The sequence below is a fragment of the Pinus tabuliformis genome, chromosome 9 (genome assembly GCF_031772625.1).
Source record: "Pinus tabuliformis cultivar Carrire ecotype Pingquan chromosome 9, CPIR1, whole genome shotgun sequence".
NCBI lineage: Eukaryota > Viridiplantae > Streptophyta > Pinopsida > Pinales > Pinaceae > Pinus > Pinus tabuliformis.
This window is the reverse complement of record NC_142307.1, coordinates 988396489-988468577: the sequence shown is the minus strand read 5'-3', so window position 1 is coordinate 988468577 and position 72089 is coordinate 988396489.

Below are 72089 nucleotides of genomic sequence, written 5' to 3'. Positions count from 1 at the left end.
ACACATTCATATTAGCATGCAGGTAAAAGAATCTTTAAGTCGGCAATGTAACCATAAATATTTATATATATAACATAGCTAGGTAGTTATACAGAAGGCGCGGCTCCACAAGGGAACAAGAAAAACAAACAATACATACAAGTGTGGGCCTGGAATCGAGTTCAGGTAGTACTCCTATGACTCATGTGAACAATAACCCTGTAGTGAGATGCCAGACGAATATTCTTTGCCCAAATACTTAAAACAATAAGGCATAAAAATTGTAATTAACATGCGGTAAGCATCTTACTGTATAATGGTGATAAGAAAACGAACAGGCAAACTGAGCATTGTGCAAAGTAGTATATATATTCAGATAAAATTATGGAAAAAAATTGTCATGATTATAAGTGACTCCCTCCACAGTTCATGAACCCTAACCAGGGCAAATGCAAAAGAGTGATTAAGCCATACAGTCAGGCGCCGCAAGGGAGGCGCTCACCTCTTCAAACTAGCCGAGCTCGGGTCGTAAAGACCCTGACCCTCCATAGAAGAACAAAAGCATGAATATACAAATTGTACTCAGACAACCTCAGAAAACTGTAGGAAGTCACAATAAAACAGTTCGGGGATACAACCCACATAGTTTGATAACCATGGAAATAAATTACATAAATGCATGCATCAGCAAGCTCGAAGGCTCGACAAATTCAACAAAAGAAAACATATTTATCAGTTCAGCCACATCGCGCGAAGGATTCCCAATCCTTGCGTTGGCCAAGCTGACTTGTTAGGCTTAAGCCCTGCCAAAACCCCTGTACAGTAACCAAGAGGAGAATCCGTAAGGGGTCTGGGCCAGAGGGTCGAATCTATCTGTCATTAAACTCAGAAGAGTAAAAAAAAAAAAAACAATAGAACCCTATACTCAGAGTGATTAAATCATCAATTCCTGTAGTAACACACTTATGTTGAAGAATAGTAAGCGGATACAATTGGGTGTGAACTCACCTGTTCGCCGCAGCTCTGAGAAGGCAAGACCCTGAAGACAGGCAGCTTCACCGCGCCTGTGCATAGTGTACTTTGGGAAGAGACCTTCATACCTCGCCACAGACAACAAAAATACGCCGAGGGTAAGTTAGAAACTTCGGATTGTTCATAACACGTCTGAATATGGCAAGGGCATAAAAAAAAAAAAAAGAACATATAAACCTTATAGATAGCACATTAAGCCTTACCGCAAGGTAGCCACTGTAAAAGGCTCAGTCCAGCTCGCTCTGAATCAGTAGCAGGCATGAGAACCACGACCATGCATCAACAAGAGAAGGTTTGGTATGAATGCGGTGCTCAAAGGAGGAGGGAACTGTAACGGGTCCATGGCGGAAGTGTATCTGGAACCATCGATAGTATGTTTCATCGAGTATGGTGCGCACCAAGATAGCTCTACCCTCAGATGGGCATTCCCTCTTTTCCACCGTCAATGCGGGGAGACACCCAAGGGCGTGGAAGCAGAGAATACCAAAACCTTACCTCCATCACGTGACAATGCTGGTAGGAGTAAATGCCGAGAGCCAGGTGTATCGAACCAGTGCAACCAACGATTAATCCCGCAAATAACGCCTTACCCCCACGGAATACTTCCTATTTTCTCACATAAGGACAAGATATCCAATCCATGACCTTCGTGAATGTGAATTCCGTGTGTAGGTGTTAATGGGGTTAGCCTTTTTATGAATAAGGTGCATGCAATAGTATCTTAGATGTGATTAAAGTTTAAAAAAAAAAACTTATTACATAGATTTACCATGGATACATTACAATTGGCATGAATATAAGTGATAAATATATAAAAGTGAGGACTGACAATTGATGTCGGAACACTCCTATAAAATCTAAATCATGCCAGCATTAATACAGAGCAGAAAATGCTTTCCTCCAAGACCACGTGAGCTGTGATGCCCCAGGATAAATGTAAATATTTGATTTTACTGTGGTAATTGGTAAACTGAATTGACTATTATTATCTGTTTGATTTAATAATATTTCCTGTGGTTCTTTTTTCTTAAAAAGAAAATGTTTCTTGAAAAGCTGGCAACTTCCCAAGAAGGTGGTTGCTGTGTGTCCCGATATACCCTAACTGCTTTCCTAACAGGGTTTTTTCTGGAGGAAAGGAGGCAGGAAGGGGGTTCTGCGCTGTAGGGACAGGCAGAGGGAAAGAAACACACAAACAAAAAAAAGCTAAGTCTGGTGAGGACCAGATAGCCACGCACGAAGGTGCAACAACTTGCTGAGGGCAGTGGTCCGGCAAGGGAGCTAGGGGGGAGATTTTGGTCCTGGAGGACGAATCTCAAGGTTGGGTGGCATATTGGAAGCGGGAGAAACAGAGGAGGCCCGACTCTGGAGTACTTGTAAGTTACAGCAGTTCAGGTAAGTGAGTAAACATTTATAAGTAATTCTGTAAGGACATTAGAAAAAGGTAAATGTATTGTATAGAATTAACAACTACTGTTAGAAAACTCAAGAACTTGCTGCTGCCACCGAGGTGGTGATAACTGAAGAAAAAAAAAAACATACATAGGATGTATTCCCCTGTTGTTTAATAAATGTTTGTTTTAAAAAAAAAATCATAGTAGCAGTGATAATCGAAACCTCCACGAAGGTGGGCGAGTGCTATGGATGCTACTGAGCGGTTGTAGTTGACAACTGTTGTCGGACTATTCCTAAATACAGGGGGACTGTATAGTAGAGGTTATGTTGGGAAAAGAACTGTTACAACGTCCTTGTTAAACACCATTAGCAAACGAGTCATGCAAGATTTAGTGCAATAATTAATAGAAGTACAGGTTTCATAGAATGCTATAAGCTCCTTGCCGCGAACGAAAATGGAGTTAAGCACTAAGGTTTCCAAAAAAAAAGGAAAGAAAGTCAGGTTGATTCCTTCATGGAATCCACCCTGGGTTTGACAGCTTGAGCATTGGAACCCTTGTGAGACGTGTCAGATTGGAAATTCGTGGACTCTGAGAGTATAAGCCCCGGGAATGGGGAGTAAAACAAAAAGATAAATCCTCTGCAAATTAGGACGAGTAGTAAACATTCTACCTACAAAATAAGTGATGTTTAATAATCCGGAATTCTAGTGGAACAATTCCTCCAAACGAAAAAGGGAAATCTCCACTACCAGGAACAGGTGAGGTCCCAGTTCTGTGGTTTACACTGCATGCACCCACATTAGAAACCGCTGGGTCTAGGAGAGTGTTGAACTCATGGGCAGGGGGTCTCGGGTCTTGGCCACACTGATACATGGTAACCGGAAGATAGGTTACAGTGGTTGTGAGTGGCAGGGCCGTAACCCTCGAAAACCCTCATGCGGGGCCAAACCCCCAAACTGATTAAAAACAGTAAATACATCTGGTTGGATTAAGCAGAAAGCACAACAAATGACATAGTTAACACCGAAAATCAATTCTTCAGGATGAAACGTAAAGCTGGAAACCGAATAAATATATATATATATATATATATATCTATATATATATATATATATATATATATATCTAGATATCTATATCTATATATATATATATATATATATATATATATATATATATATATATATATATATATATATATATATATATCTATATATATATATATATATATATATATAGATATCTATATATATATATATATATATATATATCTATATATATATATATAGATATCTAGATATATATATATATATATATATCTAGATATCTATATATATATATATATATATATATATATATATATAGATATCTATATCTATATATATATATATCTATATATATATATATATATATATATATATACTATTGTACAGAGCCACAAATTTAGGGAGTCGAAAACAACTCTAAACAATCAAATAGAACTAGAATCTGAGCGATAAATCATTTCAGTGAAGCCATAATACATGTTCAAGATTTCAACAAAAATTTCCATGTTCAGTTCCAAGTCTAGTAGACAAATAAATGGAGCGCACAATACATATTACATTATCAAAAGCTGGGCCATGAAAATGGAGAAGCTGCCCAGGGACATAAGTTAATTCCAGGCAGACCTAGTATAAGTAAACAATCAGAACAACATGCACAGCCAGCGCGGCTCAGAGAAAGCAAACCACGAGGAACGAAGCCTCATATTCATTTAACTAAAACAACAGAAGCCCTCTCGGGGATAACTTCACCAAAACCCAAAATCGGGCCACCTATCCCTGAGCTTTGGCAAGTGGTAGACACAAATCAAGCGCAATAGCCTGTAGACCAAGTCTAGATCCCATTCCTACAAACAAAATCAAGTGGAATTTCATCATACCAGTGGAAGCCAAGATGGTTATCCGCTCACCACTCCGTCCAATGCCATCCGCAACCCAGACAAAAGGAGTGGGGGTACCTGCATGTGAGAAAAACACTGTGGTTAAAGAATTGTAAATACTTATCCTGTATATGATGGGTCTATCTGCAAATCAAACGATTGTAAATCAACGAACTAGGAAAGGAAACTGTCAAATAATTACCCGATCGATAAATTCTGGTGGTGGGATTAGGTTCCGAAACCTCACGCACATGTTCTCTGCAACCAAACCATAGAGCCGAGACTGTCAAGCCCTCAGCTGAGGCAGGAGGCGGAACAAGTTCCAGGTCTTCCTGTGGAAGAATGGGACTACAACCCAGCGCCAAGAGTAGTGTAAGTCGGCAAGCATCCATGGCAGCCATAGGATCACCTCTCTTGTCTCGTAGCTGTCGATACATGAAGGATCCTGAGGCGGACGCTGGAGACTGCCCATGCCATGTACACGGGGTGGGACAGACAAGTTAACTCTCAATTAATGTTAACCGAAATTAATGTGTATCAAATAACACAAAAACCACACCATCACTAATTTCATAGCCCTGGGGGATTACACGAATCATCGGGTGGAGATCGTGTCAATTGCTAACAGGTTTGAGTCATGGAGAACTGCATGGGAATCATCGCAGTCCTTTCCAACCGGTTGGGTAGTTGTACAACTATAGGACTTGTTTCATGCAAGTTTTAAAGTGAGCCATTATATGAGCGTACATAAGAATATGAATTGCAGACATGTCAACCGTATAGAGAATAAATCATGTGTTGATAATTATGTACACATGAAACAGGACTGTCAACCTTATAAAGCACATCTATGTGTTGGTAATTATATAGCTGTGTATATGTATATATTAAAAAAAAAAAATTTGCAGCGAGATATATGACATGAGTTTAACATGGCCACCCATATATAAATGCAATGTCCAAACAACATATTTAATTATTGTCAACTTTTCAACAACGTGCCATCTTATAAAGCTTTAATATCTACTTCAAATGGGAGTCAGAAGTTTGGATTTAAGATGCTATCTTAGCTTTGATAAGTGTTCAATCTCCCAATTTTACTATAGTTAAAGAAGAATCTGTAGATTGTTGAATGGAAACGACTTTAGATTTAGACAATGCGAATCTTTATGCAGAAATCAATCGAGAGCCTAATTAATGAAATGGAATTACCTTTAAGTGTTTGACAGACAACATACCCACAAGAATACCCAGGCAGGCTTGATAGCCACAGTTATCAACTATGTAAACCAATTTTAGAGTTAAAATAAATCCTCAGACATAGCTATAATTTTCAGAGAAAGTTTTAACAAGCCATAATATATTACAAGAAACAATCATCGCAAGTAGCATTTCCCCCAACAATACACAACGAAAGGCACTTGAGCATTCTTGAAATATTTGAAGAGTACAAAAAGTTCTTGTGCAAAATGTGCAAGAGTATATAACGGAAAAAAATGTCTTAGCATATAAAAATAGCTCTGTAATGGAGTTGAACTAAGATAGCTTAGCCAACTCCACCGATGAAAACATCTGCACAGTACCCAAATCACATATAGAGAGATGTGATAATGCTATTCTAAGCCCCAAATACAAATCAGAATTAAATGTTGGAACTCAAGAGCAAACTCCAATGATACAAAACTAATTGAATCTGCCAATCCCTAAATATGCAAAAGCATCTTAACAAAGCTATTCAAAAGCATCATCATTGTCATCTGGAAGGGGTTGGGCCACAGCTGCTACAAGTTCTGCCTCGTACCTGACAACATAAAAGATTGTAAGCCAAAGTTTCAATATTTTAGAAATGGAACAAATTATTTCAATAAAAGTTAACAAAAAATAATAAGAAAATAGCATTCTACTTACTGCTGCTGGGTTGCAAGGTCTATCTGAACCTCAGGAGGAGCAAGAGCAGGTGACTCCACAAAATGAAGGTTTGGATCCCTATAAAAATAACCCATTATAGAATCAATGCAAATTTTTTAATATAACATTCATATTAGGGAGCATCAGAAACTAGATTAAAGGCTCACCCTGAGAGCTTCCGTGCCAAGTACAGGAATGGCTTCTCAAAGTTGTAGTTACTTTTTGCAGATATCTCATAGTAATGAAGATTCTTCTTTCTGTGAAAAGTAACTTGCTTAGCTTTCACTTGCCTATTCTTTACATCAACCTTGTTTCCACAAAGAACAATAGGAATGTTCTCACACACCCTGAAATTCACAAAGATATTTAGCTAATCGGTTCAGGCAGTTGTGCCACCACACAATTAAGGAACCTTCATTTCTACTTAGAGATCCAACCCCTCTGTAAAAGAGATACCTGCAAAGATCTCTGTGCCACGTTGGGACATTCTTGTAAGTCAATCGTGCAGTAAAATCAAACATGATAACTTCACATTGCCCATGAATACTGCAACAAACAAAATCCCAATCAGTAAATAAGAAGGAAACAAATAAATGCTTAGGCAGACCTGAAATTAGATGAGTGAATGGAATCAACTCAAGACCAGCATTACTTAGTAATGGCTTACAGCCTTTGGGCCGAGCCCCTCTCTTTAAGAGACATAGGTGTATATAATTAGAAAAAAATAAAATAAAACAGCGTTTGCTTGCCGCAAACTGTATCGACCCTAATCTAAGGTAGAGAATACTGTAGGTTATGTTAAGATGTGGTAGAGCATTTCCTCTGTAATAAGGAAGGCCAGAAAGCGGAGTGGCGCAGCTGGAGACCCACTCTGTGGACATTATCTAAGCCAAATGGAACACCCAAAAAGGAAAATTGGGTTTGGATTAGAATGGAACAGTAGCTTGGTAGGGTTATTATCTTGTCTGTGTTTTAACTCTTTCCAGCATACATGTATTAATAACCTGGAAGCAATCAGGAATTAATTCAAAAGAACACTATAATTGAGGGGTAGGGTTCAGACCCTCTCAACAAGGGAGGTTGTAAGCTTAGGGGATAAGACCCTCTTCAGTCAATTACATAAAACATCATATAGATTGTATAGGAATGTGCAGCTAAACCAAACAAAAAACGTGACATAGATAAAATATGTGTAATACTATGAACTCCAAAAACGAGTACAAATTCTTGTACAGAAAGGCCGCAGTGTGGTAACCTTTAAACAAGCACAAATGAGGAAAAAATATTTTGTCGTTAAAAGCAGTATACCCTCACAATAAATTATAGTCCAGTAAACAAGGAACCTAATATGCCGTGAGCAAAATAAGCACAGGTGTGTGTTAAAATATATATATAGTTACAATTGTCCTTGCAGAGGAATTGCAGTCGAAAATCCAAATTCAAGAGTCTAAAATTACATTTTCATGTCCATGGTAACTGGAGCCTGGAGGGAATGAATAACCCTCCCCACCCTGGTTCAATCAAAAATAAAGGTGGCCTAGAGGGTTACCCTCCTCTAAACACAAGAAAAACTCTGAAGCAAAATAGACATAGCCGCGGCCGGTAGGATTCCCCATACCTGGAACTCGGAACAGAATGGGGGTGGGGTTTTCCTTAGTCTTTAGGCCGTGTGAGGAATGGGTGCCTAATCTGTACAAGGAGCAACTCGAATAGCACATGTTAGACAACAATAGAAGTAATGCAAACCGCAATAAAACAAAAACTCAAGGAATCTATCCTTGTGCTTGCCAAGACACTTACCACTAAAGAAAACTCCAGCCAACAAATGAACAACACTTATTCCAGTGCTGTAGGAGGACCCCATTGCCGAATAACCCTGTAGACGCATGATGCATGAGCATAATCGAGAAGTTTATCAGTAAATCGAAAAGAACGCATAGCCAAAAGGTTACAGAAGGAACAAGACATTGTGCGGTTATCTAACTGAAGGGTTTGGAAACGAATCCTCCAGCATTTGAACATCATCTATGAGATAGGCTCTCCAAGACAAAACGCATGGACTGAACCAGAGCAAATCCGCAGAGAAAGTTCGTAAAAAAATGATCCCATCACCCAAGGCAAGCGTTAGTTTAGGCGGCAGCCCATTGAGACGATCTGCCACCGTTGGATTACGAAGTGTGCCCTCCACCATTGATGCAAGGTGAAAAGACTGGACAGCCTGCCGGCCTCATACAGTACGAAGCAGAGCAGGAGATAATTCTCACAGTAATGGATAAGGGGTGCCATGTGATGGCTAAAGGGAAAATGTAAAGTTACCCCCAGAACCATTGCCACGTGGTTAACATGCGTCCAAACCATATTACATAGATTTTTCTTAAAGTTAAAAAGCAGTACACCAATCCCTTAAACCATACCCGTATGACAATTGACGTGCATAAAGTGACATAAGGTAAATGAATCATAGGAAATCGTATATATAATTCCAAAGGGTAATCCTGGGAATTTAAAACCTTATGACTATATATATATATATATATATATATATATATATATATATATATATATATAATTATTCTTGAGAAATGGGGTTATGACAGTACATCATGAGATTGTGGTCTTAACCAGATGTCTGGCAAGGCCAGGGGCTCGTTTGCCTCGTAACCGCTTTAGAGGCCAGAAAAGAAATCCAAATGCCTTGACTGTAGGTTTTCCAAAAGCCAATGCAGATAAGGAAACATCAACATTAAATGCTTTATCCTACTCCTATATGATATTTCCCTGGGGAGCTTACGCTTTCATAATAAATTTTATTGCAATACATGTTTTTCTATGTATCGTCACTCATTTTTCAGGTTGTGGCGTTGGGGAATTACATAATTCATATTGTGCTGACTAAGATTTTCTACGTGGAAATAATCCTTATACCCTCTCTTGGAGTGTTGTGTTTATTACATTGGCAAAAACATTGGTTGCATTAGTGGCAAATATTCACTTATGAAGGCAAATCTAGTTAATCCTCCTCCATATGCTTAAATCAATCAATGGTGAACATTGGCGCATCCTCAAGATTGACGAAACCTTAGAAGCATCATATGCATGATGTTTATGCTAAGACGAGCCCCAAAATGCGATTTAGTCAAAGTCCAAAGTACTTCCAAAAGCTGAATCAAAACCACCGTGAGCATCAAAAATAGTCTCAACAAAACCACTTATGGGAATTCGCCAAGAAAAAGTAAATAAGAGAGACAAAACTAGTGATATAAAAAAAAAAAAATGTTGTTTTATAAACCCTGCCAATTTGCTAAATGCCAAATTATTTATCTGACATATTGGTGAATTCTACACGTAGAACAATACAAGTAATAAACATCACAATGCTGATGTCATTAAGAGATATATGATAATAAGGCAGAGAGAAAAGAGGTGTCGGGCACACGGGAGAATGTGAAAGATGAGAGACGGGGAGGATGCTTTATGGCAAGATAAGTTTCTAAAGAAAAAAACTTAATAGGCTGCATGTGTTAACCTTAATGCATTAAGGTCATTAAAATTAGTGCTTATATTTAACGGAAGTGATAATATACATTTACATTAATATTAAAACAATATAATGGACACCATGTAATTCATATAACTCGTTAACATAAAGTATATAATGGGTTGAGGTTATAATTAATATTTATGGATGACTATAATTTTTTATTAGAAAAAATAGGATTTATAGGATGTGGTATTATGAAAATGTATTAAATTAAATTTTAAAATTATAAGTAAAGGTTTATATATATATATATATATATATATATATAATGAGTGTTATTTTATATTATATAAAACATGTATTAAGCATAGTATAAAAATGAATCACCAAGTTTTAAGGAATGAGAAGGAATTTATATAATGTGGATTTAGTCATTTAATAAATTAGATAATAGAGCTTAAATTTGTTTAATTATTATTAAAGTATTATATTGAAATGAGTAATAAAAATTGAATTTTTTTATTTAATATTAAAACATTATGTTAAATTGATAAGTTGCTATTTTACTTTATTATTTATTGGAAGTGTGAATATTTATATTATTATTATTTTTAATATATTGTGTGTGTGGTATTTTGAGTTAATAAGAAATTTAAGTGTAAATTGATTATCGATAAAGAATTTATTGTCAAACATATTAGGCATACCAAATCATTCATGGATGGTAATGGTGGTAGTGGTTCCAACCATTTCAAACTATAAACTAAAGATTTAACGAGTGAAAATTAAGGTGGAAGAATCCCTAGTCTAACTTGAAGATGGATGAATCTATGATAAAAGATATCAAGTGGGAACTTGATGAGATAAGTCAAGATTCACAATGAAAATCATGCAAGTGATGGATAAATCACTAGGGGACAACAAGCACATCATTTCAATTGTGGGGACTTGAACCCAAGTTGCTCTAGTAAGAGCCAAGTATCTTGACCTACTGGGCTACAATGGAAGCATAACATTGGATTAAGCCTTCATGCAGGTGGATCAAGCATAACCTAAGACTAAATAAGGATGACCTCATGTATGTGTTCCATTTGGATAAGCAAATATGTACAGCGATCATGGAATTTTAACATGATATTGATGATTTAAATGATTGTACAAACTATAATATCTTAACATTGAATTTGACTCAAATGCCCTTGGGGAAGGAAGAATATTCGACAAGAGGTTAAGGCTCAAGATGATGAGACTCATTTGAAATTTAATGATGTACTTAGATGAGTATACCTATGATGTAATTGTTAACTTCCTAATGGAAAGAACAAGAAATGTATATTGAAAAAGTAATTGGTACCTTGATGAAAACATGACACTAATAGTACTCATGGGATAACATAATCCTGTTTAGGGTTGGACCACATCCTCACATAGATCCTAGAGGGATGTTGAATTGTTTATACAAGTAAATGAAATTAATTCATGATAAGAATGCTTATAGTGTATTGTTGTTCTATATTTGATAAGTATTGAGATGATTCTCATATTAACGATGTTTCATGATATGATGGTATGTGATAAATGTATATAGTTCTAATGAGAGGTTAACGATGTATATGTGGTGCTTATTTATTTATTTGTTATGCTAATGATGTTGAATTCTCATGATGGATATGATATGCATAGGGATCATGATGTAAATTGACATGTGGTTCATTTATTATGAGATGTCATGATATATCCTTGATGCTGATATGTTGATGTTATAACTTATGAGAGTATTTTATGATGTGAAACATGGGGTAATTGCATGCAAATTTTATGACATTCAAGAGTATGCAGATCTTTACTATTCAAAATGTTGTGATTTTATGTACTTTTGTAATGTGGATTTTATGTACTTTTGTAATGTACATCCTTTGCATATATACTATTGCTTAAGTGCTCCTTTAGAGAGGCGAGTTCCATATACCTTGATTCCAAATTGTTGCTATTCCTCCTGAGGCTCCTCTTGCCTCACTAATGCTTCCTCTATACTATCTCTGCTGCTCAATAAATTTATTCATTTCCTTGTGGTTTTGTTTTGTTTCTTGTAACATAATAATTCCTAGCTTCTCAGAAATGATAAGGTCCCTTAGGGCTGCTACCTTAGAGGGGTGCCCAAGTCCCCTGATGTTCCAGGATAATATTTTCATCATTGGATATGTGGTATGCGGGGAGGTGCTCTCCCCCCTTGGTCCTTGTTGATTGCTTTTTTTTCATGCTGCCCCAGGATATAAGTTTCTATGGGTGTCTACATTCCCATTGCTATGTCCTTTTGCGCGTTCTCATCCCTATGCTGCTTAGCAGATTTCCTGCCTGGGCCAGGTTTCTTGGAGGGTTCACTAGAACCCCCGTGATCTTTAGATGAGCTTTTGATGATTTTATTGAGGGGAGGATCAAGAAGAGGCTGAGAGGAAATAGTAAGAGGCAATGAGGATTCGATAATGTCTTGGTGTTGGCTTTCAAGGAGAAGGGGCTCCTGGGGATCAGGAGGAGAGTGGGGGGATGAGGGGTCTTCTTCCTCCAAAGATTTGAAGGGGTTTGATGTAGAGGGTAATAGCTGAGTCAAGATGGGAGGGGGGGGAGAAGGATGCAGCTTGGATTTCTGGGGGAGGCTTTGGTTTTGGGCCAGACTATTTGGGGTTTGCCTTCTTTTTCTTGACTTGTTCCCATGTGTCTTCATTGGCTTCAGCATTTTCATTCATTTAATTTTCATTTATTCTACTACACCTATTAGCAAAATTACCATATTCATGGCATACCTTACATTTGAACGGCATTTGTTTGTAGTCCAACTGCTGAATATGGGTCCATTGGTCCACTTTGATCCTGATTGCTTCCAAAAGGCACTTTCCTAAGTCGACTTCAACACAGATCCTTGCACATGCGTGCATGTTGTCCTTTGGTTCGCATCTTTCGATGTATTTTCTGACAACATTCCCAATGGCTTTGACCGATTCATCTCCCTAGCAATGAAGAGGGAGATGGAGCAAGCGAACCCAAACTGGGACTGCATTAGGTATATCCATTTCTAGGTCGAAGTTAGGGGACTATTTGCTCAGATAGAGACCTCTTGAATCCATGAAGTAGGGACCATTTCTGAAGATGAGATTTCGATCTTCTTTGGTTTCAAAGAGGAATGTGTAGTAACCCCTTCCACATAATCTTATTGCGATTTTTCCTTGGATGTTCGCATTCCTGTTGCACTCCACCCATTTCTGTACAGCTTTGGGAGAGGGCCACAGGCCAGTAAATTGTCCAACCAGACCTGTCTCTGCTAGAGAGATCGCTACCTTCCTTGGGAGATTAGGGGGAAGGGAGATTTCTTGGATGTCAGCCAGTTTCTTGATGAACTTTGAAGCTCTGGGTTTGTTTCAGATGGTAGCATTTAAAAAAATGAGAGAGGCGAAGATCTCAGCCTGGTCTTCATTGTGTTGCATCTGGGAGGGGTCGATCCCAGCCATGAAAAGGCTAGAAGGGAGCCAGTCGTAGCACTGGCCAGAGGAGGAGGGTAGAGCCCGACTACGGGGGTGCCAAGGAGGAAGACTAGAGGCCCAATAGTAGGGGCTGCCATGTGGAAGGCCTGTGGAGGGCCACAGAAGGCGAGGTTGCAGGGGCGCGGGAGCTCCAATTCAAAATCTCACGTGTGATCAAAAGGTCAACATTGGAGCTTGTACATTTTTGCGCCTTCTGGTGGTGTGAAATTTCTCCATGTCTCTGTTATCACGTTATGAAAATTAGGGTGATTTAGCCAAAAGGCTTCAAAGTGAAAGGGCCAGCGAACATTGTCTCCCAGTCTTTGCCAGTGAAGCCTAATAGGCCAATGGTCTGAGCCAGAAAGTGACAATATATAGACCAAGAGATCCCCGCCAAGATGTATTGCGTTATCAGAGATCAGGAATCTGTCTAACCGAGATGCAATTTGGTGGGCATATGCACGCTTGTTGTTCCATGTATAAACTCCATTGTTGAATTCCATATCTATAAGCCTGTTGTTATGAATGTAGTTTTTGAAGTGCATGCTTTCACAGTCCAGCTTGATCCGTCCTCCTCTTTTTTCCTCCAATCTTGTAATCATGTTGAAGTCCCCTCCTGTGATCCAAAGTCGGTGGGACCTTTCTGAGTTGATCTGAGTTAGGGTGTTCAGTGTGTCTACTTTGTTTGTTGCCTCTTAGGGGAAGTAAAGATTAGTTAAATGTCCATGAACATTTGTCCCTGTTAAATGAAACTTGGCCTGAATAAAGTGCTTACTAGCATGTATGTTGGTAAGTGTTATAGCTCTATCATCCCAAACAATGGCTAGCCCTCCTGAGGCTCCCATGGCTTCCATCGCCACTTCTTTTCTTCCTGGCCACGCTTTGGCAAGGATCTGATCCAACGTTGTGGAATTACACTTAGTCTCCTGCAAGAAGAGAATTTGAGGCTTTTCCTGTTGTAGCATGTTCTTTATTAATCGTCCCTTCCCCGAGCTGTTGAGCCCTTTGATGTTCCATCATATGAGCTTCATGATTCACGATTGGGAAGGGGATTATAGTATTTGGTGAGCTTGGAGTATCTTCCAGATTCCACCAGCATCTCCTCTATGCGGATGGTTCTTTGAAGACAGTTTTCCGTCCTCGTTTATAGTTATCTTTGAAAATATTTCTTCCATCCCACCAACTACCAGTTTGGATGCCTAATGATCTTCGCTTCTATGCTCTTGAGAGAATTACTTCTAAGTTCTCTAGCTGTCGCTCAGGAATTTTGTCATATTCCTTTTTCTTACAAGCCTGTTCAAGTCCCAGTATATCTAGATCTCCAATGTCGAAGCTCTCTGGTTCCTCTTCCATGTGCTGTACTATTCCCTGCTCTGCCTCTAAATCATCTACAATCGTGAGCTGCATCTGAGTGCTATCTACCTCCATACCTTGAGCAATACTTTTCTGCATGTTACTAGGAGAGGGAGTTTTGGTGTCTGCGGGTTTCTTAGAAGTGAGGGCTTTCTTAGATCTTGATGGATCAGAATGGGCGGAAGTCTTAGGAATGGCTTCAGGTTGTTTCTGATTATCTAAAATATGAACCTTCGGCTGGAGCACGATTTCAACGCTATTGCATGTTGAAGGCAAGGAGGTGCTGGTGACAGGGTTTTTGACTGAGGTAGAGGGCTTTTTATGGGTCTTTTTGCGATTGGAAACTTTTGTGAACCCATCCAGGTCGGATTTGTCCATTGAAGGGGTGGTTGTGGATTTCATATTGGAGGGACAATCTCGGAATAAATGGCCCAGGGCGTGGCATTTCGATAGTGGAATGGTAAATGCTGGTAATCTATTATTTCTAACCATTCATAATCATCATGGTAGAGGTTTACCATGTCTGGGAGAGCTTTGATGAGGTGCATGTATACACAGATCTGCGCATAGGAGGTGTATCACTTCAGCTTTGTCTCCTCTGCCACTTTGATGAATTCGCCTAAACCATTCCCAATGTTTCACAAAGAGTCTTCGTCCCAATACTACAGTGGGAGAGAATAAAGGCGCAACCACACCGGGGCCCAGCTCAGACCTTATTTGTCTGGGTTAAAGCGTTTGATCCATCCTCTTAGGTACAACCCTGCTGTGTTGAAGAAATATGGTCCTCCATCCAATACTATGTTTCGGTCCTCTAGACAATTGAAAATGGCAGTAAAGAAGCCCTTAGGCACTAACTTCAATGTTATATGCCCTTTTGGCTTCCATTTGGCTGCGATCCAGCTGTACAAAGCTTTCTCCATTGGCCAAAGGCCTATGAACTTTCCTATCAAAGCATGATCCCTCATAAATTGGATCTGAGTGCTGATGCGCTGACTTGGGAGCTCAATTTTGGGTCTGTCAACTGCTACCAACTTGCAGGTGTTTGACGTCACTCATGGTTCTTCATTTGTGTTGTTATTCGTTGGCTTATTTTCATTCTCTGTTGATGTATCTTCTGGATGGTCCATCCTGGCATTTTCAGTCTGTCGCAAGCCGTTTTCCGTATCAGCGGGGGGATGCATCATGTTCTCCCCCTAAGGGGATTTCATTGTGCGATAGCTATTCCTTATTGTTCTATAGCTACCTTATCGCTGAAGGTTAATGGTAGAATGACACAATCTATGAAGGTCTGCCAGTTGCAAAGCAACGTCAAACCCTAAGTTCTCCGCTCTTCATTTTCTTTTTTTTACATAAAAGGTTAGTTTTTATTTAAAATTCGACAAATCAGCTGCCGAGGACTTTAACACTAAAACCCTGTATTTCCTTGTTACAGTAAGCGGGGAAAGAAGATTTTGCTTTTGAATAGTCTACTGAATGAGTTACACTGTGAATGCAGATAGAGGCTTGAAAAAAGAACTTGATTTGGTTTCATAATGGTGCCTTGAAATTCCGCTGCTTTTGCTTTCCATGACGTAGCTCTACTTCCTAGCTTGCAGAGAGGAGATCCAACGCGCCGGAGTGCCGGATCATCCCAGGAATCATTGCATTTTCTTTTTGAAATGTCTAGCGGAGTGTTATATAGTGTTCAAGAATGCTAAGAGCAGCAAATTTGCCTTGAAGAGGCCCTCGTGAACTCCCCAGAACCTATGCAGATGCAGCAATGAGTTCCAACGACGAACAGAGATCGAAAATGCCACGGTTGCATTCTGAATTTTCCCCTGTGGATGAGTCCACATTTCCTAACAACAACCAGCTCAAAATGGTTTGGTCCCGAAGTCTAGAGAATCTGAATCAGCGAAATGCTCAAAGGAACAGAGGCCCAGACAACTCCAAAATTAAGGAATGCTGCAGTCTAATTCAACATCATTTACTAACAGAGATCTCCTGCTCCTGAGAGAGCCTAGGTTGGCTGCCAAGTCTGCCTGTGAGTTTAACTTCCTTAGAACATGATAGAAGGAGATTTTGTGGAACTTGGGCAACAGTAGTCTGATTTTTTTGAGGATGGGGGCTAACTGCACCTGAGAAGGGATCTTTTGAGAGTTCATAGCCTGTATAATTAGTCTGGAGTCTCCAAAGACTGAGATGGAGAGGAGATTCCTCTTGATAGCCAGATTTAGACCCTGCCACAGAGCAAGAGCCTCTGCTCTGTTGTTTGTTTCATTCCCGAGAACCCAAGCAAAGCATAGCTCAGTTGAGCCACCTGGGCTTAAGATAACTCCCCCACCACCCGCCTTTCCTGGGTTACCTTTAGAAGCCCCATCGAAGAATAGGCAGTGATCATCCAAAGCAAATCTCCATTTGATGAATTCTTGTTCTTCCAGACGAATTTCCCAATGAGAAGGGGCTTTAGCAGGAGGAATGGATCTATTCTGATGATTTGGAACAAGCTGTTTTAACCATTTATCTTCCTCGCTGTCCAGAATCATGCCATTTCTTATGGTGGGTTTGGTTACTAAGGCCTCCCCCAACAGAGCTTTGATATTAGTGATAATTCTGACCGGGTTACAACTCTCCTCCTTAAATATTCTTTTGTTCCTCCAACCACAGTTTCCAACATGTGAATTTGGGGATCCACATCCAGCCAGTCTTGAGAAGGCTTTTTTTGGAGAGATAGAATGGGGATAACTTGGCCCAGTTTCTTAGTAGGTCCTGAATATTTCCTGGAAGCTCTATTTTGTCAGGTCCTAACATCAGGACACCCTTCCAAACTTCTTGAGCAAAGGTGCACAATAAGAACAGGTGGTTAGCTATTTCTTCATCCGATGCACAAAGAGGGAACCTAGAGGGACCTTCCATTCCACTCTTCCTCAGGTTATCTCTAGTGAGGATACTTTTATGTGCCAAAGTCCAGCAAAAGAAGTCAATTTTGGGGAGAGCAGGAAAAGACCAAATAAATTTCCATTGAGTTGGCTCTGGGGGGACACTAGGGACAGCCATCATACTTTTGTAACCTTCTGCTACTGAATAAGAGCCTGAAAGAGAACCCCACCCTCTTTTGTCCTTAGAAGAGGCCTTTAAGGGAGATTTTCCTTGGAGAAAAGCCAACAATAAATTGGTTTCACCATCCAGCCAATGAGGGACCTCCCCCAAATTCAAACCATCCCATATACTTTTTGCATAATTTGTCCAATTGGAGATGTCCCAAAGGGTTTCTAGATTGCTAGCTTGAAGCCAAGCTCTGATATTTTCTAGTTTTGCCATCTAATTCAAGGGTTGATCTCCAAGAATCGAATCTTCCCAAATTTTTATTTTTTTCCCATTACCTGGGATCCAATAAATCTTATGACTGAAAAGTTTCAAAGCTGTGAGACAGAGTTTGAAAACTGGTGATCCTTTGGAAATTCTAGGAGGCTAGTCCACGCACCTCAAATGCTGCCCATGAAAATATTTTTCCACAGAACTCTCTTCTCCAACTAGGATTCATAGAAATAATGTTCCAAAGGAGCTTGGAGCCCAGAGCAAGATTTTGGGTTGCCAGATCTCGCATTTGGATACCTCCTTCCAAGAATGGCTTCTTAATAGTTTCCCAATTAACTAAATGGAGCCTTCTTTCATTATTTTTCCCTCCCTCCCACTGAAATCTTCTCAGGAGACCATCCACTTTACTAATAAAGGTTTTAGGGGCTAGTAGAATGGAGTTCTGATAAACTAGGAAACTTATGAGAACAGATTTCATAAGGATTACCTTCTCAGCATTATTCAACCATGAGGTTCCCCAAGCTTGTATTCTGAGTTTTAGCTTGTCTAGCAGGGGCATCCATGAGCTACCTTAGGATTTGATTTGAAGATTAGGATCCCAAGATACTTAAATGACTCCCAGGTTAGGGTTCTTTTCCATTTCTAATAGCCTTGTTATGTCTGTCAAATCTTTGATCGAGAAATTCTAGCCATAGATCATGCTTTTTAGATAGTTAATCTTGTTGCTCGAAACCTCCCTATAAATGTCCAGCTCCTTCTTGAAGGTTCTAGCAGAATTTATGCTAGCTCCTCCGAGCAATAATGTATCATCAGCAAACTAGGCATGATTTATGTCTTTAACATTGTGAGCCATTCTCAGGCTTGGCAGAGTTTGGATCTATTGATAGTAGTCTAGCTGGAAGTTGAGCACCGAAGCTTGAATGGCATAAAGAAGCGGGGACAAAGGGAAACCTTGTCTTAGACCCCTCGAGGCCTGGAAAAATTATGTTGAACGACCATTAACCAGAGGCGCTATCCAAGCGGAGGTAATGCAGGATTTCACCCAAGTTATGAGAACTTTTGAGAAGCTAAATTTCTCCATCACAGAAAACAGGAAATCATGTCTCACCTTGTCAAAGGCATTTTTCAAATCTAGCTTAATCACCATGCCTTTCTCTTTTCGATGACAACTTGAATGAATTTCTTCTCGCACCATCACAATATTTTCAAGAATCTTTCTCCCTTTTATGAATCCTCCTTGGTTTTCAGGGATGATGACCAGCAAAATTTTCTTAATACGGTTGGCTATTATTTTTGTAATTAGCTTATAACTTGTATTACACAAAGAGATGGGCCTAAATCTACTAAAATTGGTGGCACCTTTGTCTTTCAGAATCAAGGCAAGGAAGGCCGAGTTGGTACTGCCTCTAATCTTGGTGCAGGTATGAGATTTACGGATCATTCTCAGAAGGTCTTTTTTAATTTTAGGCCAGCAAGTCAGGTAGAACCTTGCAGTGAATCCATCAGGGCCTGAGGCTTTATCTAGATCCATGTAAACCAAAGCTTCTTTAATCTCATTCATACTGATCAAAGCAGTCAGCATAATATTGTCAAAATCTTGAACACAGTGAGGAATAAGATCAATCGGATAGGCTTGAGAATCGATAGGAGGGTCTTCCGGGGCAGAGCAAATATCTTTGGAGAAGGAGTGGGATGCTCGCTTTGTGCCTTCAGAATCTTTAACCACAGTGTTTTGATAGTGAATTTCATTTATTGTTTTGAAGTGCTTGCGTGATTCAGCTTGCTTATGGAAGTATCTTGTATTTTTGTCTCCAGCCTATAACCAAAGATTTCTGGACTTCTATCTCCAAAACTCTTCTTCATCCCCTACTTTCTCTAGGGAGATCTTTTTTCAGATCTACTTCTTTTTGAAGAAGGATTTGAGTTACATCATAATTCTCCATTATTAATTGATGGCCTGCTAAATTGTCATGCATCTCCTTTCTTTTGGCAGTGGGCGTTTTCAATATTTTAGCTCACTCCTGTAGCTCCCTTTTAAGTCTCCTCATTTTTTCTTCCCACACAAAGAAAGGGGATCCTTCATGAACTTGCCGGTTCTAGGCCTCAGAGACCACCTCCTGGAATCCTTCTTGATGAATCCATAGAGAACTGAATATAAAGGGAATGGGGCCAAGATTTCCATCCAAGGAGAGCTCAAGCAAAATGGGTTTATGGTCAAAGGTGTAGTTCGGTAGAATTTTAGAGGTGGCCATTAGACCACAAGTCAAGAAGGAGGATTGGACTAGAAATTTGTCCAGACGAGCAGCAATGTGGCCGGGGTCTATCCTTTTGTTTGACTAAGTGAATTTCCCAGATGTGGGCTTCATATCCTCCAATTCCCAATCTAAAATGAGGTCTTCAACCCATTCTCTAGCTGGGTCCTTGACCAGCGAGCCCCCCTTTTTCTCTTCTGCAGCTAGCATAACATTCATATCACCTGCAATAATAATATTTTTTGGGTTGTGCAAGAAAAGATAGGACTGGAGCGAGTCCCAATATTTTTTTTTCTTAGATGGTATGACCGGAGCATAAAGATTGAACATACTTACTTGGTGGCCAGATTCTTTATGGAGGAGCTTAGTGAGTAGCCAATGGGGGCAACATTCTTCGTGAATCAAATCATATTTGGAGTTATCCCAAAAGGAGGCAATCCCTCCAGAGGGGCCTCTAGTGTTGACTGGTCTCCCTTGGCCTTTATTCCAGAATGCTTTGCTTGCTTGGAGGAGTAGAAGGTCCTCTAGTTTTGTCTCCTTGATGAGAAGGATTTCAGGCGAGTACATCCTTACAATGTCTTTCAGAGCTTCTTCTTTCAACCTGTTGCCTAACCCTCTACAATTCCAGGAGACGTATTTCATTATTTACTGGCTTGGAAGGTTGTGGCTCCTTTTGGAGCCTGACCATGCTTGCGCCTAGATCTGGTATACATCATTCCTTTGAGAGTTTTCTGAGAGCCTTGGAAAACATCTAGATAAGTTTGTTCCTCTCTCTGTTTCTTCTTGGACTTTCAACCCCTAGCCGACTTGATAGGAGTGACTTGCAAGCTATCTGAATCTGAGACTCCATATTCTAAATCTCCCTCAGAATCAGAGCCCAAACTGATGCGCTCCTTGTTTTCTTCTTTTTCCCCTTGTTCATCCTATGATGGAGGAAGAGTTGACTTTGCCTCTGCTTCTTTCACTTTCTTCGATGGGTCTTCTAGTTCTTCTTAGTTTCCAATGGCATTTATCTTTACCCTAGAGGAAGAACCCTCTTTTGGAACTTCTTTGGCTTTTGGTTTAGGCCAGGGCTTCACCAATGGCCCTAAATTTTTCTTCTCAGTTTGTTTTGGGACTTCCTTGCCCTTTTTGATTTCTTTCCATCCTTCTTTGTCCACTTTGTCCCCGGCTGGAGCTTTTGGGCAATTTCGTTGGAAGTGTCCATGTTCATGACAGGTTCTACATTTGAAAGGCAATTGCTTGTAATCCAATTTTTGATAGTGATTCCATTCTCTAACTGTAAGTTTTACCACTTCGGGCAGTCCAGCTTCCAGATCGACTTCCACACAGATTCTTGCGGAGGTATATTGGCCCTTGTTATCTACTTTGTCCTAGGCCATTTCCAATCTTCTGCAAAGTGTGATAGCTCTAGCAATGGATCGGAAGATTGGGAAGCCGGACCCAGACTGGGACCTATTTAGGGGTATCGATTGAGGGATCGAAGTCGGGTGTCCACTTATTAAGATACAAATCCTTATTCCCATAAAATACAGACTGTTTCTGAAAACCAAATCTCGATATTTTTTGGAGGTGAACTAGAAAATGAAATACCCTCTTCCGACAACATAGCAGATCACATTGTTTTCCAGCTGGGGCCTCCAGTTGCGTTGGATCCAGTCATCTGTTGTTTTTGTAGAGGGACAACATCCCATAAATTGTCCTACCAACCCTCTGTCAGCCAGGGTTAGGGCGATTTTTATCGGTTGGTCTTCTGGCGGGGCGATCTCAGGAATTTCCTCCAGTTTTTGGATGAATTTTGGGACTTCTGGAATCAAATGTTTCTTCCCTTTCTGCGAGAGAAATCTTTTGAATGCTTCTTCTGAAGAGATTGGTGGGGTGGGAGAAGGCCCCCCACCCCCAAGCGCACTCATGGCGGCAGCTATGCTCCTCTGTGATCCCAAAACCTAGACGCGGACGTTGTGCGAGCAACAGCACCGATCGGAGGAGGGAGGCAGAGCCCGATTGCAGGGATGCCAGAAAGGATTGAGAGCCCGGCAACAAGGGCTGCCAGGTAGGGGGCCTGTGGAGGGCCGCAGGGGCCGAGGAAGCAGGGGCGCGAGAGCTCTAGTTCAGAACGCGCATGTAGATCACCCTGAAACTCAGCGTTGCCGTCCATTTTCATTCGAAGTGAAATATCGTATTAAACATAGGTTTGATCTAAAGTGGTCATTGTATTAAATATAAAGTTTTGTCTTAAAATATTTTTGTCTCAAAATGCTTTTGTCTTAAATATAAAGTTTTATCTTAAATTGTTTTTGTCTTAAAATGATTTTGTCTTAAACTATTTTTGCTTAAATATAAAGTTTTGTCTTTAAATTTTTGTCTCAAACTACTTTTGTCTTAAATATGAAGTTTTGTCTTAAAATAATTTTCTCTTAAATTGTTTTTGTCTTAAAATAATTTTCTCTTAAACTATTTTTGTCTTAAATATAAAGTTTTGTCTTCAAATTTTTGTCTCAAACTACTTTTGTCTTAAATATAAAGTTTTGTCTCAAAATATTTTCGTCTTAAATTATTTTTGTCTTAAATATAAAGTTTTTTCTTAAAATATTTTTGTCTCAAACTATATTTGTCTTAAAATATTTTTGTCTTAAACTATTTTTGTCTTAAATATAAATTTTTGTCTTAAAATATTTTTGTCTCAACCTATTTTTGTCTTAAAGTCTATATTTAAGACAAATCAATTGGTATTAATTTTTAATGTAAAATAAATAAAATAAAAAATGAGTTTTTGAGACAAAAGATTTCTTTTGTCTTAAACAAATGTCTCAAAAAGTGCCCTTGGTGTGGTAGTGACCATGAATACTCAAATCCAATTTTTAGTAGTTCCTTTTAGATTAGGCATGGCATCAATCTCTCGACTTGATGCTATTCTGATTTTTGGAGAAATGGGTTATTTATCTTTGGAGTTTTTGTTAGCCTTTTGGTAAAGTTAGCCAAGTGGTAAGGACAATGGGATTTTTCGTTTGTTGCTGTTTGCAAATGAAAATTGTCTTTGCCATGAATTCCTTTCCTTGTATATCTAAGAAGTAAAGATGACAGTTTTTTTTTTGCTTTGATTGTTTCTCAAGTTTTGGTGAATCTGTTTTTGAAATAGGGTTGCTTCCATCACAACAACACAGTAGTTACGATTTATGCCTCTTTGGGAGAGGAAGCTCTTGCTCACTCACTAAATGAGGTTTGCGTTATCAACTTTTGCCTTTTCAAATGTTGTTCCTCCTCATGTTGAGCTTTTTGTTTCATTTGTGAAATAGTAGTTTGATTGGCAAAACTCTTTTCTATGATTATCCTATCAAATATTTTCTTATCTTGCAAGGAATAAGCATACGTCCATTGGGAATCTTAATTGCACAGACTAGCCTGTTAATCTTGAACGTTTTATCTCAATTTTTTTAGAAGCTTTATGAGGCAATTTCAATCTTAGTTTCACGGTAAAGCCTAGTAAAATTGAATTTTTGATTTCAATTTTTCTATGATTTTTATGAAGAGATTTCAAATATATGTAACATTTTATAAATATTCAATATTTATTTCTACATGTTGACCTATTTGTCTAAGTATCTTTCATTTTGTCTTTCACATTCTTATGAACATTGAATATTTTCATTCCCATATCTTTGTAAATGCTAAGTTTAACCTTTAGAAGATATGGTGTTCTCTCTTTATTCTGATTCTCTTTTATCATATGAATTCATATAATTACAATGCTATGATTTCTGATTTCTAGATTTATAGTAGGTTTAGTTCATTTTGAATCCATCTTTATTGAGATGTGAAAAATATTGTTAATTTATTTTAAATTTAACCAATGAATGCATTTGTTTATTTTTCCTTATGAAAAAAGTTCACCATTTGTTTTGAAAAGGAGCACTTATGAATAGCTTGACACACTGGTAAATTACTTTCTATTTTAGAGTTGACTATTTAGTCATCTTAGATTGATCTGCATATGTTCAAAATATGGTCCAATCATACAGTCTTCCAAAAATAAGTAGGTGTTTCCTGTTTACTCCTCACCCACCAAAAAATCTTGTTTTTGGAGCAGTTGTTTGACCAAACAACTTCTCATCTGAGCCAAAAAGTTCACTCATTTGTTTTGAAAAGGAGCACTTATGAACCGCTTGTCACACTAGTACATTACTTTCTATTTTAGAGTTGAATATTTAGTCATCTTAGACTGATCTGCATATGGTCCAATCATACAGTCTTCCAAAAATAAGTAGGTGTTTCCCGTTTACTCCTCACCCACCAAAAAATCTTGTTTTTGGAGTGGTTGTTTGACCAAACAACTTCTCATTTGAGCCAATGATTTTCGTTGAGTTGCCGAACATGTACAAATCTCTTATACCAGCTTCCCAACTAGGTCCATAAAAATTGAAACAGCAAAGAGCTCTGCTTAATTGTTTGTTACTTTCCCAATACGAAGCTTAAATGATAGTTTGGAATGGTATGTTAAAATGAACCAACCACTTGCTTCAATAAGTCCAGAGTTTTACCCCAGGTCCATTGAAAAAAAATAGGGTATGTATGGAGTATGAGTTTGTGGGGCTTTGGGGGTGTTGGAACCTTTGGAAGCATCCTGCTGGCTTTCAACTTGTAGACAATTCCTCTCTCTCTCTCTCTATATATATATATATATAGATATAGATATAGATATAGATATAGATATATATATATATATATATATATATATATATATATATATATATATATATATATATATATATCTATATCTATATCTATATCTATATCTATATCTATATCTATATATATATATATATACTTGCCTCTGTATTTTGAAATAGATGCTTTCATTTCTAGCTAGCCAGGTGGACCATATTACCTCTACTAATGCTATTCCTGTGTGTGCTCCTTGTGTATTATTTTTCTCGTGGTTCAACACTGCTTTGATATTTTACCTCCAACCATTGTGGAGGTTGTGTACTTAGTCAGTGGGATGCAATCTAGAGTTCTCTCTCGAAATGATAGTGGACCAAAAAATGTGAGTTAGATTCATTTTGTTCCCCACAGGGGGGGCATCTACTACCTCCCATGCTAACCTCTTCTTTTAGCATTTCCCAGGTTGGTACATCTCCTTTTATGGAGAGCCTGGAAAAAGGAATAGTCTTTCGAGATGCCTTAACTTTCTTGAGTTTTGAATAACACCACTGACATGTTTCAAGGGTGCTGGGGGGAATGAATTCTATGCCCCATATTTATGTTGTATCTTCTTGAGGCTAGATTTTCTCCCCATATCAAAGGGTCCTCTTCTCCTTTGAGGTGTATTCCAGATTTGAGGAGTTGGCTTATAAGCCTTGCCCATTGTTGACCAACTATACCATTCAGTCCAATCTCTTGAGCTGTGTACCAAATCTGTACGAGGGAGAAGCCTTTTGACAACTCTAAAAAATGTAACATAATTTTGGCGTGTACTTGGTGGGAAGTTGACACCTTATTCCCTCTATAATACACATACGGTAAATCTGATGTTTATAAAATTTATGGCATTTTATCCCATTAATAACTTTCCCCGTTAAGACAAGGCTATTCATAATAGGTTTTATTTTTATTTTTTTAAGTACAAATTTAGGGGTTTTATGCCCTAATTTTTTTTTTTTTTGAGCATTGATGAAAATTTATCTTTGTTTCATGGCCTATATAAACCTAACATATGTACGTGAGAATTTAGAGTTTGTGAACTGGTCTTCCTTATACTAGAGTAGCTTGGGATGGTTATCATTGATGTATTGTCAGACGCTAACTAACTAAGAGACTCTTCTGGTGAATTTTATTATATAAGAAATAGCCTACTAGAGTAGCCTGGGATGGTTATCATTGATGTATTGTCAGACGCTAACTAACTAAGAGACTCTTTTGGTGCATTTTATTATATATGAAATAGCTTCATGTACGAGTCTTTGCCCTCAGTTTGGGATTAAACCAATGAAAGCTCGCCCCCTAAATCTATTCCTTTCCACGTCCTTTCCCCTCGCCTTAAGAGTCTTGAATTCCTATGAAAATTTATCTTTGTTTCATGGCCTATGTAAACCTAACGTATGTACATGGAATTTAGAGTTTGTGAATTGGTATTCCTTATACTAGAGTAGCCTAGGATGGTTATCAATGATGTATTGCCCTATTTTCAAATGTCTAATTAATGATGCATTTGTGTTATTCACTAAACCAAGGGTCCCCGTCTATGTTTTTATGAATTCTAGGGCATCAAACAATTTTGTATGGTTGTTAATTCTTTTTCATTGGAGAATTGGTCTATGCCACTCTTTGTACTCCAAAGAACAATGCGAAAGGAAATTCCCAATGTAGCTTACATTTATGGCACGTTGTTTTTACACAAGTTCGAGTAGCCTTTCTAAAGTCCTTCAATAAAATCATGGGAGTCATGTTCTTGGTTATTGGCACCATTTCTGTCCCTGTTTTGTTTTATTGTTTTATTGGCAGGGACTTGTTGCTTCGCAGCTCCTCTTGTTTTTTTATGAAATCCGGAATCAATACTTCATTTATGGAAATTTGTCACTAATGATCATATGTAAGTAACTAAGTACCTGTAGAAGATATCTCTTTTAAGTAATGAATTTTTATTTTGGCTGTTATCCAATTGAGGTTTATGTTTTAGAATTGGAAGTGAGATTGTTTAATCATAATGAAAATTGGTATTGAGAGATATCTAATAGGTTGAAATGGATTGTTAGAATAAATTTAATATTTGAAAAAAAAATTATAAAAAAATAAATAGACATTTATTTTAATTTTGGAGTTATGATGCGAGAACATTTTACATTTGAAATTGGAAAAAATAAATGAAATGTGGAAGGAATCAAATTCTTTTATTTTATTAGTAAATTAGTTTTGTTTTAGTTTAAAGATCAAAAAGTTTGGATAGGAATGAAGTTAGGAAAAAAATATTTCTTATCCACTTTTGTGGATATAGATGGAAGTAGTTTTTTAATTAAGTTTAGAAAATAGACTAGATTTGTAGGAGGAAAATCTTGAAGAAAGCTAAGATTTTTTGGAGAAAAACAAGGAGTTTGGATTCCTTTTTGGAAAATTCCAACTCATCCAAATTTTAGTAATTTTAGTAATGATAGAAGAGGAATTAGATATATGATTATCTATGAATGCATGTACTCAGTTTTTGCAATTCAGAAGAAAATAAAAATATATGTTAGAAATTTGTTGGAGGTTCTGTGAATTGAAAATGTAATTTGAAAGTGAGAATGATTTAATGTTGCTTGCACACTCTAGCCATTAATCTTGTTGCGGGTGAGGTAGGATTTGGCATCAATTTTGGTATCAGAGCTATGACACATAGAAAAAAGTGTGAAATGGCATTTCATGCTCGATGGGAAAGACGAGGTTGAAGGGGAAGACCAATAGTTGATGCTGGAGATAGGGAGGACATGAGACGTGTCCAAGAAAGGCTAGAAGCCTTAGAGATGAATAGGAAAAGAGATCTAGATACTGGAGACATCAACGAATCTGAGGAAGAGTCTCCAATGAAAGATGAAGAACATGTCAGAGAGCCTGCAAAAATTAATTGATGAGGTCAATGATTGGGGCTATTTCGAGGCCTAAAATAGAGATACCTACCTACAGTGGTAGCTTGGAACCGAAAGAATTAATAGATTGGATCAATGCTTTAGATAAGCATTTTGAGTACGAGGAGGTAGCTGAAGACAAACAGGTGAAGTTTGTTGTTACTAGATTGAAAGGACACACAACTCTTTGGTGGGATGGAGTTCAAGAAGAAAGCGAAGAAAGAACAAAGCCAAGATCAAAAGCAGGAGCAGAATGGTGGTGAAGCTGAAAGGTAAATTTTTGCCCAAAGATTACCAATTGTCTTTATTCAGGAAAATGCAAAAATTCAAACAAAGGGCATTGAGTGTTAAATAGTATAGTAATAATTTTACAAGGTGAATAGTAGAGCAGGATACATCAAAGAAACACTTGAAAAGGTTGCCATATATATCAATGGGTTGTGTTTTGAGATTCAAGATGAGTTTAGCCTATTTTCACCGAGAAATATAGAAGATGCTTACCAATTCGCCTTGAAATCAGAGGAAATTTTGGCTAGAAAGCAAAGACAAAGGAATAGAGGGAGGAGTCATGTAAAGGGAAGAGGAGAAACCAGCTACTGAGAGAAAACTTAGGCTCCAAGAGAAGGCGAAGGTAGTTCAAGAAGTCAACCATCAGGAGATGGTGAATCAAGAGGAGGAAGCCCTTTCTCAAGAGGACGTGGTCAAGGCAGAGGCTACCGAGTTCAATGTTACAAATGTGTAAAATTGGGACATATGTCATGGGATTGTCTAGAAAATAATCGTACAAGCGAAAGAGGAGAAAACATAGCAAAAGCACAATAAGAAAGTGTAGTTGTAGTTATCCATGAAGAAGCACCAGAGGTAGGAGAATCATTATTGATGAAGATAATCTTGATTAAGTCTAAAAAATAAGTTAAGGAACCAAAACAAAGAAAAATCTTATTTACAACCACATGAAAATCAGGGAGCAAGTGTTCCAAAGTGGTGATTGATAGTGGTAGTATAGATAACTTGGTCTCCATAGAAATGGTAAAGAAGTTGAGCCTGTAGAGAATAACACATCCCACACCTTGCAAGGTGTCTTGGCTGCAAAAAGGCCATCAAATTTTGTTGCATGTGTAATGTAAATTTTAGTACCAGATTGGTAATTACAACAATGAGGTATTATGTGATATAATTCCAATGGATGTGTGCCATGTGTTGTTGGGAAGACCATGGGAGTATGACAGGAAAGTCATTCATGATGGCAGATGGAACACCTACACTCTTCAGAAAATGGCCAAAAACATCTGCTACTACCTTTGGAGGATAAGGATCCAAAATAGGAAGCTAGTCCTAGCATGCTATTTATGGATGTGAAGGAACTGCTACAATAGCTCAAAAAGAAAGAAGAAATACATTTTGCTTTGATTGGTAAACCCAAGATAATTACTAGCACAAGTTTAAATGATTTTCTTGAAGAAGTCAAGGTTATGTTAGATGAGTTTGTAGATATAATTGTTGATGAGTTGCCAAATAAGTTGCCTCCTTTTCAAAGAATTAGTCATCATATAGATCTAATTCCAGGGGAAAGTCTTCCAAATAAAGAAGCATATTGCATGACTCCATAAGAAAATGAAGAGATAAAGAAACAGATGCAGTTGTTGTTGGACAAAGGGTTAATAAAGGAGATCTTAAATCCATGTGTTGTTCCCACTGTGCTCAGCCCAAAGAAAGATGGTGGATGGAGAATGTGTATTGGTTCAAGGGCCATCAATAAAATTACAGTCAAGTATAGATTTCCACTTCCCCAAATTGAAGATCTAATTGATTGTTTCAGTGGCGCTAAGTATGTTCTAAAATTGATCTCAAGAGTGGCTATTACCATATTAGAATTAGGGAGGGGATGAACGGAAAATAAATTTCAAAACAAACAATGGGTTGTATGAGTGGTTGGTAATGTCTTTTGGCTTACGAACGCACCTAGCATGCTTATGAGATTAATGAATGAAGTCTTGAAAGAATTTACAGGTGAATTTGTTATTGTTTATCTAGATGACATTTATTGTATAGTCAAACAAATGAAGAGCATCTCAAGCATCTCAAATTAGTTTTGAGCACCCTAAATCAAGAGAAATTGTTGATAAATTTAAATAAATGTAGCTTCATGAAGAACGAGTTGGTATACATGGGATTTTTGATTTCGGAAGAAAGATTGAAGATGGATCCAGATAAAGTAAAGGCAATCATTAACTTTCATATTCCAAGGAATGTCTTTGAGGTAAGAAGCTTTCATGGCCTTGCAAGTTTCTACCGAAATTTTATAAATAATTTCAATAGTTTGTGTGCACCCATTGTTGAAACAATCAAGGAGAATAAGTATCCATTTAAATGGACTATAGAAGTTGATAAAAATTTTAAAATATTGAAGTAAAGGATAAATGAACAACATGTATTAGCATTACTAGATTTTAACATATGTTTTCAAATTGAGACAGATGTAAGTAGAGCTGATATTGGAGCTATCCTAAATCAAGAAGGAAAGGAAATTGTATATTTCAGTGAAAAATTAAATGAAGAAATGAAGAATTTTTCCTCTTATGATAAAGAGTTCTATGTTATAGTTCAAGATTTAAAAAAATGGAGCCATTATCTTATTCCCAAATAGTTTGTTCTTTATATTGATAACCATGCTCTATAGTTTATCAATAGTCAAGCCAAATTGAATCAGAGGCATGCTAAATGGGTGGATTTCTTGCAAAATTTCACATTTGTCATCAAACATACAAGTGGTAAATCAAATAAGGTTGTTGATGCATTAAGTAGAATAAATTTTATTTTGCATGAGTTTCAAATCAACACTTTAGGATTTGATGAAATGAAGGAGATGTATAAGGAAGATGTTGATTTTAAAGATGCATATGTTGCTTGTAAAAATCCAGTTAGTGGTGATAGAACTCCATGGTTGAGCTTTATGTTGCAGGAAGGATTTTTATTTAAAGATAGCATATTGTGCATACCCAAATGTTCTATGAGAGAAAATCTTATAAGGGAAAAACATAGCGGAGGATTATCAAGACATTTTGGGCAAGATAAAACTTTTGCTTAATTGAATTATTTTTATTTTTAACGAGGCATGCAAGCTGGTGTGAAAATATTTATTGTAAAATGTAGGATCTGCTAGCATGCGAAGGGAAGAAGTCAAAATACAGGTTTATATTAGCCATTACCGATTCTTATTAGGCCATGGGATTAAGTGAGCATGGACTTTATATTGGGATTACCAAGGACTCAAAGAGGTAATGACTCTATCTATGTTGTGGTTGATAAAATCTAAAACAAAACATTTTATACCTTGTAGAAAAACTAGTGATGCCACCAATATTTCCAATTTTTTCTTTAAAGAGGTGGTAAGGTTGCATGGATTGCCTAAAAGCTTTATATCTGGTAGAGACATAAGGTTTTTTAGCCATTTTTGGAGAAAATTATGGAATAACTTGGGTACTGACCTTAATTTTAGGTAGCCTATCACCAACAAACTAATGGAAAAATAGAAGTTGTGAATAGGAGCCTTGGAAACATTCTAAGAAGCTTGGTAAGTGAAACTCCCAAACAATGGGATTGGGTTCTTTCTCAGGCTGAATTTGCATACAGTGATACAGTTAACAGAAGTGCATGTATGAGTATCTTCTAGATCTTGTATAGAATGCATCCAAGGGGAGTATATGAATTAAGGAATTTGGGAAAAGAGGATATAAGAAGTGCAAAAGTTGAAGAATTTGCAGTGAGCATGCAAGAATTGCAAGAAAGAGTTAAGAAACAACTACAAGAAAGCAACAACAAGTATAAACACGGGGCTGATTCAAACAGAAGGCAACAAAACTTTGAGATTGGCGATTTAGTGATGGTACAATTGAGGAAAGAAATACTTCCTAAAGGAACTTACACCAAGCTAAACTCAAGAAGATTAGACCTTGCATTATTTTAAGGAAATATTCCTCAAACGCTTATGAAGTGGAGCTTTCAAGAAATGTTGGCATTTCCCCAATTTTTAATGCTTTTTATTTGTATTCATTTTAGGGTACGGGGAAAGTTTCAGATGATGAGTCTTTTAGTGAAGTAGATTAGATTGTTGAATGGGAAAAACAACTTCCCAAAGCAACGACAAAGTAAATTGAAGGGTTTTTAGATCAAAAAGTGGTGAAGAAAACTAGAGGAAAAGAGTACTTTTAGTATTTTGTGAAGTGGAGAAATCAACCATTGGACGATGCTACTTGGATGATTGTTGTAGAGATGTTCATGCATTGCACAAATGTTCAAGAGATACTAGACAATTTATTTCCCCGGGAGCTTGATGTAGGAGCATCTTACTCTTGAAATTGGAAAAAACAAATGAAATATGGAAGGAATCAAATTTCTTTATTTTATTAGTAAATTAGTTTTTTTTTAGTTTAAAGACCAAATAGTTTAGATAGGAATGATGTTAAAAAAAAAAAAAAAATATTAAAAAAAATAAAAATAAAAATAAAAATCTTATTAGCTTTTGTGGATATAGATGGAAGTAGTTTTTTTATTAAATAGATTAGATTTGTAGGATGAAAAAACTAAAGAAAGGTAAGAATTTTTGGGGAAAAATAGCGAGCTTGGATTCCTTTTTGGAAAATTCCAACTCATCCAAATTTTAGAAATTCTAGTAATGATAGAAGTGGAATTAGACATATAGTTATCTATGAATTCATGTACTCAATTTTTGCAATTCAGATGAAAATAAAAAAATATATGTTAGAAAATTGTTGAAGGTTCTGTGAATTGAAAATGTAATTTGAAAGTGATAATGATTTAATGTTGCTTGCACACTCCAGCCATTAATCTTGTTGGAGGTGACTCAGAGTCTAGCATCAATTTATCAAGTAGAAAGAGATCAAATCTTTTAAAACACAATTTTTTTAAATGCAAGACTTAAAGAAATTTTTACACTAAAATAATTCTTAAAAAAAATCTATAGAAATCTTAATAATATTATTAAAATTTATATAAATTTCACGTCTATATAGATAGATATGTATATGTATATGTATATGTATATGTATATGTATATGTATATGTATATGTATATGTATATGTATATGTATATATATATATATATATATATATATATATATATATATATATATATGTATGTATATATATATATATATATATATATATATATATATATATATATATATATATATATATATATACATACATATATATATATATATAGATATATATATATATATATATATATAGATATATATATATATATATATATATATATATATATTATTAAAGCCTTCTTTACATATATATGAACTTTGCATTTTTCTTTTACAATGCTCTATGATTTTTTAATTATATATTTATCATAAGTATTAAGTTTTTATATATTTATTGATTAAATTTAAATATGATATTATTAATATAAATATTATTTACTAGTGAAGAATTCTAGGACACCGGGAAAAATTCACGTGAGGGAGAGCTCTGGAGCGAAGAACAGCTAGGGTTGGAAGCTTGCAGGTGCTGATCTCCATGGTAGGGCGAGGAGGAGGGAGCTCTACTCCCTCCTACAAGCAAGCGGTTACCAGCCGTGGTAAGAAGCCAATGGAAGAAGTCAGAAGAGACGACGAGGGGAAAGAGAGCAGGGAAGAAGACAAGGATGGAGACAAACATTGTGAGAATAAAAGCACAAAAGACAAGGAAGAAAATGACAAGGAAAAGGGAGCAAAAACCAAGGCACAGAAAGGACCCTATAAGCCCAAATCTGAGGTTACACCAAGGGTGGTCCTGAATGATCCTGCGCTGCAGGCACACAGGGACCACATGTGAACTTATGCTATCATTTGTAAATTCATGGGATTATGGCCCACTGAAAAAGCTTTACAGACATGGATTAAATACCATTGGAAACCAAAAGGGAGCATTGACCTACATCTGGGGTCAAAAGGATTCTTTACAGTGGTATTCACTAATATTGAGGATAAAGACAGAGTGTTTGAAGGAGGGCCCTACTTCTATGCATCTGCTGGTCTCTATATGAGGCCATGGATGATGATCTTTGTCCGAGAACGGGAGACTTTCACATCTGTTCTGGTTTGGGCAATACTTTACTCCCTTCCTCTTGGCTACTGGCAAATAGAATCGTTAACAAATATAGGTAATAAATTAGGATGTTTTGTCAAGGCCTTAGAAGCCACTAGAAGAGGAAAATATACTTCCTTTGCACGAATCTGTGTGGAAATGGATCTCTCTAGAGCTCTACCGGATGAGTTGATCTTGGAAGTTTTGGATGAAGAATGGGTGAAAACAGTATATTATGAACATATTCCATTTAGATGTCGCAGATGTCATGAGCATGGACACCTGTTCAGAGATTTCCCTCTCAGTAAAAATGAGAATAAGAGCAGAGCTTCCACTATGAAAGATTCGGAGAGCTTTCAAAAAGTGAGCCACAAAGGAAAAAGCGGCAAAAGGGGTCTTAGGCAACATCAAGCCGAAGGGCCTCAAGTTACACAGAATAGGTTCCAGGTTCTCGAGGGGGAAGAAGAGGCAATAAAAGTAGATCAGGGCATAGAGGTAAATCTAGAGGATAAGGAGGCAGAGGAGGACAAAGACCAACCAAAGAACAACAACATATAGAAAAAGGTCATGATGACCAAAGTAGAATTGGATATGGACCAGGAAATGACCCAGAGTGAAATGGAAATGGAGGATCAGGAGTTGCAGGAGATTTTAGATAGAGAGCACCTAGATTTGGAAGGGTTATTGAAATAGGGAACCATGGGAGGGTTAGATTCATTACCTCAAGAAGAGTTCTCTGGAGTACAACAGCTGTACTTATGGAAAACCCAGGCTAGTGGGGTGGAAAGGCTAGGCAACACGGCTAAACATCGCAATGAAGGTGTGAAATCTAATAAAATCACACCAAGATTAGCACCTCAAGGCCTAGGAAAGAAAAGAGGCAAAAAAAAGCAGAATGAGCTGCTGATGGAGTGTGGAAAGCTAATGATAGATTCGGGTAAGATGAAATACTTAACCAGTTACTCTTTCACTAATCTTTAATGATGAAGTTTACTTCTTGGAACATAATGGGTCTAGGTAGTAAAAGGAAGCAAAGATTACTTAGTAACAGAATGAAACAAGAAGCTCCAGATATTATATTTATCCAGGAAACTAAATGTTCTATACAAAAAATTAAAGAAATTCATAGTAAATGGCTTAGTCGTTTTGAGTTTCTAGAAGTCAAGGCAGAAAATACAGCAGGTGGCATTCTTACTCTTTGGAATCCCCTAAAGATTGGTATAATAGATGTTGAAGCCTCCAGAAATTATCTATCATTGGTAATGCAACCTGTGGGGGATAGGGAGATCTATCTGGTAACGAATGTTTATGGCCCTCAGAAAATGGATGACAAATTGAGACTCCTTGATTCCCTCATGGATCTCAGAGAGAGATATGTTGGGATTCCATGGATTTTGGGTGGGGACTTCAACATGATCAAATCACTATCGGAGAAAAAGGGGGGCACCAGAGCTCTCACCAAAGATGCCTTAGCTTTTCAATCTTTCTTGGACACTATGAAACTGGTTGACATTGATACAAGTAATGGTCACTTTACTTGGAACAATAGGAGAGGAGGAGGGTCTCTGGTGGCCTCAAAGTTAGATAGATTCATCATATCAGAGGACCTTATACTCAATGACACTGGAATGGAAGCAAGGATTCTGCCCTTTGGAGGCTCTGATCACTGGCCAATTCAACTAGAGATCAGGGGCATTGGTACTCCCACAAATAGACCTTTGAGATTTGAGAATATCTAGCTCACTCATCCAGATTTTATCAAAAATATTTCAAGTTGATGGTCTGAAGATCTACATATTCAGGGTACAAATATGTTCCTTCTTCACAAAAGACTAAAACATATAAAGCTCAAGCTTAAAGAATGGAACAAGAAAGAGTTTGGCAATATTTTTGAAGGGAAAAAAGATGTTGAAAGCAAATTGCAGCTACTCAACCAATCCTTTATCAAGGTTGGCTTTTATAAAATTAGCAATGATAGAGCCACCATTCTTCAGCACGAGTGGGAGAACTTATGCAAACAAGAGGAAATATTCAGCAGAAAAAAATATAGAGTGCAATGGTTAAAGGAAGGGGAAAGAAATACCAGATTTTTCCACAGGTCAACCTTGGCAAACCAGGCTCATAATAGAATTTCCTCGATTAAGGATGAGGAAGGGCAACTAGTCAGTACCCATGAAGAAATTGAAGCTATTTTAGTTCAACACTTTAGGGGGATTGCACAGGAAAGCATTCCAAACAGAGAGCCTTTCATTAAGGATATTATAAGACATATACCAAGACTAGTGTCTAGAGAGGATAATCTTAACCTCAACAAGCTAGTAACTGAAGAGGAAATCAGTGAAGTCATCAAGGAAATGCAGAATGGTAAAGCACCGGGTCCTGATGGTTTTAATGTGGACTTCTTTAAAGCATGCTGGAATATTGTTAAACAAGATATTCTGAATGTGGTAGAAGATTCCAGGGGGAATAGAACGATCCTGAAGGCCCTCAACACCTCCTTCATTTCACTGATCCCTAAACAAGATAATGCTCTTACTCCTGATAAGTTTCAACCCATAGCATTGTGCAATGTGGTTTACAAGATTATATCCAAGGTTGTAGCTAATAGACTCAAACCTCTTCTCCCCACCCTAGTTTCTGGGGAGAAATCTGGCTATGTGGAAGGTAGACAAATTCTCAACAACATCATTCAAGCATAGGAGGTGGTGCACTCACTGACTAGCAACAGGAAGGCTGGAATGATCATGCAGCTGGACATAGCTAAAGCCTATGATAAGTTGAACTGGACCTATATCAGGAGGGTTCTTATTGCTTTTGGGTTTGATCATAATTGGGTTAGATGGGTCATGGCTTTGGTAACTTCTTCTAGCTTTTCAATTTTGGTAAATGGCTCTCCCTCAGAGATTTTTATTCCCTCAAGAGGCCTTAGGCAGGGAGATCCACTCTCTCCCTTTCTCTTTATACTCATGATGGAAGGTCTTGGTAGATCGATTAAGCAAGCAAAAGCAGAAGGCAAAATCAAGGGTCTTCAACTTTCTGAGAATGGATAGACTTTGACTCATCAACAATTTGTGGATGATACCATGTTGCAGGGAGTTCCTATAGTCAAAGAAGCTTTGGCATACAAACAACTTCTAAATGAATTTGGTTTGGCCACAGGTATGGAGGTTAATCTTTTTAAATCTAAAATCTTTTTCTTTAATATTGATATTGCTATACAAAGGAATATCTCCAGAATTCTAGGCTTTCAAAGAGATTCTCTTCCTTCGAAATATTTGGGAGTCCCCCTTACTACTAAACCTCTTCATAAGAGTATATGGGAACTGGTGATTAATAAGATGCGGGATAAAATCAGGAATTGGACCATTAGATCTTTAAACTTGGCGGGCAGGTTGGTGCTTATAGAGGTTGTTCTTCAACCTATCCCAGTTTTTATGCTTTCAGCACTCCCTATTCCAAAAGGATTATTACAACAATTCAAAACTATTCAAAGAGACTTTCTCTGGGGAAAAGGGGAGAAAAAAAAAGAAATGGGCCTTAGTTTCTTGGGAAAAGATTTGCAAACCCAAAATTCAAGGAGGTCTGGGTCTGGATGATCTAGAAGTTCTAAGTAGGGCTTTAGGAGCTAAGTTATGGTGGAGATGGGTCAAAGAACCAAAGGCCCAGTGGGCTAGTATCTAGACAGAAAAATATGCCAGTACTTGGGACAACAACGATCATATAAGGATGTCTAGAAATATAAAGGGCTCACACATATGGAATAAGGCCTAAGAGAACAGAGGCTTAGTTCAAAAGAATAGCTTCTGGGAAATCATAGAGGGGGGTTTGGCACTTTTTTGGGAAGATAAATGGCAAAAAGAACCAATACTGCTAAATGAGAAATTTTTGGACCTCAAAAGAGAGACAGATATCAAGGGGTTATCACAGGTCAAAGATTTTTGGGACCAAAATAATAATGAAAGTAAATGGAGAAGGTGGAGAAATATGATTTATGAGGAAGATAACCCTTTGAAAACTAAAGCTGAGGCTCTCATGCGGATACTGGAACAAAGGAAGATCTTAGTGACTGGGGGACATGACCAATTGAGGTGGGGCAACAACAATGAGGGTACCTTTAATCTTAAGGAAGCTAAGTGCAAAATCCTTGAGATGGACTCTCTTGCTCCAGATAGAATATGGAAAAATCTGTGGAGGCATCAAGGCTGGATGAAGATTAAACTCTTCATGTGGCTTGTTTATCATAAGAGAATTCTGACTTGGGATAACATAAGAAAAAGGGGTGTGCTGGGGCCTTCCAGATGCCTGCTCTGTGAAGCCCAAGAAGAAACAATGGAACACCTCCTCAATAATTGTATCTTTACCTCTAGTTTGTGGGATTATTTTGCTAACATCTTCCAAAGGAGCGACAGGGACAGAGGGTGCATCTTCAACACCCTAACCAGGTGGAGAAATAATTACTCAGATAATGAAATTCTTGGTACTGCATGGGCTCTTACCCCTAGCTTCATTATTTGGAATGTCTGGAAAGAAAGGAATAAGAGAATTTTCAAAAATGAAAAAAGATCCCTTCAGTGTCTTTTGAAGCAGACTTTGACTCAACTTAAAGAGATGGTGGGTACCATAGTGTGAAACACCCCTAAAAATCAACCCTCAGATGCTGACTTGAAGATTCTGGGACTGTTGGGTATGCAGGGGCTTATGTTGCAGGGCCTGAACAGAAGGGTTTTGGCTATGGTTTCTAAGCAGGAATTCTGGCATCCTCCCCCTTTGGGCTTTCTGAAATATAACATAGATGGGGCTTCTAAAGGCAACCCAGGTAGTGCAGGATTTGGAGGGGTGTTAAGGGATGATACTGGTAACATCCTTTCCATCTTCCATGGACATTTAGGCAGAGCTACAAACAACATGGCAGAAGCCATGGCTATGGAGCAGTGCTTAGATCTCCTGGTGCAGGATAATCGACAGAATGTTATTATCGAAGCTGACTCTGAGATTATTATTAACACAGTCAAAAAAATTAGTTGGGGCTCGGAGCCGGAGAAGGTTTCAAAACACTGGAGGCTGATCCAGGTCTTCCAAAGGATCCAGATCCACCTCAGAGGCCTACGCATGGTCAATTTTAACCATGTGCAAAGGCAGGCCAATAAACTTGCTGATCTACTGGCTAATCAAGGTGTGAAATGTACCAGGTATAGGGTTACGATGAGTGGGCATAGGTTGCCTCAGGATAATTTCATGGATCAGTGTGACACCCAAGCAGTCGAGGATATGATGGTGTACCGCACCAAAACAATGGAAGCTCTTGTCCAATAATTTGGTTGATTTATGAGGTGCAAGTTTTACCTTTCTCATTTATTCTTATGTTGCTAGGAGGAGTCTGCTACCAGAGTAGTTGTTTGGAGGGAAGGGGTAGTACGTTGCTCAGGCTCACATACGGCGGCAAAAGCGAAAGTGGTAGCTACCGGAACCCGGATTCCAACGGCGAAATGAATATTCCTAATACGCTGTCAAACGTTGCATTTCCGCTAGCGGAGTGGTTTCCGGTATATCGGGGGCCTCTTGGGTGGGAAGTGGTTTTCAAAATTTGGGTGCGATCACACTCCTTGGGTGACACGTGGCTGTGGGGCAGTTTTGTTCTCCACCCTTATCACACGTTAAACAACAGCTCCTTTTCTCGGTGCGATATGATCCTCTGCCGTAGGATCAAGTCTGGCGGATCTACGGCTGTGATCTATCGAGCTTGTCTGTGGGGCCTCATGGTTAAAGGGTGGACTTCTAGGCGGCGCAATATTCTCCTCCACTGTTGGATCAATTCGGGGGGGATCGGCGGTCAGGAATCTATAGCGTTCAATGGTGCTTCCAAACGATTTTTTGGCGGGAGATTTGGCTCTGCGAGGTACTCCACTGCAGTTGGTGGAAGCTAGTTGTTCTGAAGGCAAAATGTATCAGGCTTTCCCCTCTTTGTCAGATTGGTCGGGTTGATTATGTGGCCTTCGTACTTGTTGCCTTTTTGGATGATGTAGTTTTGTGGATTAGAGTCGGAGTTTTAACACTTAACTTGTGATCCTAGGTTTTTTAGAAAGTAGGGTTTGTTTAAAATCCATGTTACCATGTGGATGGTTATATTCTATGTAAATACTTTTCCGTTTTAATGATTATAAAGGTACAACTCTTGCTTCAGCAAAAAAAAAAAATATTATTTTAATTTTTATGGTAAAATAAAATTTAATTTATAATTTTCATTTATATTTCACGTATATTTCATATATTTTTATTTCTAATTATATGTTTATTAATTAAATTAATTAAAATTTTATTTTTTTATTAATTATATGTTTCGATATACTATGTTGAAGAATATGAATCATTATTATTTAATATGATAAACATATCATAAGCTTTTTTAATTTTATTGTTAAAAAATAAATTATATTATAACAAATGAATTTATTAATTAAATAGATTTATTATTGTTGTTGTTATTATTTCTTGTAAAATGCCTCTCATTACAGTAAAATTAATTTAATTATTTTAGTCATATTTAATAAAAAACAAATTAATTATTAAAGAAAAAACTGCGTATTTTGAGAGTATCTATGATGATATTGTACCACGTTTTAGGCCAACTTGTTTTATAGGTTGTAATTTAGTAGAATATATAATTATATATTAGTTTTTTTATTAAATATAAACATTTTATAATAAATCAATAAATAATTTTATCGATTAGTTTTGGATCTACTAAGTGGTAAGAGGGCTCAAATCTTTCAAGATACAAATTTTTTTCCTAAGTGAAAAACATGATTAATGGTTTGCACTTTGAGAGATTTTGACTTAAAATTATATTTTTTGTTTTAAATATTGCATGTCAAGTGAACATGAAATGAATTATACATCATGTAATATCAACAATATATTTTTACATATCTTTTGTCAAACTCCATATTAAGTAGTGGAGAAATTACATTTTTTTTTCACTTTCAATTACTTTATCTCTCTATATAAGTTGATGTAAAATTAAGGTGAAAATTTAAGTATTTTATTTATAACTCATATCTTTTTTGTTATTACTATGTTTTAAGTTTTTAACGTAAGTATTATTTTATTATTTTTAAATGTAATGTTATGTGACAACATCTCCTCATATTAAGTTGTAAAATATCTCTCCATACAATTATAAAGATAAATATTAAAAATATATTTTATATTACTTTTAACAAAATTACCATAATATCATTGCATCGATCTTCTGTATATACTTTCTCATAAACAAGATTCAAACAAACATTCCCCATATTTAACGTCTTAAATGACAAGACTTTTAGTATTAAAAAAATGTTATACAACCTTTTCAAAGAATAATATTGTGTCAACTAGTATGTTAATATTGTGTTAGGTATGTTAGGAAAATAATTTCTTTTAAACAATTTTATGGACAACCATGTCCCCTTAATAAATCATTCTTGAGGTCTATACCAGGCTAGATCCATCTTAAATCTGGATCTATCAAGCACTGAGAGGGATCAAATTTCTCGAGGTGAAAACCTACTTTTTGAGTGCAAAACTTGAAGAGAGATTTGCACCTCACGAGATTTGATCCCTCTTTGTGCTTGATAGATCTAGAGTTAAGATGGATCTAGGCTGGTTTTAGTCATGTGCGGCCAACGAAAATCTATTGAATATATGATTACTTTTATCAATAACATTTAAATACATCTAATATTAATATAATCATTTTAAATATTCTAAATATGTCTGAGATTTGTCTAGTCATTTTAATTTTATTTTTTTTTAGTTACCCTAGTTTGTTGAGATGATAAATATTGTTAATAACTTTAACGACAAAAAATGATGAAATCAAATTTTTGAATGCAAAGTGACAATGTAATAGTGTTTAATGATAGAAAATGTGAATAATAAGAATTTAGTCAATTACAAATAGTCTTCATTGTGATCAATCTCAAACTACTTTCTTGTACTATTCTTATTGTCACCCTTCTTAGTTTTGTCATCTTTTCATATCGATTATATGAAAATGACAGTTAAAATCGTAAACCATTTCAATATTTAGCTTGAGATATTGTAGTAAACATCATACCTTGTCTCTCTTGCTCTCCAATATTAATAGGTTGAATTACTATAACACAAAAATCAATGTACATTGTCAATAATTTTTTGTGCTTACACTAAAATCAATGCACATTGTTAATCCAATCACTTTAAAATTAATGTACCATCATACATCCAATTACATGAAATAAAAAATAAACATCTACACTGAAATCAATGTAGCAAGTAATCAATTAGGATTGGAAATCAACATCTACGCTAAAATCAATGCATCTAGTGCAAGTAAGCAAATACGACTAGAAACCAACATCTACACTTAAATCAATGCATCTAGTGAAAACAATCAAATAGGATTAGAAATCACCATATACACTAAAATCAATGCATTTAGTGCAAGAAATCAAATAGGATTAGTAATCATCTACATTGAAATAAATGCATCTAGTGCAAGCAATCAAATATAATTAGAAATCAAAATCTACATTGAAATTAATGCATCTAGTGTAAGCAATTAAATAGGATTATAAATCACCATCTACACTGAAATCAATGCATTTAGTGCAAGCAGTCAAATAGGATTAGATATCATCTACATTGAAATCAATGCATCTAGTGCAAGTAATCAAATATCATTACAAATCAGCATCTACACTAAAATCAATGCATCTAGTGCAAAAAATCTTCTTCCCTCTCTCCTCCATTCATTTATATTTATATCTCCCTCCATTTCTCCTTTTTTGTCTCTCTATCTTGCCCTCCCACACTCACACGCTCTCTCACTCCATATTTATCAATTTCTTTGTCCCTCCCTCCCTATCTCCATCTATCTCTTTTTCCTTCTCTTCACCTTCCATCCATATCTCTATCTCCCCCTGTCTCTCTATATCACCCCCAAAACATTCACTCTCTTTCTTCAATCTATCTATCTATCACTCCATACTCCTCCTCCTCCTCCTCCTCCTCCTCCTCCTCTCTCTCTCTCTCTCTCTCTCTCTCTCTCTCTCTCTCTCTCTCTCTCTCTCTCTCCCCCTCTGCCCTGTTGCTATCTCTCTTCTCCTGTTGTCTTCTCTCCCTCTCTCTGTCTTCCTTATCACCCCCCTCTCTCTCTACACATTTCTCTCTCTATTTATTTCTTCTTAACTCCCTCTCTCTCCCCCCCCCCCCATCTCCATGTCTCTTTCCCTACCTCTCTACTCTCTCACATCCTCTCTCTCCCTCTATCTGAATTTCTCTCCCACCTCTTGTTTGGTTAGTTTTATCACTTCCACAATCATTAATTATCAACCAGGGTAAGTCTTTTTATTTTAAAGGTATCTGCACTATCTGTGCTGATACATGTAACAACCAAGGAAAACAAAAAAGAAAAGATGTTGTTGAACATGCTTGCAGAAATTAAAATACTCTTGCAGAATGGAAATACAACTTGCAGGAATTAAAAAACACACTGCAGAAAGGAAACACACTCGGCAAGGAAAGAATCCACTTTTCATAAAAACTTTAGGATAAAGATAGGCACACCATACACTATCAACTAAAGATATAACATGAATTAAACATCATGGAATTGATTAATCTGTGTAACAACACACAATAAATATGGAAACATAAGTGTATCTATCCACAATGAACATGTACAATGATAATAAGAAATCCACACTTTAACGCATAAAAGAGATAAATATCCTAACAACATTGTGATCCATTCTAAAGAGGAGGGACCATCCTCCCTAGTAGGGTGCAGGAAGAAAATGAAAACTTAGTTAAAATTTCAACACAGAAACTGTAATAACATCACTAGATATTCTTGTATTCAAAATAGATGAAGAGTACATGATCAAAATGTTGGTATTGTCTGAGCTATATTCTCCCCCCCTTTCACATGATACTAATCTCTTTTTATAAAGTCTTTTTAGAGTCCCAAAATTAGGAAAACGAATCAATCATGAGAATCTATGATTCTCATGCTGATTAAACTAACAGAGATAATAAAAAGATATAAATTGTTACAAGTTGTTTCAATAAAGATTTGTTTTGGTTACGCCACTCTTGTTTAGACACAATTATAACTGCTCATATCTTCTTCATTTTCCATGAGGGATTACTTTATATGCCCATTGACAATTGTGTTTGAAAAAAACAGCTACAGTTTTGACAATTTGTGGTGTAATAGCAACTTCATGTTGTAACATCAACTCGAATTGTGTACAACAGAAAATGACAACCTCTAGGTGTAACAACAACATGAACCATGTAACAACAAGGAATCAAAAGTTTTTCATCGATGGCTATCAGTAGTTATGGGAATACCTAAAAGAAAAACATTATGTAGAACTCTTCTAGAAATATCCTAGTTAGTCATCCCAAATAAAACATCATTTCATTCAATACTTAGCATAAAATAGCATAATAATACGTCAAAGAAAAAATTGCTTATTTATCAGAGGGAGTGACATTATACTAGGGTGATTATATGTTCAAATGAGAAAAATGGCCAAAAATAGGGGAAAGGATGCCTAAAATTTCCTTAAATGTTGCACCCAACATCTCCCCCCAATTAAAGCCACTGCATGTCCTCATGCAGTCTCTTCGGAATCTTTAGGGTCCTCAACTATTTTGACACTGACATGTTGCTGATGGAGTCTTCTGAAATCATAGGCACTAGCAGTGTCTTCATCATTCTTCCTGTACCCCTGATAGACAAAAGTTGAGTTGTCCACGAACACTCATCATATCCGTTCAGGTGAAAGTAAGGTTGGTATTTTTCAATCAGTATCCAAATCAAAGGAAACTTGAATTTAAGCCCCATCCAGAAAGCTCCCATAATTTCAACAATTCATTCATATTCAGGGACTCGAGTAACAACAATCACGAAATTGGGGTATCCAAAGGGATCCCCTCGTAATGTGTCACTGCAAGCTTCCCACCATTTCAGGCTCCCGACCAATGCCCTACTTTTCAATTGTTCATGAATATTAAAATGAAACCCAAAAACCCTTCTCCTGTAGAGGGATAGTTGGTCTATCATGCCATAGTTATTGAGAAACTTCTTGAATTCCTGTATCATAGTAGTGACCACACCAGTTTTTGATCTTACCATTAAGGTTTCTTTTTCTTCATTCATATTAGATGATACTGTGGCAAGGTGCCAATAAATTTCGTTTCTCATAAAAGATATGAAGGCCCGTAGCTACAAATCTCCAACATAGGGGCAATATTTACAGCCATATGTAAACTAGAATGTTCAACAAATATATTATGTAAAAAAAGTTCACATAACAAACTCTGCTCATCGAAATCGCATGTGCGAAATACCTCTAGAAATGTTTTAGTCAAATTTCTCTTGTAGGGTTTGTTCTCATAAATAGATTTAAATTGGAAAAAGTAAAAAATTCCCACAATAAGGTCGGGTAGGATGGAGATGTCTACCTGCAACCAAAAAGTTTTAGGGCTAACTCGTATATTTTACCTTTCTCATCGGTCAACCTCTTTACCTCTTCTTGTAATTGTTGTCTATGTTTTTCCTTATCCATCTCATATTTCCTCATTTCCCACTTTATCAACTTTTCTATCAGCAATTCCTCAGCCACTGATCCTTGAGGTTATAAATAACCTTCTCATTTTCTTCCACATAAATCATTTTGTTTTTCAAGGGAAGTGTCAATTACTTCTAATTTTGTAGTTCTGATACCAACAAATTTTTTTTTTGAATGCCACCCTACTTCAGGGTCCTATGAAATTTCTTGTTTAATAACAGTAGAGGGTGTAAAAACATCTCATGTTCTGAGATCATCTGCCTTAACTGTTGGTTCTTGTGTATCAATAGCTTCATTGACAAGTTCTTGTGGAACAACTCTCACTTCTTCTTCCATAAAAGCCTTTGTCTCAAATGTTAGTTCTTGTGTATCAGCACCGTCGTTGACAGGTTCTTGTGTGTCTATTTCTAGGTCAAAATTCACGGGGTGCTCCATTTCAACTGCTAGTTCTTATGTATCAGTAGCATCATCAGTTAGCTCTTGTGTGTTAGCTTCCCATGGTTTTGTTTGGGTTCCTTTTGATATGGTGTCTGCAATGCAAATTTTATACCCTGTTGTTGTCAAACCCTCTGCACATGCTATACATAAAGGCCCCTAGATGGTTTCTGATCCCAAGTTGTCAACAACCTCAGCCAATGTATTGAAACGAGGAACCTTCATTTTCCTTTTTCTACCACCTAATTCCTGCTTTAATTTCTTATTTTCTTCTTCTAATTTCTCAAATTTAAGCAACAAGGTTTGGGTTTCATCCTTACCAGGTGAAGAAGAATCTTCCTTCTTGCTTTGTTGCCTTTTCTTCTTCTCCTCCTTTTTTTCTTCTTGCTCACCTAATCTCTTGTTGGATGGTGGTGGGGGTTCTAGCTTCTTCTTCGATGGCGAGGGTTCCGGTTTCTTCTTTGGTGGCGATGGTTCCGGTTTCTTCTTTGGTGGCGAGTGTTCTAGTTGAGAAACAACCTTAACCCTTTTCTTTGGTACTCTACCACCCACCGGTTTCTGAAGTGACCATTTCTTTACTCTAACTCTCAGAGATTGTACCTACTCCTTAGTTGTATCATCTTCTCCCAGAGCATCTATAGGAGTTTCACTGATAAAAATTTCCCAACTTCTTCCTTGCTTCTCCAGGGCTTCCATCACGATCAACTTTATGAGACCATGATTGGTAATGCAACTCTTTGGATGTGAGGCCACCTTTACCGTTGCAGCCATATGTTTCAAATTTTCCAACAAGAAATAGGTCAGATTAACCAATTTTCCATGCCGAAGATGGATCAACAACAAAAAATGATAGTTAAAGACTATCGTCGAGTGCCCCTCACATGTAATGTACTTAATAATGAACAAGGAAAAATCGTCCCATGACTGAGGAATGGAAAGGCAGTCAACTCCTCTTTCCTTATTGAATAATTATTCATCTCCCTATAAGAATTTAGCTTTGAGAGTTGGGCAATTAAGTTTTTTATTGAACCACCTCTTCTCTTTGAGTCAAAGTGTTGTTACTCTGGCAATTACTTCCTCTGCAATCTCTAGTCCTAGACCTCTTACCTTCATTTAACTCCTATTCAAATTTAGAGCAAATTCCAGAGAAACATTTTCATCTGACCCCATGAGTCGCTAGAAGAATTCAATCCACCTTTGGTATTCTTCCGGGCATTTCTCCAAATCCTCTATGGAATATGGTTCATACCTTACTGCTTCTCCCCCCATCCTTCGTTGTTACGGACCATTCAGAATCACTTATGAATTTTCACCTACTTACCGTCACAATTCCTAAAAAGTATGTGCAAGGAGGGTGCAGACCTATGTCATGGTGTATATCAGGGCGATAGGAAAGGATATCAAATCAGAAAGTTGTGCACGTGGGTTATCATTTCATCATTAATTCAAAAGGTGTAAAAATATGACTTGGATACAATTAAAATTAATGAGGCAATCACTCATGTAGGGTGGTAATGATTAATGGGTATTATAACTTTAAATCGAGTTATGTCACAGATCAAAAAATGATTGGTCACCCCCCAAATAAAATGAAAAGTTCATCCTCATCCGTCAAAACGAAATGACATATTAACTACCATAATTTCTAAATAAAGAAAGAAACAATATTCCTTTTTCGAATGACTTACCGATAGGTGATTTGAATGATGCCTGTGGCAGAGTGCTGGTGATGTGATTATTGAAGCAGGCGGCTATAACTGGCTTCATGTGATAGATATCTTCATTGGACTGACTGTTACAAATGTAATAGCAAATGAATTTATCCATGATGGTTGCAACAATACTTTAATACAACAGTGTATTCTTTTAAGGGCATTACAATTTTGTTCCTATAAAAGAATTCTCAAAATAATACCATAAAATAAAATAAAAAAGGGCAGGCAAAATTTTAAGAACCCCCCCTAAATTTATATGTATAATAAATGGGCGAATCTCCATGGTATATAGGAAAAATGGAAGGCGATTTTATCAATAATATAATATGTATATATAATTTTCTGGCAAATCTCTCACCAGGCATGGCAAGTATTTTACTCAATGATAAAATCTTGTAAGATCTTGGCAAGTCTTTCATTAAATAATAAAACTTTGTAAGGTCCTAGTGAATCTTAGAATTGTGAACTCTTAGAGAATTTTTTGAAAAAATATAAAACCATATATGACAAGAGCCACATGGTGGCAATATCACTGTTTTTTTTCACATTTCCACGACATGGAACTTGTTTATAAAATTATAAAAAAGCCAACCAAGTCCCTTATAATATGCAGGTAAGCTTATAACAGAGTCTGATACATCTACTATGCTTGTCTTCATTCAAGTGTCATAGCTGCTATACTTAACACTGTGAATCACAACTCTCTCAGAACTCAACTCTATAGTGTAATTAAAACCTTTGGAAATTGAATCTGACAACTCTATAAAAAGGATTAGTGAAATAGAAGCTTTTGTGAATGAGCCCACTAATTATCACTGCTAAACAATCAATCTAGACTATGAAGTCTTCCATCTTGATCACAATCGTGCTCACGATCAAGGGAGTGCGACCACCTAGCCTAACATAATGGCCATCATAGCTTCCAATAATCAACAACCACCTTGCAAGGACATCCTAGCTCATGTCTCATGAATTTTATTCATCAATATTAACTTTTATAAATCTTATAAAGATAATATTAGAATCCTCTAAGGATTCACTATTAATACAAGGGTAAAGGAAATGTTCTAGCTCAAGGCACTAGCTAATACCAACTTTGGTATTTGTGACCCCTTTGCGGGGATGCACCTACCCTGCCCCGTTGGGTTTATACCTTGTAACATAGTTCAAGGATCACAAGACTTTCCAATCTTCCTACTCCATTAGACACACTTTATATGCTATACATAGTGAATGGAAAAGAAGCATTATAGAACACACAATTTCACAGAAGGAAGAAAAATCTTAGCAAGTTCAATATCAAAATCTTAACCACTAATTAATAAAGAATAACAAGTAGTGTAATGAATTTTTCTGAGTTATTTATTTACAAGCTGTAAAGAATGTAGTGGAATGGAAAATATTACTTAGGCAACCCTTCAATATTTTCTACTAATATGTCTATGCATGTACATATGAAATTAAGAGCATTGTTGAATACAAAGTTTCCTTTTCTCTTGCCTCCATTTTGACAAATCAGTGTGAAATCAGTGTCACTTTGAATCTCCTTTCCTGTGTGGATGTTTTGACAAATAATTGTGAAATCAAAGTCACTTTGAATTTCCTTTCCTACGAGGGATCACATCCACAGTTGATTACTAAAATATAATCTACTATATATTATGTTCAAGAAACTGACTACAATCTACAGTGGAAACGAGACCTCAATTCTTATTCTGAATTTGAATATCTCAGGACAACATAAGAGATACAAATGCATATGGCCTTAGTAGCTAGAAAACAATCACTCCATCATTACAAGACCGCCTAGATTTCGGCACTTAATCTAAATAATTGGCACTAGTTGTAGTGCTTATTTGCATTAACACCATGGAAAAGCAAAAACAATGTTTCAAAGCACACTTACTAGAAAAGTTGCAATGTTTTGAGAATATTTAGTGATAGCATCTGAACCTCATAGCTATGGTGGGGAAACTAGGGAACCCAAATATTGGAAGATATCTCATACCAAATCTGAGAAAATAATAAAAAAGGGAAAAAACCAAAATCTATAAATCAAGCAATGAATTGTTTATAAATCAAATACAATTCCTTTAAATAACAGTTAAATTGTGGTGATATATTTAAATATTTATTAAGAGGGTAACTTCAAACCATGGAATATTACCTTTTTCATTACTGTCATCCCTCAATGTCTGAGATTACAAATCAATACTTATGGAAAGATTGTAAGAAATTCTGTGAAATAGTAAAGCGTAACCTCTATTTTCAAGCAACAAAATCAAGACATTGTTACATCAAGGGCCATAATTGATACATAATCAATGAATCAAGTCCTTGTATGGCACAAGCATGTTTCACAGCCTCAATTTTCTCAATAACAAAATCAAGACATTTTATGTGGTTTATTGCCAAAAGGAAACTGCGTTCTAATTTGGAAGAGGATCTTATCAAAAGACATGGATTTATTCAAAGCTACAAAGCCTAATGGGTTACTAAAAAATAAGTTGGAATATGGGATCATGATACTTAAATTGAAAAAATATGCTTTCCTTTTAGAAACATTACAGTTATACAATGCTTTTTGAAAGCATTAGAATTTAAAATTGGACCTTTCTATCAATAAAAATTTTCATTAACAGAATGTACTTTCCTACCTGAAATGTTGTAGATATCCAAGAAGAACTTGAAAAGCATAAGAGAACTTAGCATAATGTACTTTCTTTCCTTCCTTAACATTCTTAAAGAGTTGAGGTTCTCCAACTCATCAGGTAACTTTCGAAGGAAATGGCAATTAGTAATAGTCCAATTCACAACTGAAGATGTGTCACAAATATGAGGGGGCATCTCCTCCAAATCACAAAAGTGCTCCAGGTTAAAATGTAGCATTATTGGAAGCTTAATGCTCGACTGGTTGTTATTGAACCCAGACATTTTTCCATTCTTCACTAAAAGCTTAAAGATAGCTTCTCTAAGTTCTACATGACTTTACTATGCTCTTGAAGTGGGGGCACATGCAGGCTCTCCAAGTGAATAGTCTTAAACTAAGTGAAGATAAGGTTGATAGATCATTCAGTGTGGATCTCTTTAACCCATAACTGAATACTATGTCTCTCTTGAACCCATAATTGAATACTATTAGGACTTTCAAATTTTTCATGGAACTCAAAAATGTTGGAAGAAAGTATTTGCTTCCAAAAAGAGTAAAACTAAAGCCTCTGCTTGAGGACAATTGATGTCACACCACTAACACTTCTCCATGGAATCTATATAGGTAAACCATAAATCCAGAATTCCATTAGAATATTGTTTTTATTGAATACACAAATGAAATCATTGCATTTCTTTAAAATATCTTTTAAAATCAAAATTACCGAAATTACATATCGATAACCTAGTGGGTGTAGTATAAAATTCACCTGTGTCAGTCATAGAAAGCATGAGAAAAAATCTAATACTATATATAAAACCAAGAAAAAATCAAATTCATCACTTCTAGGGACCTCGTAACCACCTTGCCAATACACAAGTACGTTCGTGTTTGCATTTAGAAAAATTACCCAAATTACAATCTTTTTACTCCAACATATGTTGGAAAGTTATAGAAGGATGACTAGTGCAATCAATCCATTCCTTTTAGCCCTGAATTTGTTTCAGTTTAAAATAGAAGTATACAAATATAGTTGTCCAATGTCTATGCTTTAACCATTCACCTTAAGATTTTTTTACAATATAATTTCCTAAGTCTATTTAATATCTTCATTATCATAAAAACCAACCTATATCCATCTTAACTCCACATCTACCACTCTTAGGGGGATGAAATCTATTTATCCCTCTGAGCACTTGGTAGACCCAGAATTAAGATGGATCTAAGATGATAGAATTTCCCCTTTAAATAGTCTATTCTCACATGAATACGATGGTATTACCATGGGTCAATACCATGGGTTATCATAAACCTAGAGTTTAAAAATTACTATTAGTAATTTATAAAAATTAATAAAATTAATAGTTGAATTTTATTTTATTTTTTATTTTAACCAAGCTAAAATGTTTAACATACATTAAATTACAACATCCATTTTTACTCTTGATCCACCAAGCCCAGAGAGGGATCAAATATTTTTTCACTCTATTCTAGTTTGCATATCACGATATTTGATACCTCTCGGGGGTTAGTAGATTTAGAGATCCAGAGTAAAGATGGATCTATGTTGGTTTAATTCCCCCATTTAAATAGGCTACATTCCAGGTGAATACCATGGGTCAATACCATGTGCCATTTTTGTGAATACCATGGGTCCATGCCATGTGCCATTTTTTATTTTTATTAATACTAATATTAGGGTTAATAATGTTTTTTTGCATGGTATTAATAACAATCTAGTCCATGGTATTTGTCCCATAGTATTTTGCCCATAGGTTTCACCTAAATATAACGCATTTTTTGAGTGTTTGTAAATATAAGGTGACTTATGGAGTAAATATAAAAAATGTTTTATTTGTTTACCATACCTCTCGTTTATTTATATTTATTAATTTACCATACCTCTTTTACAAATATGGTATTTGGCCCATAGGATTCACTTAAATAAAACCTCTTTCTTGAACCTTCATAAATAGAACGAGGGTTATGGACTAAATATAAAAAGAGGTTTTATTTATTTACCATACGTCTAGTTTATTTATATTTTTATTTATTTACCATACCTTTTGAGTAAGTATAAAAAGACGTTTTATTTATTTACCATACCTTTTGAGTAAGTATAAAAAGACGTTTTATTTATTTACCATACCTCCACTTTACTTATATTTTTATTTGTTTACACCCTTGCATATATATACGGTGACTTATGGAGTAAATATAAAAATTGTTTTATTTATTTACCATACCTCTCATTTATTTATATTTTTATTAATTTACCATACCTCTTTTATAAATATGGTATTGGGCCCATAGGATTCACTTAAATGAAACCTATTCTTGAAAATGGGCAAATGGATTCACTTAAATAAAACCTATTCTTGAAAATTTAGAAACCACTTAATTTCGCCAAAGGGCGAGCATTCGCCCCTAAAATTTTCTATGAAAAGGGGCTTGTAATAAGCATGTTGTTATATATCATAAATTTCATGATCTTACATAAATTATTAAAAGGAAAATGTGTATCAGCCACCACAAAGTAATTTTCAATTGGTACGATTATCTACCTGTGTCCCACAAGAGGTTTTCACAGGAATATTTATTTATTTACTTTTATTTATTTATTTATTTTTATTTTTTATTTTTTTTAAATTATTATTTTTCTCTCTCCCTTTTTTGGTGTATCAACTGCCAACAAAAAGTTCGTTTTCAGCTACTACACTTATTGATATTTAAGAATTTGACAACACAGGAGAATTTTCCCCTGCTCTCATAACTTGGAGATTAGATCCTGAGACAATGTTAACAAATGAATCCTTTGAGGTTGGTTTATGATATAACTGAAGACGATTCCCATTGGAAAGCAATGAAACTTTGGCATTATCTATGGTAACTAATATCACAGTCCCATTGTCAAAGATTGTATCTACCTCATAAGGACCTAGCCACCTAGTGCAGAGCTTCCCCTTGAAGTCTTCCAATCGTGAATCATACTGTAGAGCCCAATCGCCTTTCTGAAACACATTATTTTTTATAAATGTGTCATGCCACTTAGCCCTTTGTCATTGTCTGATGTCTGTTTGTTGGATGGCATCCAATCTCTTCTCATCTAGTTAATTTAACTAGTTCAACCAATGTTTCTGAGCTGTAGTCAAATGCAGGTTCATCTGCAATATTGTTCAAAGTGTTTTTATTTCGAACTCAGTGGGAAATAATGCGTTTTTACCATACACCAATTCATATGGTGAAAATCTAGTGGTATTCCTCCATGTAGTTCTATGTGCCCATAGTGATTCTGGAAGTTTGTTAGATTAGTTCCTTCGGTGTTTGGCTACAATCTTAGTGAGAGTTCCTTCTATAACCTTATTAGTGCTCTCCACTCGACCATTTCCTTGAGGATGATATGGTGAAGTAATTCTATGACAGATCTTGAATTTCTCAACTAACCTCTGGATCAAATGAGATGTGAACTATGGTCCTCCATCTATCACTATTTCTCTAGGTACCCCAAAGTGAACAAAAATGTCTTCAAATAAGAAATCTGAAATGACATGTTCAGTTTCCTTGGTTAGTGCCTTTGCTTCAACCCATTTTGTGACATAGTCTGTACAGACTAGAATGTAGGACTTCTACTGAGATGAAGGATTAATTGGTCCTATAAAGTCTAAGGCCCACTTCTCAAATGGTTCCAAGACTATTTGAGGCTCGAATAATATTTCATTTCACCAGAGTGGTTGACCCATTCTCTAACAACTATCACACCCCTTTACAACTTTTTATGCATCCTGGAATATGGTAGGCCAATAATATCCCGTTGAAAGTACTTTATGCCCTATCCTTTTGTCAGCAAAGTGTCCTCCATAAGGTTCTTCATGGTAGGCTTTGAGGATGTCAAAAATAGTATCCTCTATCACACAACACCTGATCTGATGATCTGGTCTTGTGTAGTAGAGGTATCCCTCCACCCAAGAGTATCTTACACTTTGCTGAACAATCCTCTTCTTTTATTTTGAGGAAAGATGTTGTGGAAATCTCCCTGCAACAAGGTAGTTAGTTATGTTTTCATACCACGTGAGTGATTTGAAATAGCAAAAAGATATTCACTTGGAAATGAATCCTCACAGAGCATGCAATCACTATTGAATGTTAGCCTAGAATGAAAATCAACCACTACATTATCTTTTCCAGGTTTATCTAAGATTGTTATATCAAATTCTTGTAACAACAGCAACAAGCATGTAACCCTACCATTCGTAATAGGTTTATTCATTAAGAAATGAATGTCAGAGTGGTCAATGTGTACAAGTACTTGATAACCTAAAATGTAGTGTTTAAATTTAGTAATGGCATGTAGTACTGCAAGAAACTCTTTTTCTGTAACTATATAATTTAACTCTGTTGGAGTCAGATTCTTGCTGAAGTAGTAGATGGAATATGGATTTTTGTCTTCTAGATGACCTAACACAACTCCCACAGTAGTATCAGATGCATCTGTTGCTATGTGAAATGGCAGATCTTAGTTTGGTACTCGCAAAACAGGGGATGTTGATACACACTGCTTTAATTCTATAAAGGCACGTTCACATTTCCCTATCCAAAAAAATTCCACATCTTTAGTAAGCAGAGAAAATTATGGAGATGCAATCTTTGAAAAGTTTTCAATAAACCTCCTGTAATACCCTGCATGTCCCAAAAAACTACGTACCTCCTTCTGTGTTTTGGGAGTTGGAATTTTCAGAATTACTTCTATCTTAGCAGGGTCTACTTTTATTCCTGCAGCAGAAATATAATTCCCAAGCACAATTCCTTCATTCATCATCATGTGACATTTTTCAGTGCTTAAAGAAACATTAGTTTTCTCACATCACTCTAGCACTTTTTTTAGATTGGCTAATGCTGGTTCAAAATCATCACCATAAGGTGTAAAGTCATCCATGAATACTTCTAAATAGTCATTTAGAAAATCTGCAAATATTCCCAATATTTCCCTCTGGAAGGTTGTTGGCACATTATAGAGTCCAAAAGGAAGAACTTTGTATGCAAAAGTCCCCCAAGGGCAAGTAAAGGTGGTTTTATCCTGATCCTCTGGGGCAATATGTATCTGATTATAACCACTAAACCCATCTAGAAACAATTTTTTTTTTTCCCAAATAAGGTGTCAAGGACTTGATATATAAATGGCAAAGGGAAATGGTCATTTTGAGTCGCTTGGTTAAGTTCTCTATAATCTACACAGATCCTCCATTTTCCATTCTTTTTAGGAACAATAACAAGTGGAGATACCCATTGACTGTCAGAAATGGGATAAATGAAGTTGCCATTTAGAAGCTTTTGCAATTATTCTTTTACTATTTCTTTAAATGTTGGGTTAATGCGTCGTTGTAGATTCCTAACTAGATTGCTATCTTCTTTCAAGTAAATTTGGTGGGTACACATGTTAGGGTGAATTCCTTTCATGTCTGTGTAATCCCATGCAAATGCCTTTTTATGTCTCTCTAATCGCTGTAACAATGTCATGTTATGTTCGGGAGTCATATTAGGATTAATATTTAAAATTTTTCCTGGCTCTATTTCAACAGGGATGCTCTTGAGATTAGGGGTGGTTTTCATATGTTCTAGACTCAAGTCTTCCATGGTATATTCTACCCCTAAATCATCAATAGAAGTAACAACAATGGAATTTATAATAAAGTCGTTGATAATATCATCCTCAGTTTCATTCTTAAAATACTAGGCTTTATCAAGAGTGAGGAGTGGCTAAGAATGATATGATTCAGGTTCAAATTCATCCCATAAAGGATTTTCCAAATCCTTACTTGGTTCTAGAGGAGGATAAAGGTTGAGGTTATGTGTGGCTTGTCCATCTAAAATCGTCATGAAGCCTGGCCTACAACCTATGAATGTGTTTGCAATGTCCAACTAAGGCCTTCCCAATATTAGGGGATGTCCCCACATTTTTTATTTGGTTTGAAAAATAAGGAAGTCTGTTGGATACCTCCAGGATTCAATTGTCACTACATCCTTTACCACTCCTTCAGGTTTAACACGTGACCTATCTTCTAGTTCTAGCACTGTAGGTGTTTGTCTCAGCCGTGCAATCCTAAAGTGGTGAAGATTTTTTTAGTCATTACACTGATTGTTTCCCCTAAATCTATTATTTTATTTGGAATGGGCTTCCCATCAATATAAACAGTGACTATAGAATTCCTTGGGTCATTGTATTTGGCCAAAAGAGGTTAGTCATTCATTAGTTCCTATAATTCTCCCATCACATGGATGGTAATAAGATCTTTAGGCTTCCTTCCAGGATTCTTAACACATAGGTCTCTTACTATTTTCAAATAGATGGGAACATCTGTAATGGCTCGCAGCAAGGGAATCCATTATGTGTATATTTTTTAACTCCTTGAGAAAATCAGAGTTGGGTTGTGGAATCATCCTAGTTTCAGCTAGTCTTTGCGGATATGGAGGATCCTTGGGTACTATAATAGTTGGATTGCTTGTTACAAATGTGTCAACATTATTTGAATTAGTTGTTACAGGTATAATAGTTTCATCAAAATCCACAAGATCATCCCTAGGTGATTCACATTCATCTTCAGTAATGACAAGGGACGTTTTTTTATTTTACAACTGTTCCTTATCGAAGGTGGATCTCATTGCATCCAACATGGGTAATGTAGTAAGTCTGGAAAGAAGTGGGGGCTTCTATATTCTGAAATGCCTTATTATTTGGGTTAGGGCTAGACTGTACAGGTAATTGGGGATGTATGGGAGGAGTAATATATTGCCATAGAAATTACTAAGCATTATATACAATATTCCACGGATTAAAAGAAAAATCTTGAGACATACTTGGTGTTCATGGTTTCCAAGGCTTCTTGGACCCAATAAATTAAGAATACTGGGCCTCCTTACTTGATTCTTTGAGTGTTGCCTTCAGTCTTGAGAGTTCTGGATAATAGCCTGTAGAATGCTCTAGGTAACAAATATTGCACGATTTTATGATGTCGACTCTACTTTCCTTCAAGGAATGTTTCTCTTTACATTTTAGGCAGGACATAGCCAAAGCTTTGTCAGTTTCATCTTGTGCATTTTTCACGTGTGTTTTCATCAATTGCGCAAATAAGGTACTGAGAAGATTGGTCTTGAGATTTTCTAACAAGTTTGCAATCTTAGCTCTGGTCACACCTCCATTCGCAGATTTCTTTATTTTAACTAAGGCATCCTGTGTCATACTTCTTCCTCATGACGATCCTCATGAACACCTTAAGAAAATATTTATTATCTCATCATATAGCTCTTGAGATACATCTCCTTTTCCTAACAGGCTCAATATGTGAAGGCAGTCATCCCTCATTCCTCGGATGAATATTATTTTCAAAATCTCTGGATCTAGATCACTATGTTTGGACCTTTGTAGGTTATAATGGAACCACTCTAATTAATCTTCCAAGTTCTCTTCTTCCTTCTGTGTCATTCTGAATATCTCCTCTCTTAGATCTTTGGTTCAACAATATTCTTGGTATTTTTCTAGAAATGTAGTCTTCATATCTCCCCATGTCCAGATAGTGGCAGAACCTAGTCCCATAAACCATCTTAATGTTGCTCCTTTCAAAGTGGCAGGAAATAGTTTTAGCTTCTGAGCATCTGAAGTGTAATCATAACTCCTGCACATAACATCAAACTCAAACAAAAAAGTATCAGGATCTTCTATAGTCAATCCCTGAAAAGACGGAAGGGCTGATAGAGGAATATTTTTCAGGGGGGATTTTCCCCTTATATCACTTATTAGAAATTCAAAAGTGGTAATAGTGGCATATGTCCCATTATTAATTTTTTTGTTATCCCCCATTGGAAATTCTCCTAATTCTTTTTCTGGTGAGCATCCTTCTAAAGAATGTTTAGGTGAATTTCTCGTAGATAGAGACTCTTGTGATAATGGCTCAGATTGTTATGGGGCTGGCTATTTTATTGCAGTGCCTTAGTCTGGTTATTGAAAAGTAGAGAAATTTTCTTTTGATTATGGTTCTTGATGCTTCCCACTGGTTTAAACTTGTCCTTCTAATTTGAAATCCTGACCACTAGTTTCCTCATGTTGTCCCTAAGTGAGGCTTACAGATTCAGGAGTTTACAGGCTAGTTTGAGGAAAATGGGGTCCTAAAACAGAGGAACTAGATACTCCTATTTTTGATGTAGAAGTAGTGGATTTTTTTGAGCCTGTTTTTCTTATGTCCCTATGTGGTGTTGACTTCTCTCTCTCTGATTTTGAGATCAATTCTTGGATAAATGTTTTTCTCCCTTGATCAATATTGTTCTTGTTCTTTTTATGACCCCTTTTGCCTGTAGATTTATTAGAGTTTCTACATTTTTCTTCTTCTTCACTCATACATTCTACACATGGACCCTATGTGTAATTATTTTCACACCCTAAGTGTCTTAATTATTATAGTGGTGAGCCTGCTCAGGTATATTAGAGCGATGTGCAAGTTCTTACCTCTCATCTTACTGCCTAGCGCCTATAAAATTAAAGACATGTTATCAAATGAAAATTAAAAAAATTACACACCCTAAGTGTTCTAATTATTACAATGGTGAGTCCGCTCAGGTATATTAGAGTGATGCGTAGGTTCTTACCTCTCGTCTTACCGCCCAACGCCTATAAAATTAGAAACACTTTATCAAAAGGAAATTCAAAAGAAAGCGTTGGATGACTGTATCAATTAACATGCTTTCTTGAAAACTATGCCAAAATGTTTGGTCAGTTTTATCACTTCCACAATAATTAATTATCAACTAGGGTAATTCCTTTTATTTCAAAGGTGTCTGCACTATCTATGTTCATACATGTAACACCCAGGTAAAACAGAAAAGAAAAATTGTGGTTGAACACACTTGAAAAAATCAAAATACTCTTGTAGAATGGAAATACAACTTTCAGGAATTAAAAAGAACAATGCAGAAAGGAAACACACTTAGCAAGGAAAGAATCCACTTTTCATACAAACTTCAGAATAAAGATAGGTGTGCCATACACTATCAGCTAAAGATATAACAAGAATTAAGCATAATGGAATTGACTAATTTGTGTAACAACACACAATAAATCTAGAAGCATAAATGTATCTATCCACAACGAACATGTACAACGATAATAAGAAATCCACACTTTAACGCATAAAAGAGATAAATATCCTAACAAAACTGTGATCCCTACTAAAGAGGAGGTCCCTTCCTCCCTAGCAGGGTGCAAGAAGAAAACGTAAACTTAGTTAAAAATTAAACACATAAACTATAATAACATCACCAGATATGATAATATTCAAAATAGTTAAAGTGTACAAGATCAAAATGTTGGTATTTCCTCTCTGTTCCCCCCCAACCCCCCCCTTCACATGAGACTAATCTATTTTTATAAAGTGTTTTCAGAGTCCCAAAATTAGGAAAATGAATCAATCATAAGAATCTGCTATTCTCATGTTGATTAAACTAACAGATATAATAAAAATATATCAATTGTGACAAGTTGTTTCAATAAAGATTTGTTTGTGGTTACACCACTCTTGCTTAGACACAATTCTAACTGCTTATATCTTCTTAATTGTCTGTGTCAGATTACTTTATACAGCCCTTGACAATTTTCTTTGAAAATGGAAGCTACAATTTTGACAATTCGCAGTGTAATAGCAACTCGAACCGTGTATATCAAAAAATGACAAACCCTAGGTGTAATAGCAACTTGAACCATGTAATAGAAAGTAATCAACAATCATTCATCAATGGATAGCAGTAGCTATGGAAACACCTAAAAGAAAAACATTATGAAAGAACTCTTCCAGAGATACCCTAGTTAGTCATCCCAAAGAAAGCATTGTTTCATTCAATACTTATCGGAAATTAGCATAATCATACATCAAAGAAAATATTGCTTCTTTATCAGGGGGAGTGACATTATACTAGGGATATTGTAGGTTCAAATGAGGGAAAATGGCAAAAAATAGTGGAAAGGATGCCTGAAATATCCTTAAATATTGCACCCAACACCTCTCTCTCTCTCTCCACCCTCCAGCTTTGTTACTATATGCCTCTCTATCCCCTTCTTTCCCTACTTCTCTCCATCTCTCTTTTGTCTCATTATCTCACCCCCAAATATACACACTCTCAGTGTCTTTCTTCCTCCCTCACTCTCTCCCCCTCCAACTCCATCTCCCTATCCATCCCTCTCTCCTCCTCTCTCTCAAGTCCTCTCTCTCATTCTTCCTCTCTCTCTCTTTCTCTCCTACCTCCCTACTCTTCCCCCATCACTCTCTCTCTCTCTCTCCAATCTTCTCTCTTCCCCCATCACTCTCTTCCTCTCTCTCAAGTCCTCTCTCTCTCATCCTTCCTCTCTCTCTCTCTCTCTCTCTCTCTCTCTTTTCCCTCCGATCCTCTCTCTTTCCCCATCACTCTCTCTCTCTCTTTTCCCTCCAATCCTCTCTCTTTCCCCATCACTCTCTCTCTCTCTTTTCCCTCCAATCCTCTCTCTTTCCCCATCACTCTCTCTCTCTCTCTGTCTCTCCAACTATGTTACTATATCCCTCCCTTTCTTCTTCACTTTCCTTCTCTGCCCCCTTGTCTCCATCTCTCCTTCTTTTTCTCTTTATCTCACCCCTAAACATACACACTCTCTCTCCATATCTCCCGTGTCACTCCCTCTCCCTCTCCACTTCTCAGTCACTTGTCTTTCTTCTTCCCTCCCTCTCTCCCCCTCCAACTCCATCTCGCTATCCCTCCCTCTCTCTCTTCAATCGTCCTCTCCCCTTTCCTTCAGTTTACCTCCATCTCTCCCTTTTCACTCTCCCTATCTCTCCACCTCTATCACTCTATGTCTTTGTTTACCCATCCCATATATATCTAGAGTTAATATATATATATATATATATATATATATATATATATATATATATATATATATATATAATTCAATATTGTATTAATCCAAAGTTATTAATATTATGATATATTAATATGAATATTATATTTAATAATATTAATATTAGGGTTAATAATGTTTTTTTTGCATGACATTAATAATAATTTGGTCCATGGTATTTGGCCCGTGATATTAATAATATTTTGTCCCATGGTATTTGGCCCATAGGCTTCACCTAAATAAAACCTCTTTTTTGAGTTTTTGTAAATATAAAGAGGTTTATGGAGTAAATATAAAAAAAGGTTTTATTTATTTACCATACCTCTAGTTTATTTATATTTTTATTTATTTACCATACATTTGGAGTAAGTATAAAAAGAGGTTTTATTTATTTACCATACCTCTTCTTTGAGTTTTCATAAAACTCTTCATATTTTAAATTTATATTGTGTTTATACATAATAATAATTAGATTTATTTTTAAATAGGACTGACATTAGATTAAAAATGTTAAATGTTAAATGTTTATTCTTATATGTTTATGTTTACATGTTTACGTTTACGTTTACATTTTTACTTGATATCTACCCCCATACTGGGTTGTTGAATGCCCTTACGTGAGATCTACCCCAATACTGGGCTATAGAATGCCCTTACCTGATATATACCCCCATACTGGGCTATAGAATGCCTCTCGGCACAATAAAGATACGGGATAAGTACAACATCTTAAACAAATTAAGAGCATAAAAGTGTTCATTTTTTTTTAATTTAAATTCAAGAATCCATAGCATAATATGCATAATGTCTTTGTCTAGGCTCACTACCATATTCTTTTCTGTACCTTTAGAGTTATTTTGTATAGTTTGTTATCATAAGGGTTGTTTTCTCTATAGATGTGTTTAAAAAAATATAAGGACAAGATATTTTAAGTTTTTGATGTTCTGAAAAGAAAATATTTCCTCAATGTATTGTATCATTTTATCTATTGAATAATTAAAAAGGAGTTATGCATTGGAAAATTTTAGAGGCTTAATTTGGCATATGGGTTATTTTTTTATGCTTTTTCCAAAAAATAATTACCATTTTTTTTAAATGATTAATTCAAATTTTACACAATAAAATTATTTTATGTTAAAAATTGCTAAAAACAAATAGATACTATATTAAATCATTAGAGATTTGAATATTTTCACAAAGATATCACCAAAACAATTACAATTTGCATATTAACACTAATAAGATTCATCAAGGTTTCTATAATTTGAGATAAATTTTCATCCTTAAAAGTTTTCCTTGTCGCCCAAAATTTGTATACATGTGATCTCTTTTCCAAGTGCTTGGATAAGAACCACATTAGGACATGATTTCACTTAAATTGTTTGTAGCTTAGACAATCTAGCTTTGAAAGGAAGTGAATGATTTAGTGAGGGGAAGATAAGACCCCGACCCCTCTGTTGGAAATAATACTGAGAGGGGGGGTGAATCAGTATTATCTAATTCTTTTAATAAATCTTCCTTATTTGTTCTTTGAATTATTTTTGCATGTCAGTACCATAAAATAATGAACATGAACAAGGAAAACAGATAGTCACACCAAAGAACACAAGATGTAAGGTGGAAACCCAATGTGGGTGAAAACCACCTGCTGCAATATGTCTCTATCTTCTTTCAAATTAGAAACTCCTTTTACAATGGTTTTGTACTGGTGCAGTCCTTTACCAGTACGCAGGCTGCAACCTGCAGAGAGCTACAACTCTCTCTCTTATTTTCCAGTCTCTCCTGGAAGGGAGCTACAACCCCCTACTTCTTTTCTTACAAGGACCACTTTTCATAAATTTTCAAACTGGATCCATAAGCATCAAATGATCATCAAGTATAAGAAAATCACCCAGTCAACTGTAGTAACCAGATCAACAATAATAGAACCAAACCCAGAACACCTTATCAACAGAAAAATACAGCCAAACAAGATGTCTTAAGATAGATACGCAGTTCTTCTTTCTCTGGTCTGCGTGCGTGCGCACTTCCCTTTCTGCTCCCCTGCGTATACCCGCAAAGACCCTTCTGCCACACTGCGTGTCCACGCACTGTTTCTTCAACCGCGCTGCTTACTGTTACTGCAGGTACACACCCAGAGACACTATTACGCCGCGTACTATTGCTGCAGGTACGCGCCCAGAGATACTATCGCGCCGCGTACAGTTACTGTGCGTACGCACCTGAACCTTCGTCGCTCTGCGTACCCACGCAGTTCTCCTGTTTCTGCTCTGCGTACCCACGTAGATCTCCTGTTTCTTCTCTGCGTACCCACGCAGATCTTCTGTTTCTTCTCTGCGTACCCACGCAGATCTTCTGTTAAACACCTGCGTACCTCTGATTAGGGCCGAATAGGCAGTCCACCAGAGTGGCACAAATGCTCAGATGCCCAGATCTGATCATGCGCTCGGGAGATCACCCTTCAGAGATTCACTTTTAACTTCATATAGATCAAGCTTTTAAGACCATAACCCAATATTTCAGATCTTAAGATATTCAATTGCAAAAGATACTAAGCCAAGAGATCTCCTTTGCTTTATATAGGCAAGCTCCTCCTAAAATCATGGATCAATACCACGAGCCAAAACCATAATAACACAAATACCGTCGTCTAAATACCAAGGGTTAAACATAAGAAACCCCATGTGTGCTTTTCTCTGCCTTGAAATGAGTGCACTAGGGGTACGCACCTCCTGAACGGCTGACCTGCGTGTCTGGCCACGGTCCCTTCATGGTGTACCTGTGGGTATGCACCTTCTGAACGGATCTCCTGCGTACTTCTTAATTTTTTCAACATATTGAGAGCCTTGCCACGGGAGTTGCCATCAAGTACAACATCTGTAACATATAGCCATACCAGAAACATAATGCCAACACCCTCCCCTAGCTATATTTCCTTGAGAGGCTCCATCAAAATACGCCATTGGAAAAAATTCATTGATACATCCTTCTGATACCTAGGATTGAGGAGGAGAAGTGGATAATTCGGGAAAAGTGCTTAACATATTTAAGCTTTGAGAGGCACACTTTAGTGAAAGTTTATCATTTTCCTCGAATTGTTTTGCATTGTTGGCTAGTCAAATTCCCCAAACTAGGGTGATGAGGAAAGCTTTGAAGGGATTTTTGTCCTTATTTTGAGACTACTTCCTTAGGGCACCTTCTATGGAATTCCTTGCCTATTTATTACAAATACTAGTTAGTCCTTCACGTTCTTTCCAAACAAACTTTTAGAAATTGTAGGAGGTAATAAGATGCTTATCAATTTCAAGGTATGCTTCATAGAAGAAGCATTTACATAAACCTTTGAAATTTCCTCTTTACATAATGTCCCAAGTGACAGTTGTATTGTTGAGAAGGAGCCACATGAAAAAATTTCCTTTTGCGGGGCATTTAAATTTCCAAATGGGTTTCCACTACTAGATAGGTGATTGATCCAAGTCTTCCAAATGCAAGGCCTTATAGCTAAAATTGGTATCATATCCTCCTATAGGATTCAAGGACTAAAGGATATCATCATCCTCATCATTAAGAATGACACTACATGTTCCGAGATAATTTACATATGTTTTCTAGGTCTCATCCTAATGTTTACTAAGCTCTAGCTTCTCTACAAGAGCCAATGTTATTGATGGTTGTTCATCTCCATCCCTCAATAAATGTGTCTTAGATATAAAACCATTTAGATCTAAGATACTAAATGAAAGAGACAAGAAACCTATATGAAATCTTTATTTTGATCTAGGGTTTGATGCATACCTAAACCTTGTCCATCTTACATACCCAACAAATCAACAAATTCCTAAGCAAGGGAAAGGTCACTATAGTGGCATTCCATATGATTGAGGAGTTTTGGGAGTTTTAGGTTGGGAAGTGAACCTAGTCATCAGTGGCGGTGGATTCTAGGAGTTTGTCCTTAATCTTTTGGATCAAAAGTCTTTGTCCTTGTATCAATCTCCAAACATGCTTAACATCAAAGGATTTTCAATCAAGAACTCATTTTGATGTCCAAGAAAGGGATATAGAGTAAATTTGAATTGTCTTTAGAACTAATTTGACTAGAGGTTGGGGTTTAAGTAAATGCCTGGATGTTTGAAACCAATGTAAAATGATAATACAAGAAAGGGGATGTGAGGGAGACAAATATGTCATGTTAGCATATTTATCAACCTCAAAAAGGCCCTAGCACATTATCATTGATTTCAATGAGTTGATCATCTGATCCAGGTGGATGTTGGTGGCCACCCACCAACCCATTTGGACCCCCACAACTATTTCTTTCAGTCTTTTCAGTTTCCTAAATTGTATCACAGTTTACTATTTTTAGCAGTTTTTCGGGTCCTGAACTTCCGGAGCCGTTTTGAGGCCCTAAACGACGTTTTTTTGGGATTCTGGGGCAACATGGGTCCACGGACCGATGTTGCCTCCCAAAGTGGTAGTACTCGGATAGATCTTTCTAACGAGCTATCGTACGCGTCAAACGGAGATCCTATCAAAATCTTGCTCGAAGAAGCGCTCGAGCGGCAAAGGAACGCGATGATGGATAGCTTTGCGCAGATCCTTCAGCGGCTACCCAGAGGCGATGCATCGGCTTCCAACAGCGACTCTGGAAACGCCACACCCTTCAAGGTACAAGTTAATTTCGAAATCCCCATCTTCGAGGGTCAAATAGATGCAGATGCCGTAGATAAATGGTTAAATATGCTAGATGGGTATTTTTCTGTTCATGAATTTTCAAGTCGGGAAAAGATTGTTTTTGCTCTTCTCAAAGCAGCCCCCCACGTCAAGGACTGGTGGGAAACCTACTGCGAGCAGAAGGATGAAAGTACAGGCTCACTATTTTCAGCCGCACCCACTTGGAATGACTTCTGGGATGCCATCAAGGAGCAGTACTACCCTGTCGGAAGCTATGAGGACAAATACATCAAATGGACCACACTGCGACAGGGACGAGACCAAGATGTGCCGGAGTTCACAAACATTTTTCATACCCTTCGCACACAGTTGGGCATCAAAGATTCTGAGCTGCATCTGGTACTCAAATACCGTGGCTGCCTGCACAAGTACATCCAGGAAGAGATGGTGTTCTTGAACATCTCCTCACTTGGCACAGCATACCGATACGCTGTCAAAATCGAGCAAAAGTTCAAACAGAAGAAGTGAGACATTGGATCTGCAAATCTGAAGCCCAAAGGACAAATCCAAGGCGGGGTGACCCAAGACAACCCGTCGAAGCCGCAAGAAAAGAACACCACGAAGCCGAAGAAGGACACAGGAAAGTGGTGTGAGTTCCACAAGAGTCCCACTCATAACACAAGTGAGTGTCGGACCAAGCAGTCGCTGGTGGCTGAATTGAAGGCTTCCGAATCAGATGCATGTTCCGACCCTGAGCCAGAACCCGACAAGGGGAATGGTAAAGGGAAGCAGATCATTGATGCGGATCCCAGTGCCACTGTTGCCACCGCCAAGATCAAGAAAAATGAGCCCGAAGATCCAGAGGAGGGGGAGCGTCTTTTCCACTCACAGATGTGGGTGAAGGGTTCACCACTGTGATTCATTGTTGACAGTGGTAGCCAAAAGAACCTGGTTTCAGCAGAGGTCGTGAAGCGGTTGGGCCTACCGACTACACCGCATCCGCAGCCGTACAGTATCGGGTGGCTTCACGAAGGACGAGATCTGAAAGTTCGCCAGCAGTGTCGCCTTCCATACAGCATCAAGCCCTTCACAGACGAGGTATTGTGTGATGTTACACCTCTGGATGTTTGTGATGTATTATTAGGCCAGCCATACTTGTGGAGGAGACATGCTGTGTATGAGTCAAGGCCTCGTGCTATCATTATTTCTTTGAATAATTCATTATACAGGATACCAGAGGTAGCCCCACCTACTGCCACATCCTTGATCACTACCAAGAAAGGTAGCAAGCTCATATCACAGACCAGGAAATTCATCTGTCTGGTTCACTCCCAAAATAAGGGGAAGATCGTTGCTACATCCATGACCCCTGCAAAGGGTTCCTCCACACAGCAGCAGCAACAAAGGGATACGGTCATGACAGAACACAGGAACAACTTCTCCTCACCCACAGGGGTACCACATAAGTTTCAGGTGGGCAACAAAGTTTGGTTACATCTGCAGAAAGAACGCCTTACAAGAGCCCATCAGAAGCTCCGACCACTCCGACATGGTCCTCACAGCAGTACCAAGGCTATGGGCAACAATGCTTTGAAGCACAGCATTCCTCCATTCCTTCGCTTGCACCGAGTATTCAATGTGGACCATCGTCGACCATGCTTTCCACCATTTCTGGACACATCAGAGATTGCAGAACAGCTCACCAGAGAACCAACTCAGCAGAAGCTTCCTCATCTCAGGGAGGAACTCAACGCAATGGGGACCATTGCTTCCTAAGGGGGGAGGAATGATCCAGGTGGATGTTGGTGGCCACCCACCAACCCATTTGGACCCCCACAACTGTCTCTTTCAGTCTTTTCAGTTTCCTAAATTGTATCACAGTTTACTATTTTTAGCAGTTTTTCGGGTCCTAAACTTCCGGAGCCGTTTTGAGGCCCTAAACGACGTTTTTTTTGGGATTCTGGGGCAACATGGGTCCATGTTGTCTCCCAAAGTGGTAGTACTCGGATAGATCTTTCTAACGAGCTATCGTACGCGTCAAACGGAGATCGTATGCCAAAGTTACGACCCCGGGAAATTGATGTACCAATTTACCCAAACGGGGCCCACAATTTGGCGTTTCATCTTCTTGGGTTAGGTTTCGGGATGTGAAGGGTTTTCCATTGTTTCTCAACAATAAATAGGCCTTCGAGCCTCATTGTAACACAGTTTGGGAACAGTTCAGAGGCATGTAGCCATCACATCTCTTCTCAGAGATAAGCTACCATCGCCCTAGCTGGTTTATTTCCATTTCTGGTTGTAAGCATATTTCAGTATTTTCCATTAATGAAATGAAGTATTATTTCCGCTGCATCTTTGTGTATATGGTTATTGCATCTCTGTATTTATGGTTATCTCTGTAATCTATTGCGTTCCTGTTTAAATCCGGATCATCATCATGCTCATGGAAACACATAAAATATGCACAATATTCTTTTTGATCTATCATAGAAGATAAATATGTCATTAACAAATGGTAAGTGAAAAACATCATAGGAATTTCATATAAGATACCTTTAAAGGATCCATTTTTTTATGTTGACCTAAAATCCCTGATAATACCTTCAGTTAGAAGGAGAAAGAGAAGTGGTGAAAGGAGAAACCTTTACCAAATTCCTCTTTCAAGCTTAAAAATGGGAGAGTTTGCACTGTTGATTAAAAATACAAAGGAGAGTAAGCCACAAAGTTGAGGTTAAATCATAAATGAATGAGACCAAGATGAAGGAATAACTAGTTTACTTTATCAAAGGCATTAGAGAGATCCACTTTGACTACCATGACCATTAAATTCTTTATTTTTATTGAGTGAAGTCCTTCTTAGAGAATCCTATGGCCTCATGGATTTGTGTACCTTCTACGAAATCAAGCAGCTAAGATATTTGTCGTGAGAGGATTTCCTTCAACCTTCTAAATATAAAATTTTAAATGAATTTGTAGAGTGAGATGTACTGGAAGATTTCAGCCATTTTGGGTTATAAACCTTTAGTATGAATGCAAGGAAGGTATTATTGAAGGTTACCATCATCTTTCCATATGTTCTCGAGGCCTCTGCCACCTTCCTAAGGACCTTTCTATTGAATTAGGAGAGAAAAAGTTTCATAGATAGACCATTTGTTCTAGGATTCTTGTCATTCTAGAAGATTTAGAGAGTTATGAGGAGCTCCTATTTTCCCACCTCTACCATTTTGTCTTTGATTATATTCAAGTTGTATGAACCTAGGAAAGAAACTAGATATGCAAAGAATGACATCTATGGTGGCTTGATTTTCATCTTTACACAAAAATTGAAAGTATCTAACCCGTTAGCTATTATATCAAGGAATTTATTAGTTCAAGTTTTTCCCTCTTTAACAATTTTCCAAATAGAGTTGAATTTCTATAATTAGAAAACCTATGAAATAATTTGTTGTTGGTATCCATTTCCCAAGCCTACATTTCTCAATCCTTTACACAACTAATTTTTCCTTATCCATTAGGATCTTCCTTCTCTTTCTATTATATTTAGCTCAATCTTCTGAGAGCCTATTAGGAAGTGAAAGCCTTCATATGATAGTCTCGAGGATATCACCTCTTTGACTTCATGAAGTATATAGTCATCCTTATCTCCCTTTCTTTTACCATCGTATTGCTAGTCTCTTGGCCATTTTTAGATTTTGATGAAATTGAATAGTTGTTGAACCGTTCAGATTATGGTTGAAAAGGTTCCAAGAATCCTTAATTTCCTTAATAAAATCCTTTTATTTGAGCCACTCAAGGTTCAAATAAAATATGTGTGGTGGCTTTCCTTATGCTAGGGCCACTTATAAAAGGAAAATATTATGAATCGAGTCCCCACCAACCAAGAATCATTGTTGGATTTTGATAGCATCCTCTAAGAAATCATGAGAAATTAGAAAATATCTAGTTGTTTTCCTATTCTTCCCCTTCATTCTTTGACTTTTGCAAGTTGGATTAATCTTAGTTGGTTCTATATCCAAAATCCCTACTTGTTCCAAGAGGCATTTGACATAGGAAATTGGCCCTTAAATATTTCAGGAACCAAGGTTAACATTTAAATCTCCTCTGGGAACCATCAATCATCTATAGAGCCATGGGGTATTAATGAAGTGTTCCCAATAATATAATCTATACACTAGTAGGAAATGATGAAATTAGTGACTAGGTGACTAAAATTGTTAGTCACCGCAATTATTTCAAGTGAATTACTACTAAATTTGAGAAATTTTAAGTGACAAAAATAAAAATGACTAACTTAAACAACTAATTTAGTCTACGGATAAAATATGCGACTAGATAATAAGTGACCAAACTAAAAGCGACTAACTTAAATGACTAATTTAGTCCACGGCTAAAATATATTACTGGATAATAAGTGATAAAATTAATAATGATTCACTTAAATGACTACTATAGTCCAAGAATAAAAATAGTACCAACTAACAAGTACAACAAGTATATGAATTACTCATTTATGTTATTAATTTTTAATTATGTCACTCCGAAAATGGAAAATTGCAATTTTTATATTGAAGTGTTACATTTCACTACATGGGTCTCTGAATCCATCTGCATTGTTAAAATTTAGATACAAGGGGGTCTTTGAGTCCATCTACAGTGTTCAAATTTAGAGACCCCTTTAAGAGGGTCTCTAAATCCATATGCAATGTTAAGGACATAAAAATGACTCAAAATGACTAAATGTTCTAGTCATAACAACATCTGACATAAAAATGACTCAAAATGCACATACATTATCTTGAATCCCTTCTAACAAAAACTATTATCCATTGCATTGTGAATAAAAGGTGATATTAGATTACTTGTGTTGTGAAATGTTTTATTTAAATCATTTACTTATAATAGTTCATGAATCTTAATGAAGAACATCTTCATAAATACTTTGGAGTTAAGATGTTGTGCATTACCTTCATTTTGAACATATTCTAGAATATTGGCCTAGCTGAAATCTACGTGAAACATAACATATGATTAAAAAGAAATGCTAGTAAAGAAACAAAATTGCATAAAAGTTTTTATTTCTTCTATGTTATTGTTTCCTATGCTACAACCTTACAATGTTTACTTTGAAACATGTGGTGCAATTTCTGGTTTTATATGTTTGATGAATAGAGTGTCTAGAGTTTATATAGACTAATATGTTATTGCCTTCCTGGGTGATATTCTTATACACTCCAAGACAAAAGAGGGGCATGAGTTACATTTAAGGATGGTGCTATAGGTGTTGCAAGAACAATAATTGTATGCCAATCAGCAAGTGCTCTTTCTATCAAAGGAAAATCCATGATTTAGTTCACAATGTCTTAGAGGCGGACATAGAAATGGACCCAGGGAAGATGAATTAATCCATCAAGGGTTTGCCATCACCAAACAATATTTCAAAGGTGAGAATGTTTATGGGTTTATCTATTTACCACGTGATATTTATTGAAGGTTTCTATAATATTGTATATTCAATTATTTCATTGCAACATAAATGAGTATAGACTGAATGGACTACAAATTGTGAAGATAATTTTCAATAGCTGAAATATTTATTAACCAATGCACCTATTCTAAAGAATGCAGATCCAAATGAGGATATTCTAGTGTGCATAAATGCATGTAAAGAAGGAATTGGTGGATCTCTTATGTAATATAGGCAGGTCATATGAATTGAAGAAAATCAAAGAACATTATATAAATTATGCTACCCATGACTTGGAGCTTACAACTATTGTCCATGCATTGAAAATGTGAAGACATTATCTTATGGCATGAAATTTTGAGTTGAAAATAGACCATAGCGGTTTGAAATAACCACATAGACAAATTAGATGGTTGGAATTCCCTAGTGAATCTGATTTTGACATCAACAACATTAAGGGAAAAGAGAATAAATAGGTTAATACACTCAACATCAAGAGGGTGCATGTAATGCATGATGTTATAGCTATTATCATATATAACATATACTTAAAAAGAATAATTTTGGAAGATTAGGATCAAAATAACACTATTTAAAAATTAAACAAGGCTTACAACAAGGTAATTCACACCAAAAATTTAAAGGCTTCATGCTAGAAGAGGATGCAAACCTCTTGCAAAGGAACACAAGTTTATGTTCCTAATTCTCAAGAATTGGAAAATTTAGTGATAAGAGAAATGTGTGATGCACCATATGTTAGACACTAGGGTACCAGAAAACTTTTCTAGCTATAGGAATCTAGTATTT